This window comes from Gossypium hirsutum, chromosome A06 (genome assembly GCF_007990345.1).
Source record: "Gossypium hirsutum isolate 1008001.06 chromosome A06, Gossypium_hirsutum_v2.1, whole genome shotgun sequence".
Taxonomy (NCBI): Eukaryota; Viridiplantae; Streptophyta; class Magnoliopsida; order Malvales; family Malvaceae; genus Gossypium; species Gossypium hirsutum.
In genome coordinates this window covers 75,863,937-75,936,025 of record NC_053429.1, presented here as the reverse complement: position 1 = coordinate 75,936,025, position 72,089 = coordinate 75,863,937, and the positions used below count along the sequence as shown (strand labels likewise).

The window sequence follows — 72,089 nt, the reverse complement described above, 5'->3', positions numbered from 1 at the left end:
TAGGGGATACTTTAATTAATAAACTGTACTAATTGACCCAATAAAAAATTCTAGAAAAAATTAGTAAATAGATATATGAGTCTAGATTCAGGGAAAATTTACGGATCTTGATTTCAAGTTTCGTAACTCGAGATATGATTTTTCTTGTAACTGTAATGCGAGTAGCTAGAAAGCTGTGAATGTAGAAACAAATGATTTGAAGTTCTTAAATTGATAAATTATGTTCGGTAACCCCTCAAGCTCGACTCCGGTGATGGTCTCGGGCGTGGGGGCATTACAAGCAAGTCCCAAAAAGCTCCGAACTTCAGTAACACTTCTCGGAGGCTTCCAATCAAGTATGGCTAAAATTTTGCTCGGATCAACTTGAATACCGGATGCAGATACCACATGCCCCAAAAAACTAACTTCTCTCAACCAGAATTCACATTTACTGAATTTCGCATATAACTGCTTGTCTTGTAAAATCTGTAATACCAATCTTAGGTGCTTGGCATGTTCAGTTTCATCGCGTGAATAAATCAAGATGTCATCTATAAACACAACTACAAACACTGTCTGAAAATTCGTTTCATCAAATCCATAAATACCCACAGGGGCATTAGTGAGCCCAAACGGCATCACTAAGAACTCGTAGTGACCGTATCTCATTCTGAAAGTAGTTTTAGGTATATCTGAGTCTCAAACTCCCAACTGATAATAACCCGACCTCAAATCTATCTTTAAAAACACTGAGGCTCCCTTCAGCTGATCAAACAAATCATCAATACGCAGTAATAGATATTTTTTCTTTATTGTCACTTTATTTAATTGACGATAGTCGATGCACATTCTCATGGTTCCGTCTTTCTGTTTCACAAACAATACTGGTGCACCCCAAGGGGAGAAACTCGGTCGACCGAAACCTCTATTCGTCAACTCTTGCAACTGAGTTTTCAATTCCTTCAATTCCGTTGGTGCCATACAGTACGGAGCTATTGAAATTGGTGTAGTCCTAGGTACAAGTTCAATGCCAAACTCTACCTCTCGAACAGGTGGTAACCCCGGTAATTCCTCGGGAAAAAAATCTAGATACTCACAAACCACTGGTACTGATTCAAGCTTCTTTTCTGATTCAAGCTTCTTTTCTAATTCTTTACTATCAAGTACGTACGCAAGATATGCTTCACACCCCCTTTTTACATATTTCTGAGCCAACATCGAGGATATCATTGTGGGTAACCCATTCACGCCAGCAGACTCAAATCGTATTATTTCATCATTTGCACATCTCAAATCAATAGTCTTTCTTTTGAATTCACAACTGCATCGTGCACAGTCAACCGATCCATACCGAGAATAACATCAAATTCATCAAACAGTAAAAGCATCAAATCTGTCGGAAAATAGGAACCTCGGATTATTAGGGAACATTTCCTGCACACTTTGTCAACTAACACATATCGACCCAAGGGATTCGATACTCGAATCACAAACTCAGCAGACTTAATAGGTAGAGTCTTACTGGATGCTAAAGTCTCACATACATATGAATGAGTAGAACCAGGATCAATCAATGCAATCACAATAGTATCAAAGAGAGTGAAAGTACCGGTAATAACATCAGGCGAAGAAGCATCCTCGCGTGCGCGTATAGCATAAGCTCTAGCAGGAGCACGAGCCTCAGATCTAGTCGTAGCATCTCTAGACCCTCTCTGACCGCCACTAGCATTCCCAGTATTCCTAGAGGGTCTACCACGAGCTGTAGTAGTACCCGGTTTACCACTCTGATTCACATTCTGTTCAGACAATCTCAGGCAGTCCTTGATAAAGTGGTCGGCTGATCCACACTTATAACAGGAGCGGTCATGAAATCTACAACTCCTCGAATGCCATTTCCCACAATACTTGCACTCGGTCCTGTCCCGACGATCGTTTCCAGCACTAGCAATCGAAGTGGCTCGCGTACTCATAGGGGGTCGATCACAGTCTTGTCTGGAAAAGCCCGAAGTGTTCTTAGATCGGTCCGAATCATCTCAAAATTTCTTCGGTGACTGCCGAAAGGGCTTTCCCAAAGATCTTTTATGGAACTCTCTATCTCCATCTTCAGCTTTTCTTTTCTCTTTACTGAGCTCTTCGGCTTTGCAAGCTCACTCGACAAGTACTACAAACTTTCTGATATCAAGAATGCCAACAAAAAGTTTTATATCTTCGTTCAATCCATCTTCGAAATGTTTACACATTATAGCTTCTGAAGAAACACATTCTCGAGCATACCGGCTAAGTCTCACAAATTTTCGTTCATAATCAGTAACTGACATGGAACCCTGTTTAAGTTCAAGAAATTCCTTCTGTTTCTGATCGATGAATCTCTGGCTGATATACGTTTTCCGGAACTCGGTTTGGAAGAACTCCAAAATCACTCTCTCTCTGGGACAACAGAAATCAGCGTATTCCACCAATAGTAGGCAGAATCACGTAGCAAAGATATAGCATATTTTAGGCATTCATCGGGTGTGCAAGACAGTTCGTCGAACACTCGGATAGTATTGTCCAACCAAAATTCGGCTTGCTCAGCATCATCACTATCTGTAGCCTTAAATTCAGTAGCCTCGTGGTTTCGGATTCTGTTAACCGGAGGCTGATTCAACCTCATCTAATCAATTATCGGAGGTATTGTAGGTGCAGGGGGTTTATTATTCGGGAGTGGGGGTTGCGGAACAGCCGTATTAGTTTGAATGTATTGGTTGAACCAATCATTCATCACACTATAAAAAGCCTGTCTGGCCTCGTCGTTCTGATTGCTTATGATAGGTTGAGAGTCCATCGGCGCTGTCCCATGCGCGGGAGCAGATGCTACACTCTCTACATCATTAGCTACCACTCGATTGGGATCAGGATCCATTACTAAACGGAAACACATTTTTTTAACTGTCAGAATTCATCATACTATCGTATTAATACTATATGGCATGTATAGCTAGACTCAAACACTCTACGTTAGTCTTAGAATCGACTAAACCGTAGCTCCGATACCAATAAAATGTAACACCTCTAACCCGAATCCGATCACCGGATTTAGGCTAAAAAGGTATTACCGAGCTAAACATTAAATTTCTCATCCACATTAACTAACATAAAAAGAGATCGAGCTAAATACATATTAATCTTTGTGTTATATATATATGCCATTTTCATATGGCCAAAATATTTACAATTACAAAACATAGTTATCTTCAGCCAAACCTATACATGCCATATCAGGACCAAAATAAAACTGTACCAAAAAGATCGATAGTACGATGAATTGCTGACGATTCCCGAGTTGGTGGCCAAAATCAACAGTCTATAAAACAGAGAAATAAGGAACAGAGTAAGCTTTCGAGGATTAGTAAGTTTTAAGCATTTCAAACAATTAAAACTTGTCATTTAAATTGAACATTAAGTATCACAGAACTCGTATTCTAATTATATATTACTTGGCCAAATATACACAAGTACACTAATTATAAAGCCTATTGGTCGAATATATATATATGACTACACTAGAAATTTTCAGCACATATTTAACTATAGTATATGGCTGATACAATTACTTTAAGTCACATACTTTCGTATAATGACATACATTGACCGAATAGGTCATTCTCTTATTCTTAAATACCATATTCATCCACACGTATATATATATCGTTTTTAATACTAATAATTCACTTTAAAATCATTTCACATATGAGTACATAATACGTACCTTAACATGTTAAATATATAGTACTTACTCGACAGTGGTTTTCCGCGGATATTCAATGTTGTAATCTTACTTAATTTACTGGCATCAAACTTGTCAAGTCTTAGAACTTGAAACAAATTTCTAGCACCAGCCTGCGGGAATTTAAACCCGGTATAATACCAGCTCGTAGCCTGCGGGTCTCTAGCCCGGATAGCATTCTAGCACGAAGCCTGCGGGCCTTTAAGCCTAGATAACATTCCAACATATAGCCTGTGGGTCTTTAAGCCCGGATAACATTCCAGCATATAGCCTACGGGTCTTTAATTCCGGATACAATTCCTCAAGTATCATGCATATTTAATCATATATTAACACATCTCATTGAACATGTCACATTAGTAGTCATTTGCTACATGCGAATATAAGCTCCATATACATTTCATTAATTAAGCTTAACCCGTATTGACCATTCGACTATAGTTCATATACTTAGATTATTTATCACACAACTTAATTCAAGTATAATCAAAAGGTCACAATTCATCTAATATACACATATCAAGACATCATAAATTTTTATACTAAAGGCGACTACTCAAAACTTACCTCGGATATCGTCGAACGATTACAACAGCTATTCGATTACTTTCTCTTTTCCCTTATCTGAGTTTGCCCCTCTATGCTCTTGAGCTAATTCAAACAAATTTAGCTTATTAAAATCCCATCATGCTAGATTATGGTCGAATATGACAAGAGATTTCTAGGTCATATAGCTACCTTTAGCTCAAATACGAAATGGTCATACCCATTTTAATCACTTTAAACATTCTAATACAATCTAGTTAAACATTTCTCCAAGTATACCTTTATGACCGAATATACATATCAAATAAATAACTTACTTATACATAACTCACATAGCCAAAGTACATATAACCCTAAGGACCAAATATGTATATCACCAAAATTCCTGTGACTTAACCTTTAACCCCTTTTAGCTGAATATCCATTAAATATCTAGTTCACATACACTAACACAAAATTCATATGGCTTATCATATTTTCATGTACATATCTTAACTATATAGCCGAATATATATATATAGTTCATCAAACCGATATTTATTCCTATTCCCTTAACACATATGGATCAATTTGACATGCATTTACCTTTGGCACATTCGATCATTTAAGCAATAACTTATCTAGAATTTAAGCATTTTATACTAAAAATTCTCCCAAGGCCAAATTCATATACATCTTTTAATACTCATACAAAGTTTATATTTCAAATAGTTTGTGCATACACCATTAACCTACTAATTAACTAAACACTTTAAAAATTTTCTTTAACTAAACATATATTCGGCAATGACCACAACAATTTAACAAATCTTAAAAACAATCTATAACATTTTAAGTTCATCTTATCCCCCTCATGACCGAATGTGCATATATATATATAAAAACTCAAATAACAACAAAATTTTCTTTCCAAAATGCATATATATACATACGACAACTTCAATTCATACCTCTCAACAATGAATTCAACTTATTCAACTATCATTTAAGCTACTTTAACATATAAATAACATCTTCCCAAAAACTTATCAAAATAACACAAATTTAGCAACTTGCCGAATGGATATATGTTCAATGATTCATGAATTTAAACCATGGGTTAACTATACTATGTACTTATCAATTTAATTTCATAACCAATTCAAAAAAAAATCACATTACATACCTTTAAATTGAGATAACCATGGCCGAATGCCTTGGCTTCTTCTTCAATATTTTTCTTTCTCAATTTCGACAATGACGAAAGAAAGATGAACACCCATTATTTTATCATCTTTTTCTTATTTTACTAATTATTTTTTTATTTCAAAATAATGCCATTACTTATTATAATACTTAAATAAAACATATATTATCCATCAACCATCATTATGGCCGGCCACTATATTAAAAGTGGTCTATTTGACATGCAAGTCCCCCATGTCAATAGTTCATGCATTATTTGGCACTTTAAAATTTACCTATCACATTTTCAAGTCTTAACACATGAGTCCTATCTTATAAATTTCACATACAAATGACAAAATCAAAGCAAGAAACTTTCACACATGCATTTACATATATAATAAACATAGAATATAATGGTTAATTATTTTTATGACTCGGTTTTGTGGTCCCGAAACCACTATCTGACTAGGGTCAAATTAGGGCTGTCACAAGTGTAACCTTCTTAACCTGGCCTAGATGTTATGGCTAGATTGAGAATGCTATATTAGCCACTGAAATGGATAAGCTAACTTACATTACTTTTGAAGACCTTAAATAAACTCGTTTTAGAGAAAAAAATTGTAGTTGTACTTTGAGTTAGTTTAAAAAATCATTTATTAGGTCATCAGTACTTATATTCATTTTATTATTAATAGTGTTGTTTTAGAAAAATCATTTGTTCATCACTTTACTTTGTAAAAACTTAATGTTAACTAATGCAACGGAAAAAAATCATTATTCATGTCATTTTGGAAACCTAGTTGCCTTATCGATATTGCACATGTTCCATTTTCCGAGCCTAGGGATTAAATCGGAATTTATGAAAAAGCTAAGGGCAAAATGATAATTTTTTCTAGGATGCAAATTGAGTCCATTTAAATATGAAATGTGTGAAATTGATGATTAAATTCATTTATATAGATCCGAACAACACTAATTCGAGGCTAGATCGAGGAAAAGAGAAGGTTTCGGATTAGTAGATTTCTAACGCGAACAAGGGTCGAGGTAAGTTCGTGTCATGTAATTGAGCTTGTAAATATGTCTAATTGAATGTTTTGTTATATAGTTTGTGACTTATATTGATGTACATTATTGGAATACTATAATGAAAACTATAATACATGCTTGAAATGGTGAAAAAGGGTTAAGTCCCAATTGAATATTGAATTCCGATGAATATATGTGCTTTCCCGAAATGAATAAGGTCCTATATTTGTTGCAGACAGGATCTATCCCGGACGTAGTCTTATTGGCCTTATTATAGAAAGGATTTAGCCCGGACGGGTAATCCTGATATAATACCACTCTAGTATACGTTATGATTAGGGTTTAGCCTAGATTGGTAACCCTAATTGAACTCTTTGAGCATACGTTATATAAAGGCTTTAGCCTGGACTGGTAATCCTGTTATGCGATATGTGGCTTGAGAGTGTGTTCGTCAATTAAGTACCCTAATGGGTACCATTGAATAAGAATTGAAGGATTATGGAATCGTACACCTCGAGTGTACTACTTGAGCATCCATCGAAATTTCAATGATTCAACGGACTTATAACTCTAGACATGGCATGAGAATTATGAGATGAAATGTTAATGTCTTGAAAGAGTATTGTATGATGAGCTCATCTGTTCTTCTTGATGTATATGTAAACTTTGTGACTAACACGTTTGATTGGATGCATGTGTTTAGAAAATTTAGCCAAATGGATGGAAAACTTGTTATTGTATGATAGATTTAATAAATGAGATTGGTAAGTTTGGTTTCTGTTATACGAACTTACTAGCATGTAATGCTTACTCTATTTTATTTTTCCCCTGTTTTATAGTGCTCGGAAGCTCATGAAGGTTGGAGATCACTGGAGCATCGTCACACTATCAATTCGTCATTTTGGGTATACTTAGTAAAATCATTTTGGTATAATGGCATATATAGGACAACTTGGCCATTAGTGGCATGAAAATGATATTTTGTAACCTAGCCATTGGAATGACTAGTAATGACTTATTTTGGGTATGATTAAGTAGGTTATGATGATATATTCATATGTGATATGTTATGTATATGTGATCAAATGATGCCAATGCCTAAGTTAATCCAAGCTAAGTGTATAAACATGTATGCATATAATGATATGTTCTGTTGAATGATGAAGTTTGTTAAATTTGAATGCTTGGAATGGTTGGTATTGGTTGTATGTTTCAAATGTAGGACTTGGGTGAAATTTTGGGTAAGAAATAAAGCTAGAAATGGCTTCATTTTATCCATTCGAGTAGAGACACGGTTGTGTGTCTAGACTGTGTGTAACACACGGCCTAGTAGCATAGGCATGTGGTTAGGCTGTGTGTCCTCTATACTTTAATTTTGAGAAACAGAATGCTCAGAATTGAGCACATAGGCAGAGACACGGGCGTGTGTCTCAACCGTGTGTGCCACACAGCCTAGAACACGGGCGTGTGTCATAGACGTGTGAAACCTGCACCTAATTTCGAATTGAATTAATTAACCACACGGCCTAGCACACGGGCGTGTGGCATGGCCGCGTGCACAAGTGAGAGAGTTACACGGGGTCGAACACGGCCTCTAGCACATGCGTGTCTGAGGGTCACACGGGTGTACCGCTTGGACCACATGGGCATATGAGCCCTAGACCTTAAAAAAGTTTTGAAATGTTGCGAAAAATTCCTAAAGTTCTTGATTAAGTCCTGACTCGATTCTAATGCTTGTATTGGGCCATGAGGGTCCAATCGAGGGATGTTTTGAATGTTTTTGGCTAATGAATAGTTTTTTACATAATTTTTTTGAAAAATGTTCTGAAAGTTCTGGTAATGCTCTGAAACCCTGTTTCAATAATGAATACGAGTTAAGGGTGTTACATTTAGTGGTATCAGAGCTATTGTTTAGCCAATTCTCGGATTTGACGTAGCAAACACGAGTTTAGCTATACATGCCATTATATAAATTGTGATAGTGTGATGACTCGTAATCATTTTAAATGTATTTTTCATATAGTAATGTCATCCAACTGAGCTAGAGCTAAATCCGAGGAAGATGAGAGTAATGCTTCAACTTCAGTTCAAAGAGTTGCGTCTATGTCTGATAGGGAAAGGCCCGTGTTTGAGGGCCGAAGTGAGGACGCGAAACAGACCTTCTTTCAAATGATGAATGAATGGTTTACAAAGTACCTGAGAACAAACCCTGCTGTACAACAACCTCCCCCACTTGCTCCTCAACCAGTTCCAGAGGTACCACAGAGTGCTGAATGTAATAGCCCAATTTTGGGCCTAGTCGATAAATGGTTTCGGGACCAAAAATCTGACGAAAAAAAATTTTATTATATTTTTATGGTCTACGATTTTTATGGAATGTTTCATGAAAATTTCATTCGAAAATTTCTACGTTTAGGCACTCAATTTAGTCAAAAGGACTAAATCGTAAAAAGTGCAAAACTTGAGTTCTAGAAGCTAGAGGTGTTTAATTGCTATGTAATTTTAAATTGGAGGTCCTTAAATGGTAATTATACCATTGGTTAATTTTTGGACAAAAATGAACATGAAATAGGTGAAATAGAATATTTTTAAGTTAGGGGCATTTTGGTCATTTAGTAATTAAAATGAATTAAAAACAAAATTAAAAGCCAATTTTTGTCCATCTTCAACCCCATGGCCGAATTTCACAAGGGGAAACCATGTCTAGGGTTTTTCAAGCTTTCAAGCTCGATTGTAAGTCCATTCTAGCCCCGTTTTTAATGATTTTCATGTTTTTGAAATCCTCGTAACAAGATTTATCTATTTCTACCACTAATTTGAGATATAGCTAAAGTCTAGGGTTTTGACCCATGATGAATATGTATGTATTTGTATCTAATGGTAGAAAATGCATGTTTATGGTTAGAGAAATGACTTTTACTAAGTGATTTTTGGTGAAAATGCCTAAAAAAGGACTAATTTGTAAAAGTTATAAAATATGTCATAAAAGTGTGATTTAATGAAAAATGTGGACTGCTATAAGTATAAAGGAGGTTCGATTAGGCTTTTGAATCGAAGAAATTGAATAAATTTCATTTTTCGTGCTTAGGGGCAAAAATGTAAATATGTCAAACTTTAGGGGCAAAAACATAATTTTCTATAATATGATTTTTGGGTCACATTGAATAATGTGACTAATAAGTGAGGTAAATTTGATATTATAGATCAAGAAAAATGAGATTCAAGCCTAGAACGAGGGAGAAACAAGTATTTGATGGTTAGGTCCTTTTCACCATTTTTGGTATCAAGGTAAGTTTTTATGTGCATAATGCAATGCTATATTTATGTTTTAAATTGATTTAATATTATATGATTTATATGATTGATATTATGATCAAGTTCAATAATGCCAAGATAACGAAGAAGTCCCGGTTGAACCTTAGGAATAGATAAGATACAAATGTCATGACATTAGGGTTATGTGTGATTTCGTGTAAGACCATATCTGGGATATGGAATCAATATGTGATTTCGTGTAAGACCATGTCTGGGACATGGCATCGACATGAGACATCGTGTAAGACCATAGCTAGGATATCGGCATCGATATGTGGTCCCATGTAAGACCATATCTGGGATATGGCATTGGCATCTTACTATGTGTATGAGGTTTCCAGGGTATCCTTTAGTATTCCAAGTGGTTCAACAGGTAATTAAAAGATTATGTCAAAGATGTGAAAAGATATGACTGTGTTACGAGTTCGTACAGGTATGTACATAAAGTTTATAAGCATTGGCTTCATGATATTATGAGTTATGATCACTATGAAAGTGACCTTAAGTTAATCTTGTAAATAAGTATTTATGTTGTTGATGTGTAAATTCATGGTACATTCAGTTGAGAATCATGTGTTAGGCTTTTGAACCAGTGTGGGTAGTATTGGTAATCCCAAATTGAAATGTAAATATTGTAACAAATTTCATCATGGGGAATGTCGTTCTAGAAGTGTAGCTTATTTCGGATGTGGTTCACTTGACCATTTTTTTAGAGATTGTCCCGAAAGAGTTGAAAAAGAAATACAACCAGCTCCAAAGCCTAGTAATCCTGTTTTGAGAGGCAGGCCACCTCGTCATCCTGGTAATGTTAGTGGTAGTCGAGGTACCACCAGGGATACAACAGTTAGATCTGAGGTACAACCACCTGCAAGAACATATGCTATTCGTGCTAGAGAAGATGCCTCTACACCAGACGTCATTACTGGTACATTTTCTCTACTTGATACTAATATTACCGTTTTGATTGATCCTTGTTCCACACATTCTTGCATATGCACGAACCTAGTGTCCGTTAAAAATTTACTTGTTGAATTTACTGAATTTGTAGTTAAAGTTTCAGAACCCCTGGGCTAGTGTGTTATGGTGGATAAAGTTTGTAAAAACTGTCCATTGATGGTAAAAGGCTACTGCTTTTCAGTAGACTTGATGTTATTGACATTTGATGAATTTGATGTGATTTTAGGAATGGATTGGTTAACCTGATATGAGGCAGTGGTGAATTGTAAGCAGAAATATACTATATTGAAATGTGAGAGTGGTGAATTACTTCATGTTGAATTTGATAAACTGGGTGGACTACCTAATGTGATTTCAGCAATATCAACACAAAAATATGTCAGAAAGGGTTATGATGCTTATCTTGCATATGTGTTGGATACAAAAGTATCTGAGTCAAAGATTCAGTCAGTGCCAGTAGTATGTGAATTTCCTAATGTATTCCCAGAAGAATTACCTGGTTTACCACTAGATAGAGAAGTGGAATTCTCTATAGATCTTGTTCTGGGAACGACATCGATATCCATAGCACCTTACAGAATGGCTCCTACTGAATTGAAAGAGCTGAAAGTATAGTTGTAAGAATTGATTGACAGAGGTTTTGCTCGACCTAGTTTTTCACTTTGGGGTGCATCGGTTTTGTTCGTAAAGAAGATGAATGGATCATTGAAGCTGTGCATTAATTATAGACAACTCAACAAAGTTACGATAAAGAACAAGTATCCATTGCCTCAAATCAATAACTTGTTTGACCAGTTAAAATGTGCCACAGTATTTTCAAAAATTGATATTCGTTCTGGTTACTATCAACTACGGGTAAAAGAATCGGATGTGCCAAAGACAACTTTTAGAACTAGGTATGGAAACTATGAATTTCTTGTAATGCCATTCGGTTTGAAAAATGCACCTGCAGTGTTTATGGATTTAATGAACATAATTTTTCGTCCGTATTTGGACATGTTTATGGTGGTATTTATAGATGATATTTTAGTTTACTCTCGAGATGAAAATGAGCATGCTGAGCATTTGAGAATAATGTTGCAAACTTTGCGAGAGAAACAACTGTACGCCAAATTTAGTAAATGTGAATTTTGGCTACGGGAAGTTAGTTTTCTTGGGCATATAGTATCGGCTGAAGGTATCAAAGTATACCCAAATAAAATTTCAGCCATTGTTAATTGGAAGCCACTGAAGAATGTGTCAGAAGTCTAAATGGGACTAGCTGGTTACTATCGGAGATTTGTAAAAGGTTTCTCAATGATAGCTTCTCTGATAACTCATTTACTACATAAATATGTAAAGTTTGAGTGGACTGATAAATGCCAACAAAGTTTTGATAGATTAAAAGCTTTATTGACAGAAGCACTAGTGTTAGTTTAGCCAGAATCGGGTAAGGATTTTATAGCTTACAGTGATGCATTGTTGAATGGCTTAGGCTGCATTTTGATGCAAGATGGTAAAGTAGTAGCCTATGCTTCACGAAAACTAAAGCCACATGAAAAGAACTACCCGACACATGATCTTGAATTGGCAGACATAGTATCTACATTGAAAATCTGGCGACATTACTTGGTTGGAGAAAAATGTCACATAGTTACTGATCATAAAAGTCTGAAATATTTGATGTCATAGAAAGATTTGAATTTGAGACAATGTAGATGGTTTGAATTGCTGAAGGATTATGATCTTGTTATTGACTACCATCTGGGAAAAGCCAATGTAGTGGCAGATGCTTTAAGCAGAAAATCCCTTTATACTTTGCAAGCAATGAATACTCGATTGTCGTTGTCTGATGATGGTTCAATCATAGCTGAGTTAAAAGCTAGACCGATGTTTTTGCAATAGATCTCTAAAGCTCAAAAAAATGATAGCAAGTTGCAAGCAAACGGGTACAAAGTGAATCCACTTTTGGCTCAGAATTTCATATCGGGACTGACAGTTGTTTATTATTCAGAGGCAGAGTATGTGTACCGAAAAGTTCAAAACTAGTACAAAAGATTTTGAATGAAGCTCACAATGGTAACATGTCTATTCATCTTGGTAGTAATAAAATGTATAATGATCTGAAAAAGATGTATTGGTGGCAAGGAATGAAAGAGATATTTCTAAGTTCGTATCTAAGTGTTTATATGTTAGCAAGTAAAATCTGAACATCAGTTGCCTTCTGGACTATTACAGCCGGTTACAATACCAGAACGGGAAAGAGAAAGAATTACTATGGATTTTGTATCGTGGTTACCCTTGCCTCCAAAGAAAAAAGATGTCATTTGGGTAATTGTTGATCGGTTGACAAAGTCTGCACACTTTATTTTGTTACGTATGGATTATTCCTCGGATAGATTGGCTGAATTATATGTTTATGAGATTGTCAGATTGCATGGAGTGCTTGTCTCTATTATTTCAAATAGAGATCCTCAGTTTACCTATTGATTCTGGAGTAATTTGCAAGAAGCTCTAGGTACCCAGTTACATTTTAGCATTGCATTTCATCCCTAGACAGATTGTCAATCTAAAAGGGTAATACAGATCTTGGAACATATGCTTCGATGTTGTTGATTGGAGTTTGAAGGTAACTGGGAAAAGTACTTGCCTTTAGTTGAATTTGCTTATAATAACAGTTATCAGCCTAGCATCAAAATGGCACCGTATGAAGCTTTATATGGTCACAAATGTAGAACTCCATTGTATTAGACAGAACTCAGTGAGAAAAAGTTACACGGAGTTGACTTGGTCCGGGAGACCGAGGAAAAGGTGAAAGTAATCTGAGATAGCTTGAAAGCAGCCTTTGATCGTCAAAAGTCTTATGCTGATCTGAAACGAAAAGAAATAGAATTTCAAGTCGGTGACAAAGTATTCTTAAAAATGTCGCCTTCGAAGAAAGTTCTCCGATTTGGTTGTAAAGGAAAATTGAGTCCACGGTTCATTAGACCATATAAGATTTTAGAAAGAATTGGACCGGTTACTTATCAGTTAGCTTTATCACCAGAAATTGATTGGATTCATATTTTCTTTCATGTGTCTATGCTACGACGGTACCGATCCGATCCTTCACATGTTATTTCTCCGACAGAGGTAGAAATTCGGCCTGATATGACATATAGTGAAGAACCAATCAAAATCTTAGATCGAGAAACCAAAGAGTTAAGAAATAAACATGCCCATGTGCCTGCCCGTTTGAACAAAAATAAGCCATTTCCCAGCCTCATTTGTCACCCAAATTTACCATGTTCCTACATTAAGACATACCTAATACAAACCAACCACTTCAAGCATCCATCTCAATAAAATTTCATCATTTACAAGGCATACCACTACATGCGTACATGTTCAAAATTGTACCTTGATTAAATCCATATGTTAGACTTACTAAAAACAAGCACTTAATTAACATATATAAAGCTAGCGTACATGACATTACAAGTATATCAAACAACCATTACTAGCCATTCCAATGGCTAGATTACAAACATCATCATCAAGCCATAATTGGCCAACTAAGCTTATCATGCCATTATACCAAACTGAGATTTCTATTTATATCAAAATGAGATAGTGGATAGTGTGATGACTGCTTCGACCGACTTCCAACCTTCACGAGCTTTGAGCACTATAAGACAGGGAAAAATAAACGGAGTAAGCATTTTATGCTTAGTAAGTTCGTATAACGGAAAATAAACTTACCGGTCTTATTTATTAACAGAAGCACACATAAATATATATTCCATCAATTTTGGGCAAGTTACCTAAACACATACCCTTATTCAAACAAGTTAGTCACGTAATCTCATATGAATATCAAGTAAACATAGATGAGGTCATCACATTACAAGCACCATAAATTTTTCACCATTCCTTGATTCAAGATTCCTTTTTCCGTTGAACTATTGAAATGCCGACGGACCTCCGGTTAGTATACTCAATAATACCCTTTTGGGCACAAACTTAACAAGCACACTCTCAAGCCACATGTTATGTTATAGGATTAGCAGTCTAGTCTAAATCCTTTTTAGGGCATATGCTCTAAAGAGCTTAATTTGGATTGCTCATTCGGGCTAAATCCAATATATAGCATAGGCACGAGTGGCTTATATCATGATTACCCGTCCGGGCTGAATCCTTTTTACAACATGTGGAATATTATTCTCGTTCAAGCATATCACCTTAATCCATCGAATTTCAACGCTTAACTGAAACATGGCAATTCGTTCACATTTCACAACTTATGATTATTATGTTATGTATGTTATCTCAATCACATCAACACAATCATACAATTAAATTCAAGCATTTAATATACATAGTTAAGTTACACGAACTTACCTAGAATGGTTTATTTTTGACTTTTAACTAATCTGAAACCTTTTGCTTTCCTTGATTTAGTTCCGTAGTTGGTCTTTTCTTATCTATATGGATAAATTTGACTATTAATCTATCACATTTCATAAACATTTGCATTCTATTGCACCCTAGGCCAAATTACCATTTTGCCCCTATCCTTTTCAAAAATTCTGATTTCGTCCCTAGGCTCGAAAAATGAAATTCGTGAAATTTAACCCTCTTTCCAAGCCTAGATGAAATTTATAAACAACATTTATTTTTCAAAAATTTCTGAATTTCCATGGGTTTTTACTATTTTTCATTTTAGTCCCTAAATCAAGTTTTCATCAAAAATTGCTGTGTAAAAGTTGTTTATCTATGAACAAACTTTCATTTTCTACCATATATTTCTAATTTTCAGCATGTTCATCCATGAACCAAATTTCATACCTTGATAAAAATTTCAAATTAATCCCCTAAATAGAGAGATTAGACTATTCCGATTTCAAAAATATAAAAATAATTAAAAACGGGACTTGATTTCATACCTTTTCAAGCTTGGTAAGTTGTCTTCCTCTCTCCTAAGGTTTCCATGGAAATTTTGGGGAAGATGATATGAAATTAGATGAATATTTCTTTTTATTTAATCATCATCTTTTAATTTTAGTGATTTCAAATTTAGTCCATTGCCTTTTCTAATTTTTCCATGGATGAGTTGTGACAGCCCTAAATTGACCCTAGTCAGGAAGTGGTTTCGGGACCGCTAAACCGAGTCACCGAAGTATTTGAATGTGATAATTATTGTCTAGAATATGTGAATATGAATGTGTGAAAGTTTTAAGCTTCGATTTAGTCGATTGCATGTGAATTTAGTTAATAGGACTTATGTGTGACACTTTTGAAATGTGATAGGTTAATCTATAAGGACCTATTAAAGCATGTAGTGAAAATAATGGTTTTGCATGTCAAATACTCCTTTTTTTATACATAGTGGCCGGCCATGATGGAGCATATATTAGAATATGTGGTAAATTTCCATGAAGTGGTCATTATTTTATGTAAAAGAAAGGAAATAATAAAAGAAAAAGAGAAGAATGAAAATGGGATGAAAACAAAAGAAGAAATCGGTTCTTCTTGGCCGAATGAAGAGATGAAGAAATAAGGGGAACTTGCCAAAAGAAATTCGGCATTCTTCTTTAGCTAGTAAGAGGTAAGTTTTGAATTGTTGATTTAGTTTTATGATAGGTTAAGTTAGTAATTGGATGCACTCTTAGTAATGTTAAGAAAGTTGGAGCTTTTATGGTGGTTTGGGCATCATGCCGTGAATCTAAGTGTTAACGTTGGAGGTCATTTTCATGTTGTATGGGATAAAAGGGGGATGATAGTATGGAATGAAGATTTTTGAATAAGTAGGTTAGTAGCACTTGGTACATTCGGTTACATTGAGTCTAATTAGAATGTTAATTTCTTTCTCTATGATTATTTTCCTTGTATGTTAAAGGGGTCCTTTGATGGGGCCGAATGAATTATGAAAGTCATAAAAAAATGTATGAAGTTAAGGTGCGAATTTTAGTTCGGGTGATAGGGATAATTCGGTTGAAATGTTGAGTATGGGAGTTGTCATTTTAGGTTAAGATCAAAAGAATGGTTAATAGGCATTAAAAGGTTAAATGTATGAAATTTGATGTATAATAACTTATAGGTAATTGCATAAGTAAGGTTAAATTTAATTTGGTATATTCGGCCATATAGGTGTATATGTTTGTGATAATATTTTTTGTTAACTCTCGATAATCGATTGAAGGAGTAATATTGACTTATAAGGTTGAGTTGATTCATGATGTTGTATATTAGAATTAAAAATACTTGAGACTAGGTTACCTTAATAGTGATAATACATTCGGCCTTGAAGCATTAATCGAATATTGGTTAAGGTTTTGATATTTTGAACAAGGATAGTTGTGAAATGGAGTGAAAACCATTAAATTATACACATAAGTATCCAGCAAGAAAATTAAACTACTAAATGTGTTTATTCTAGATCAAGACATCAAAGGGGGAGAATCAAACAAAGGCAAAGCAAAGATAATCGAGTAGTCGATTGGGAATCATTTCATCCAATATAAGGTAAGTCCTTAAGCACTCCTGTGAGGTTGATTAGCTTGTATATAAATAATATTAGTGAATCATAAAAGGGATTCCTTTCGTTAGGAGTTCTCTTGGAATAATTTTCCTATTTATTAATATGACCATATGTGCTATTTAAATTAAGTAAATTTCCTTATCAAAATGAGTTAACATGTGGCACTATGTGTGCGGAATCAAGTAGCACTATGTGTGCCGATTTGGGTGTTGAAATATAAGAGAAAATCCAATGCACTGAGTGTGCGGTGTGCTATGGCACTATGTGTGCAAGTGTGACGAGCACTATGTGTGCAAATTCGATTAATAATACAAAATGAGCGTGAAAGAACGAAGTGGTAGAACTAGTAACTAAAGTATCGAACTTGAGCCATGTACTGAGTAGGTACAAATTTATCTAGTGCATCAAAATTCAAAGCACTAGTGCATCAAAATTCCATGCTTTGAGGGATTGGGTCTAAATCAATTGGGTTGTTTTGGTGTTTGATTTGATTGTAGGACTTGGCATGAGATTGAATCGAAATTCTAAGAAATGATAGCGTAGCTCGGTATAGTTGGAGTAACTAATTTTTTTTGCATTATTTGCTTCTCTTATGATCTCTTATAATTATACGGTATGTAATGCTTATGACTTACTGAGTTATATACTCATTTGTGTGTTTATTTGTCACTTATTTAGGTTCCTTTGATCCATTTTTGTGTGCTCGGGATCACCGTCGAAGTCATCGCACCAGCTTGCAACTTTTTGGTATCTTTTTCTTAGTTGGTCTAAGAGAACATTTCGGCATGTATAGGCTATTATGTTTTGTTTGAACTTTGGTATGTATACTTTTAGCCATGCGAAAATGGCGTAAATGTTAAGTTGAATTGGGTCTTATGATACTTGTTATAAGTAACAGTTAAAGTCTATTTAATTATTATGCCGTTTGTCATGGCTAATCATTTCCGGTGTTACACTCATGATATGGTTATTGAGTAGTAAGGAAATGCTTGGTAATGATTAGCCTTGGGTATGGCTAGTCATGATCATACTTGGTGATATGCATGCTAAATTACTCTAATAGAAAAAAAAATTACTCTAATAATAGAGGCAGACAGTAGTAGTGTTGTGAAATTGAAAAATCACTAAAAATAGTAGAAATGAATTAAATAATGGATAAATTATGGAATCGAAGCTCAATGAGTCTATTTTTACATGGAAGAAGTAAAACAAGTATATGAGCTATACTGTATGAGATATTTAAAATCTTGTGAAACAGGACCATAACGATTTCTGGATCCCCTATCCCGAATTTAGAAATTCACCATAAATTCTACAAAGATAATTAGAAGGCATACTTTATATTTACAGATTCCATATTGAGTCTAATTTTATTAGGGACAAACGGCATAGTCATTGAATCTCTGTACAGAGAGATATCTGGTTCGTAATACACAGAGGTCAGAATAGTCGAACCCTGAAATAGGGGAGAATTTAACTAATAAAATTTACTAATTGGCTAGACCAAAAATTCTAGAAAAAAATTTGTAGATGGACACATGAGTCTAGTTTCAGGAAAAAATTATGGAACTAGTTTTCGAGTTTTGTAACTCGAGATATGATTTTTAAGGTGCCAGTGACGCAGTTAGCCAGCTTGTCTATAAATGGTAAAATGAACTGTATAAATAAATGAGTTAAGTTCGTTCACACTTCGTGTCCGACTCCGGAAACGGTCTCGGGTACGGGGTGTTACATGAGTCATTAAAATATCTACTAACTACCCTTCAATGGTCTAATTACCATATAAGGACCTTAAGTTTTGAATTCTATAGCTATTTGATACCTATAGCTACTAGAATCCAACTTTTGCATTTTATGCAATTTAGTCCTTTACCTAATTAACCACACAATCGATAAAATTTTCGTATCCAAATTTTCATGTGACCTTTCTATCATGATACCAACCATAAAATAAAATAAAATTATTTTATTATTAACATGGATTTGTGGTCCCGAAACCACTATTCCTACCTCATTGAAATTGGGCTGTCACAACTCTATCCCCTTAGAAATTTTCGCCCTAAAATTTCTTACAAGAAAAAAGGTTATGTAACACCCCATAACCGAGTTCGACGCCGTTACTGGGTATGAGGCATTACCGTTCACAAATATTATACACATGTACTAAGTCATATCATTGAGCTCGTTAAAATTTATAACTTTTTTTTTCAAACTTGGTCTAAACTTCTTTAATATGGCCTACGAGGCCCCAAACATCCATTGGAAAATCATTCGGGACCAACTCGGGTCCTTAAACCAACTTTAGAAAATGACCTTTGAAAACAGGGCACACGCCCGTCTGGAACTTGAACATGGTTGTGTTGTTGGCCCGTGTGGCACACATGGCCTAAGCACCTAGGGACATGCCCGTGTCCCTTACCCGTGTAGATTTATTTTTCTATTTGAACCTACAGGGGTTTTCACATGGCCTGGAACATGCCCGTGTCCATGGCTCATGTCCTTCACACAGCCTTGACACGCCCATGTCTCAGCCTGTGTTCGAAACCCTTGACATTCTGTTTCTGACGTCAGCAATTCTTAAGGGTCACACGGCCAAGGCACACGCCCATGTGCTAGGCCGTGCCCTTCACACGGCTGAGACACACGACCGTGTCTCTGCCTGTGTATTTATTACCATGCATACTGACTTGTCAATTCAATGTGTAGGGGACACACGGTCAGATAACACACTCATGGGGCTGATCGTGTGTCACACACGGCCTAGACACACACCCGTGTGTCTACCCGTGTGGACAAAATAAGGCTATTTACCAAGCCTTTTTACCACCCTTACTTGCACTAACCTACATATAATCTAACATGACAAATCCACACAACAATACAAGGTCTAATTAGCCTCACAAGGCACTATCTCATTCACACAATTTACTCATCCATGAAAATATCATCATTTGTATATATCAATAATGAACGTTAGCCATTATCAAAGGCTTTATACAAAATGAAGGGATTCATCCCAAGCCAACACATTTGGCCAAATTAACATTGACACAAAACTCAAAAGTCTAAGCCCTATACATGCCATATTCAAAATAATAAATCCAACTATACCAAGTGCTTCGGTTGATAGTGTGATTGATGCCTCCGACGTCCGATGATCATCGAGCTAATTAGGTAGCACTAAAAGAAAATGGAAAGGAGAGGGAGTAAGCATAAAGCTTAGTAGTATGCATGCAAATAAATATAATAGCAACTTTACCATTCATCACCATGCTCATAATACAAAAGTAGGCATAAGCACAACTTACTCATCACTGTCCAATATAATTCACATAGCATATATTGAGCTCACATTTTATACAATTCAAATAGATACCTGTACCACTCACAAAATGGTTATGCTTTTCTCGTTCAATCTAAATTGTAACTTTCACCGTTGAACCATTTGGAATACTATTGGATATTCACTAAGCCTCAAACATAGGGTAAAATGCCGATACCATGTCCCAGACATGGTCTTACACTGGCTCATCCATCAAGTCAATGCCATGTCCCAGACATGATCTTACACTGACTTTCAAAATCATGGCCGATGCCATGTCTGAGACATGGTCTTACACTAGCTCTCACATATTCGTGCTGATGCCATGTCCCAGACATGGTCTTACACTGACACCTATATACGTGTCGATGCCGTGTCCCAAACATGGTCTTACACTAACACATCTCATAGCTGATGCATGTCCCAGACATGTCTTACTCTAGCTCTCGTCTCAATGCCGATGCCATGTCCCAGACATGGTCTTACACTGGCTCTCATAATGTGGCCGGTGCATGTCCCAGACATGTCTTACACTAGCAGACAAATAACTCGAATGTCATGGCATGTATATCCCCTTCATTTCCTAAGGTTGAAACGAGAGTTCTACTATCTCAATATTCATCATACATAATCATTTTCAAAAACAAGCAATTTATGCTATATCAATTCAAACACATATAATAACAATGTAGTTGTATTATTTACATACAACTTACCTCGGTACTAAAAATGTGGCGACTAATTGATTTAATCTACTTGCATGGTCATCCCCGGGTCTAGGTTTGGATTTTTTATTTCTTGATCTAAAATGGAAACATCTAATTATTTAATCATCAGTTAAATCTAAACGCTCAATAATTTATGATTTGGGCAAAATTACTATTTTGCCCTTAGACTTTCACAAAATGACCATTTTATCCCTAGGCCTGGAAATTGATTTCGATCGAGTTGCCGTAGTAGTCAAGCCTAACCGACCTTTTATTTCTCTTATGACAACCCAAAATTTCAAATATTTCACAACATTACTGTATATTTTACATACTTTACAAAATGGTCCTATTAGGGTTTTCATGAGAAGTCCCTTCACAAAAGTTGTTTATTTCATAACAATGATTCATTTTATTCCATAAAATTTCAGAAAATAACATGAACACTCTCATGGTAAAACCCTAGACTTTCAACCATTTATCAAAATAGTCCCTTTGTTAGAAAGCTCATGCTACAAGGGTTCAAAAAGTGTAAAAATTTTCAAGAAAAGGCATCAAAGTCACTTACTTGTAGAGATATTACGTGGAAGAAATTTTGGAAGCTTCAAAACCCTCTTACGACTGATATTTTCGGTGGGAAGAAGATGAGAGAAAATATGATATAATTCTCTCTTTGTTTTATTTTATTAAAGCCAATTTAGTCACCAAATATACCTAATCTATGACTTTTTGACCATTGTTGTCTCTATGGCTGGCTAGCCTATGTATTAGGGGTCTAATTGCTTTTTTAAGACACCCAATTTTAGTTCTCTAGCTATTTGGCACCCTTAGCTATCAAAATAGGACTTTTGCACTTTATGTTATTTAGTCATTTTTCACAATTAAGAATGAAATCGCTAAAATTAATTCACCAAAATTTTCATACTCTCATATAATCATGCCACAACACACAAAATAATATTAAAAATAATTTCTTCATCCTCGGATTAGTGGTCTCGAAACCACAGTTCTGACTGGACCTGTGACAGCCCAAAATTGACCCTAGTCGGGAAGTGGTTTCGGGACCACAAAACCGAGTCATAAAAATAATTGATTTCCATATTCTATGCTTATTATGTGTGTACATGAGTATGTGGAAGTTTCATACTCCAATTTTGCCAATTGCATGAGAAATTATTAAATAGGGATTGATATGAGACATGGTGAAAATATGATAGGCTAATTTAAAATGGTCTATTAATGCATGTTGTGAAAATGATGGGTTTGCATGTCAAATTACCCAAAATTTGAGCTAGTGGTTGGCCATGCTATGGGTGGAAACATGTTGGGAACATGTTGGCCTAGTGAGGTATGTAGGAAAAAAATAAAATAAGGGGCATGGGCATAAAATAATGAAAAGGAGTATGATGAATACAAAAAAAAAATGTGTGTAGTTGTTTTCCCCCCCCATTGCCGTGAGCTAAAGAAAAGAAAGGAGAAAATTTTTGTTCATCCTTTCTCATCTTCATTTAGCCGAAACTAGAAAGAAAAAAACAAAGAAAAAAAAATGCTCATCCTTTGGTTCATCCTTGGCCAAAAATTTTAAGGAGGAAGGAAGAAGAAAGGTTGAAGAGGTTCGGCCATGTATGTAGCTAGGCTAAGGTATGTTTGATGATGTTCCATGAGATGCATGCATGTTTTAGTTGTTAGCTTGAGTTCTACCTAGCCCATGGTCTAAATCTTGCTATGTGATGGAAATGACACTCGGCCATGGATGCATCATTCTTGGTTGATGTTTGATGTTGTGGTGATGAGGCATGAGGATGAGTTAAGATTCGGCCTAGGTGGAGTTTGTGTTAATGCCATTGCATGCTAAATATGAAGCTTGTTAATGATGCATGTGATGGTGGCTTGATGATTCTTGAACCTCCTTTTTAGCATTTTTGAGTGAGCACATATGTGCATTGGTTGCTAAATGGAGAAGAATCGGCCAGCAAGTTGTGTGCTAAGGCCGAATATAACTTTTGCATGTTAATGAGCAATGCATGTGTTAAATTGATGGAAAGGGAGAGGATGCTTTACTAGTGTGTATATGTGTGTATTAGCCAAGTTTTGAACTCGAAACAAAAGGGTGTTTAGTCAATACAAGTGACCATACTTGTAGAATGTATTAAGTGTTGAAATCGGCCCCAAAATAGACATGCATATTCGGCCAAGGGGGAAAAATTAGCTAAAATGTTGAGTTTGATTCATGATTCCGTACATATGTGACTTTAATGTCTAATGTATAAATATGGGCTAAGTGCCTTGTGTTCCTCTTTTCGATGCTCAAATGATTAAATCAATTTATTTGTTTAATTAAGCTCAAGAGCAAAGGGGAACTAAATCCGATAAAGGGAAGGAAAAAGTGGTCGAATAGCTATCGGAAACGTTCGACAACACCCGAGGTAAGTTCTTGAGTAAAAGAGCTTAAATTATGATGTGATTAGATCATGTTTTGAGCAAATTAAAATCATGCTCTTTGTGTGGCTATTGAGCCGAATTTGCAAGAATGATAAATGTCTTGTGTTTGAGTTTTGCTAACGAAAATGAAATACGAATGGGCCATGATTTATTGTTAAATGTGCATGGTTATTTGAATGCTGTCCGGGCTAAGTCCCGAAGGCTTGTGCTAAGTGACAATATCCGGACTAAGATCCGAAGGCATTTGTGCGAGATACTAATTCCGGGCTAAGCCCGAAGGCATTTGTGCGAGTTACTAAATCCGGGTTAAGTCCCGAAGGCATTTGTGCGAGTTACTAAATCCGGGTTAAGTCCCGAAGGCATTTGTGCGATTTACTAAATCCGGGTTAAGTCCCGAAGGCATTTGTGCGAATTACTATAACCGGGCTCTGTCCCGAAGGCATTCGAACGAGGAGCTATATCCGGTTAAATTCCGAAGGTACGTGATTTGGGAATGAATGAACTTGCTGTAAAATTCCAGTTAATACTCTCGAAACATCCCAACATTGAGGTATGTTTCGTATGTGCTTGAATTTAGTTGAGCCCTTACAAATAAGTATTCGCTCAGTTGATAAACGAGCTACCGGCCTTTGGCTGAGTTGATCTTTTGTGTATGTACATAAGGGTTGATAATGTGAAGAAAGTACGATGTCGTAAATTTGTGCATATGAAATTATCCGTTTAGCCATATGAATGCTATACTTTTGTTGTGCTGGAATTCCTTGCTCAAAACTTACTAAGCATAAATTGCTTACTCCGTTTCATTGCTCCTCTGTTTTATAGATTTGGTTCTCCAGCTATCGGACTCGGGATCTTGAGGTCAAAGTCGCCCACACTATCAAAGCCCCCTTTTGGTACAATTTTGGTTGAACTTCGAAATGGCATGTATAGGACTACCCGTTTGTTGTGGGTCGTGGACCCTTTGGACTTGTATAAATTTTGGATAGCCATGCGAAAATGGCTTATATGTGTTTGAGTATATTGTTATAATCATTTGGTGTGGATATGCTTGACAAGGATTGGCCATGGGGATGGTTAATCACTTTCATAAATTGTGCTATTTATGCAAAAAGGGCTAGTTGAATCATGGAAACCATGAAATAGGTAAAGTCTACCTTAAAGGCAGATGCTGACAGCAGCAGTGATGTAGATTTGGAAAATCACTAAAAATAGTAGGAAGGGAATTAAATAGTGAATAAATTATGTAAACAAACCTTGATTAATCTACTTTCATAGGAATGTAACGAAACAATCATACGGATAGTATGTTAAGAGATATTCAGGTTCTCGTGAGACAGGGCCAGAACGGTTTCTAGATTTCCTGTTCCGACTTTGGAAATTCATTACAAATTAACCAGGAATAATTAGGAGTCATACCATATATGGATAGATTCCTCTCTGAGTCTAGTTTCTATAGAAACAAACGACATCAGTATTGGAGCCCTGTACAAGGAGATATCCAAGTCGTAATGTGCAAAGGTCAGGGTAGTCGATCCCTGTAACATGGGAGACTTTGACTAATAAACTGTACTAATTGGCCTGACCAAAAATTCTAGAAAAAAATATGTAGATGGGCATATGAGTCTAGTTTCAGGGAAAAATCACTAAACTGATTTTCAAGTTGTGAAACTCAAGATATGATTTTTAAAGCGACTAGTACGCAGATTGGCAGTGTCTGAGAAATATTTTTATAAGGGGTTTAAAGTCTGTTAACACCTCGTGTTCGACTCCGGTGTCGGTCTCGGGTTCGGGGTGTTACATTTGATTGGTATCAGAGCTACGGTTTAGTCGATTCTAGGACTACCGTAATGCGTTGGGTCTAGCTATCATGCCATTTTATGTGATTACTTGATAGTGTGGTGATTTCTGACAATTGTAAATGTATTTATTTATAGTAATGGATCCTGATCCCGACCGAGAGGTAGCTGATGATCTTGAGAGTGTAGCGCTTGCTCCCGCACAAGGGACAGTGCTGGCGGACTCTCAACCTAATGCTAGTAACCCGAATAAGGAAGCTAGACAAGCTTTCTATAGCGTGATGAATGATTGGTTCAACCAATACATTCGAACTAATACGGCTGTTCCACAACCCCCATTCCCGACTAATACCACCCCGCACCTACAATACCTCCTGTAACTGACCAAATAAGGTTAAATAAGCCCCCAGTTGACAGAATCCGAAAACATGGGCTACTGAATTTAAGGCTACGGATAGCGACGATGCCGAGAAAGCTGAATTTTGGTTGGACAACACTATCCGGGTACTCGATGAGCTATCTTGTACACCCGATGAATGCCTAAAGTGTACTATCTCCTTGCTACGCGATTCTGCCTACTATTGGTGGAGTACTCTGACTTCTGTTGTGCCCCGAGAGCAAGTAACTTGGGAGTTTTTCCAAACTGAGTTTCGGAAAAAGTATATCAGTCAGAGATTTGTTGATCAAAAATGGAAGGAATTTCTTGAGCTTAAGCAAGGTTCTATGTCAGTTACTGATTACGAGCGAAAATTTGTTAGACTTAGTAGATACGCTCGGGAATGTGTTTCGTCCGAGGCTATTATGTGTAAACGCTTCGAGGATGAGCTGAATGAAGATATAAAAATGTTCGTTGGCGTTCTTGAAATACGAGAGTTCGTAGTACTTGTCGAGCGAGCTTGTAAAGCCGAAGAGCTTAGAAAAGAAAAACAAAAAGTTGATGAGGGAACTGGAGAGTTTCGTAAAAGATCCTCGGGAAAGTCTCTTCAACAGGTATCGAAGAAATTTCGAGATGATGTGGGCTGGTCGAGAGGCACTTCGGGCCTTTTTAGACGAGATCGTGATCGACCCCCTGTGGGTACACGAGGCATTTCGGTCGCCAGTGTTGGGGATGAACGTCGAGACAGAACGAAATGTCGATATTGCGGTAAATGGCATTCGGGGAGTTGTAGATTCCCTGACCGTTCCTGTTACAAGTGCGGATCAGTTGACCACTTCATTAAAGATTGCCCGAGGTTGTCTGAACAGTATGTAAATCAGAGTGGGAAACCGGGTGCTACCACTGCTCGAGGTAGACCATCTGAAAATACGGGCAATGCTGGTGGTGGTCAGAGAGGATCTAGAGATGTTACGACCAGATCCGAGGCTCGTGCGCCTGCTAGAGCTTATGCTATACGTGCCCGCGAGGATGCTTCTTCGGCTGATGTTATTACCGGTACTTTTACTCTCTTGGATACTAATGTAATTGCTTTGATTGACCCCGGTTCTACTCATTCTTACATATGTGAAACCTTAGCATCCAGTAAGACTTTACCTATTGAGTCTACTGAGTTCGTAATTCGGGTGTCAAATCCCTTGGGTCGTTACGTGCTGGTCGACAAAGTGTGTAAGAAATGTCCCCTAGAAATTCGAGGTTCCTGTTTTTCGGCGGACTTGATGCTTTTGCCGTTTGATGAATTTGATGTTATTCTTGGTTTGGATTGGTTGACCGCGCATGGTGCGGTTGTGAATTGCAAAAGCAAGACTATTGATTTGAGGTGCGCAAATAACGAAGTAATCCGAGTTGAGTCTACGGACTTGGAGGGGATGCCAGCTGTAATATCAGCAATGTTGGCCCAGAAATATGTAAGAAAAGGGTGCGAAGCATACCTTGCGTATGTACTGGATGACAAAGAATTTGACAAGAAACCCGAATCTGTGCCGGTGGTTTGTGAATACCCGGATGTTTTTCCTGAAGAATTATCGGGTTTACCACCTGTTCGGGAGGTAGAGTTTGGTATTGAGCTTGTACCTGGGACTACGCCGATTTTGATAGCTCCGTATCGTATGGCACCAACCGAGTTAAAAGATTTGAAAGCTCAGTTGCAAGAATTGACGGATAGAGGTTTTGCTCGACTAAGTTTCTCACCTTGGGGTGCACCAGTATTGTTCGTGAAAAAAGAAGGACGGAACCATGAGGTTGTGCATTGACTATCGTCAACTGAATAAAGTGACGATAAAGAACAAATATCCGTTACCGCGTATCGATGATTTGTTCGACCAACTGAAGGGAGCCTCAGTGTTCTCAAAAATAGATTTGAGATCGGGCTATTATCAGTTGCGAATTCGAGATTCGGACATACCCAAAACTGCTTTCAGGACGAGATATGGTCACTACGAGTTCTTAGTGATGCCATTTGGGCTCACTAATGCCCCTGCGGTATTTATGGATTTGATGAATCGGATCTTCAGACCATATTTGGATCGGTTCATAGTTGTGTTCATTGATGACATCTTGGTCTATTCAAGAGATGAGACCGAACATGCTGAACACCTGAGACTGGTGTTGAAAATTTTGCGGGATAAGTAGTTATATGCTAAGTTCAGTAAGTGTGAGTTCTGGTTAAGAGAGGTTAGCTTCTTGGGTCATGTGGTATCCGCATCGGGTATTCGAGTTGACCCGAGCAAAATTTCAGCCATACTTAACTGGAAGCCTCCAAGAAATATTACCGAAGTTCGGAGCTTTTTGGGGCTCGCCGGTTATTACCGACGATTTGTCAAAGGTTTCTCGATGATAGCCACACCAATGACGAAGCTACTTCAAAAGGATGTTAAGTTCGAATGGACGGACAAATGTCAGAAAAGCTTTGATCAACTAAAAACTTATTTGACTAAAGCTCCAATTTTAGTGCAACCCGAATCAGGCAAAGAGTTTGTCATTTATAGTTACGCATCCCTTCTTGGGTTGGGTTGCGTATTGATGCAAGAAGGTCGAGTTGTGGCCTATCGTCGAGACAATTAAAGCCACATGAGAAAAATTATCCGACCCATGATCTTGAACTAGCTGCCATCGTATTTGCTTTAAAAATATGGCGACATTACTTATTTGGTGAAAAGTGCCATGTATTTTCGGATCACAAAAGTCTCAAAAATTTGATGACTCAAAGAGACTTAAATCTGCGACAAAGACGTTGGCTTGAGTTGTTGAAAGATTACGAGCTTGTCATTGATTACCACCCCGGAAAGGCTAATGTGGTTGCGGACGCCTTAAGCCAGAAATCATTGTTTGCTTTACGAGCGATGAATGTGCACTTGTCTGTTCTACCCGACAATGTGTTAATAGCTGAATTAAAAGCCAAACCATTATTGACTCATCAAATTCGTGAAGCTCAGAAAGTCGATGATGAATTGGTTGCAAAACGGGCTGAGTGTGTTCCGAACAAGGAATCGGAGTTTCAAATTGATGATGATGATTGTTTGAGGTTCAGAAGTCGTTTGTGTGTTCCAAGGAATTCGGAACTCATTTCGATGATTCTGAACGAAGCCCATTGTAGCCGAATGTCAATTCACCCGGGGGTACGAAAATGTACAACGATTTGAAACATCGATTTTGGTGGCATGGTATGAAACGAGACATCTCTGACTTTGTTTCGAGATGTTTAATATGTCAACAAGTGAAAGCGGAACATCAAGTGCCTTCAAGATTACTTCAGCCGATCATGATACCCGAGTGGAAATGGGATCGAGTCACAATGGACTTTGTGTCCGGACTGCCATTGTCAACAAGTAAGAAGGATGCGATTTGGGTTGTTGTCGATAGACTGACTAAGTCGGCTCACTTTATCCCCGTGTGTATGGATTTTTCATTGGATAGACTAGCTAAATTGTACGTTTCTCAGATTGTGAGATTACACGGGGTACCTATTTCTATCGTGTCGGATAGAGATCCGAGATTCACCTCACGATTTTGGAAGAAATTGCATCTGAGATTACACGTGTCGTTTTAGTGAATAAATTATGTAAACAAAACTTGATGAATCTACTTTCATAGGAATGTAACGAAACAATCATACGGATAGTATGTTAAGAGATATTCAGGTTCTCGTGAGACAGGGCCAGAACGGTTTCTGGATTTCCTGTTCCGAATTTGGAAATTCATTACAAATTAACCAGAGATAATTAGGAGTCATACCATATATGGATAGATTCCTCTCTGAGTCTAGTTTCTATAGAAACAAACGGAATCAGTATTGGAGCCTTGTACAAGGAGATATCCAAGTCGTAATGCGCAAAGGTTAGGGTAGTCGATCCCTGTAACATGGGAGACTTTGACTAATAAACTGTACTAATTGGCCTGACCAAAAATTCTAGAAAAAAATATGTAGATGGGCATATGAGTCTAGCTTCAGGGAAAAATCACGAAACTGATTTTCAAGTTGTGAAACTCAAGATATGATTTTTAAAGCGACTAGTACGCAGATTGGCAGTGTCTGAGAAATATTTTTATAAGGGGTTTAAAGTCTGTTAACACCTCGTGTTCGACTCCGGTGTCGGTCTCGGGTTCGGGGTGTTACAGGACCTAAAATTGGGTCGTTACAATTCTCCCCCTTAGGGATTTTCATCCCCGAAAGTCTTACCGATGAATAGATTCAGGTATTGGTCTCTCATGGTCTCTTCGGGTTCCCATGTTACTTCTTCGACTCCATGTCTATGCCATAATACTTTAACAAGTGCAATACTTTTATTCCTCAATTGTTTTACTTCTCGAGCCAAAATCTTAACCCGCTCTTTGCCATAAGTCATGTCTGAGCTAATTTCAACCTCTATCGGCGAGATCACATGTGAGGGGTCCAAACGGTAGTGACGTAACATAGACACATGGAATACATTGTGTATCTTTTCTAACTCTGATGGCAGCGCTAATTGGTATGCTATCGGTCTAATTCTCTCAGTCACCTCATAAGGTCCAATAAACCGTGTACTTAATTTGCCTTTCCTTCCGAATTAGATAACCTTATTTCACAGGGATACTTTCAAAAACACTTTATCCTTGACTTGAAACTTGATCTCTTTCCATTTCAAATGTAGGATTTCTGTCTATCTGAAGCAGCCTTCAAACAATCGCGAATCACCTTAACTTTCTCTTTAGTCTCTTTAACTAAGTCATCCCTATGTATCTGATTCTCTCTCAGCTTGGTCCAATACAAAGGTGTTCGAAACTTACGTCCATACAAAGCCTTATAAGGCGCCATTTTCAGATTTGACTGATAACTATTGTTGTAGGAAAATTCGACTAGCGGTAAATACTCTCAAGAACATAACATCACAACATGTCTTCTAAGATCTCAATCACTCTTTCTGACTGACCGTCAGTTTGCGGGTGAAAAGCCATGCTAAAATTCAGTTTCGTTCCCAATGCCTCTTGCAACTTTCTCTAAAATTGCAAGGTAATCCTCGGATCTCTATCCGAAATAATTGGCAAGGGCACTCTATGAAGACTCACAATCTCAGAAACATATAGATCGGCCAATTTCTCAAGGGAATAGTCAGTACACACTGGTATAAAATGTGCCGACCAGTAAGTCTATCAGCAACTACCCAAACTGAATCCTTTTTCCTTAGTGTCAAAGGCAACCCTGACACAAAATCTATGGTTACTCAGTCCCACTTCCACTCGGGAACCATCACAGGCTGAAGTAAACCTGAGGGTACTTGGTGTTCGGTCTTCACTTGTTGACAAACTAGACATTTAGAAACAAACTCAAAAATGTCTCATTTCATCCCTGACCACCAGTACATTTCCTTCAAGTCATTATACATTTTTACACTACCCGGATGGATAGACAAGCAACTACTATGTGCCTCTCGTAAAATCCTCTAAATAAGCTCATTATCCTTGCGTACACAAACTCTATCTTGGAACATCAAGCATCCGTTGGTACTAATCCAAAAATCTAATTTAACACCCGACTTACACTAACTCCTCTTGGCTTGCAATTCACCGTCATTATTCTGAGCTTCACAAATTTCTTGGAGAAGCATCGGTCTAGGGTTTAACTCTGCTAGAATCGAACCATCCTCTAACAAGATCGATTGGGCATTCATTCCTCTCAAAGAAAATAAGGATTTTCTATTTAATGCATCGATGACAATGTTCGCCTTTCTCGGATGGTAGTCGATAGTCAAGTCATAATCCTTTATCAACTCTAACCACTGCTGCTGCCATAAATTCAGCTCTTTTTAAGTCATCAAATATTTTAGACTTTTATGGTCAGTAAATACTCGGTATCTCTCACCATACAAATGGTGTCTCCAAATTTTTAATGCGAATACAATAGCTGCTGGCAACAAATCGTGGGTCGGGTAATTTTTCTCGTGTGGCTTTAGTTGTCTTGAGGCATAGGCTATTACCTTGCCTTCTTGCATAAGCACGAACCCTAACCTATTCAAGGATGCATCACTATACACCACAAACTCTTTTCTCGGTTCTGGCTGCACTAAAACTGGGGCTTCGGTCAACAAGGTCTTTAGTTTCTCAAAACTCTATTGGCACTTCTCCGTCCATTCGAACTTGACATCCTTTCTAACAACCTTATCATCAAAGTAACTATCATTGAGAATCCATTCACAAATCTGCTGTAGTACCCAGTTAAACCCAAAAAGCTTCGAACTTCTGACACATTCCTCGGCGGTTTCCACTCAACAATAGTTGAGATCTTGCTTGGGTCAACTCTAATCCCATCACCTGACACAATGTGTCCTAGGAATCTGACCTCTTTAAGCCAAAATTCACTCTTACTGAACTTGGCATATAACTACTTATCTCTCAAGGTTTGTAAAATCGTTCTCAAATACTCGCATGCTTACTCTCATCATGCAAATAAATCAATATATCATCGATAAAGACGACTATGAACTTATCAAAGTACGGCCAAAAAATACGGTTCATTAAGTCCATAAAAATCACCGGGGTATTTGTTAAATCGAACGGCATATTAAGAAACTCATAGTGCCCATACCTCGTCCTAAACGCAGTTTTTGGTACATCTTGCTCCTTAACCCTTAGCTGATAGTAGTCAGACCTTAAGTTGATCTTGAAAAACATGGTGGCTCCTTTCAACTGATCGAATAAATCATCGATCCTTGGCAAGGGATACTTCTTCACGACCACCTTGTTGAGCTGTTAATAGTCTATACACAATCTCATCAACTCTTCTTTCTTCTTCACAAAAAGTATTAGAGCACCCCGCGTGGAAAAACTCAGTCTTGCAAAACCCTTATTGGTTAGTTCTTGTAATTGAGTCTTCAACTCCTTTAACTCCATTGGAGCCATTCTATACGGAGCAATTGAAATAGGCACCGTACCAGGGACTAACTCGATACCAAACTCAACTTCTCTGATTGGAGGAAATCCAGGAAACTCTTTCAGAAACACATCTAGATACTCACATACCACTGGTATTTTCTCAATTTTCACTTTAGACGATTGGGTGTTCAACACAAATGCAAGGTAGGACTCATACCCTTTTCTCAAATATCTTTTCGTAGTCATGGATGATATTATTACAGGTGAGTCATCTGATTCATCTAGTTGTAACAGCTCAATAGATTTCCTTCCACAGTTGTAACAGCTCAATTTTGGGCCTAGTAGGAATAATGGTTTCGGAACCTCTATTATAAGGTCAAAGAAATTATTTTTAATATTATTTTATGTGTTATAGCATGATTATATGAGTGCGTGAAAATTTTGGTGAAATAATTTTAGCGATTTCATGCTTAATTGCGAATAAGTACTAAATCGCGTAAAGGGCAAAAGTTTTGTTTTGCTAGCTAAAGGTGTCAAATAGGTATATACCATTAAATTAGGGTCTTTTTTGAGTAAATAGACCATATATATGTTAGTGGCTGATCAAGGAGGCAAAAAAAGGTTCAAAAGTCAAAGTTGATGTGCATTAGGTGACTTTTTTTTGGTAATAAAATAAAACAAAAAGAAAAAGTTGTCATCTTTTTATCTCTCTTCTTCCCCATCGAAAATACCAACAAAGAAGGGGATTTGAAAGCTCAAAAATATCAGCCACTCTTCACCCTTGCAAGTAACTGATTTAGATAGCCTTTCTTGATGATTTTTGCATTTTTAGAAACCTTGTAACATGAGCTTTCTTGTAAGGGGTCTATTTGGCAAAATGGATGAAAGTCTAGGGTTTTACCATGAGAGAATCTATGATATTTGCCAAAATTTTATGGAAGAAAATGAATCTTAGTTGTTTAATAAACAACTTTTGTGAAGTGGTGTTCATGAAAACACTTAAAAAGGACTAGTTTGTAGTAATTGTAAAATAGACAGTAACGTGGAGAAATAATGGAAATTTTGGGTTTCTATATGAGTAAAAATGGTTTGCCTAGGCTTAAGACATGAAAGAATTCGATAAAAATCGATTTTCAAGCCTAGGGGTAAAATGGTCATTTTGTGAAAGTTTAGGGGCAAAGTGGTCATTTTTCCAAAAATGTGAATTTTTGATTCTCTAAATTTATTTAGTGATTAAATGAGTGAATTTCATCATTTTAGATCAAGGAATCGAGATTTGGGCTTAAATTGAGAAAGTGCGTGGTTAAAGACAAAAATAGAATAATTAGCTGAAATTGCATTTGAGGTAAGTCCGTGTGATTAAATGAGCATGATATTTATGCCATTGTTATTATACTTAAAAATGTATCTGACCATGATTATGTTAAAGTTTCTGTTGATGATATTGTATATCAGAAAGTGATGTCAAATGTACATAACATTTATGTGTTGATTGAATGCTTGGAGATTTGATGGAATATGATATTCCATTGAAACGAGTAAGTTGTATGTAAATAATACAACTATATTGTTATTCTATGTGCTTAAATTGATATAGCATGAATTGCTTGATTGTGGAAATGATTATGTATGATGAATATTGAGATAGTAGAATTCCCATTTAAACCTTAAGAAACAATTCGGATATTCATGCCATGACATTCAGGTTATTTGTGTGCCAGTGTAAGACATGTCTGGGAATGCATCGGCCACATTATGAGAGCCTGTGTAAGATCATGTCTGGGACATGGCATCAACATTGAGACGAGAGCTAGTGTAATACAAGTTTGGGACATGCATCGACCTCGAGATGTAAGCCAGTGTAAGACATGTGTAAGACATGCATCAGCTACGAGATGTGTTAGTGTAAGACCATGTCTGGGACATGGCATCGACATAGATATGTGAGAGCTAGTGTAAACCATGTCTGGGACATGGCATCGACTTGATGGATGAGCCAGTGTAAGACCATGTCTGGGACATGGCATCGACATTATACCCTATGTTTGAGGTTTAGTGAATATTTGATAGCTTTCTAAATGGTTCAACAGTGAGAGTTACAGTTTAAGCTAAATGAGAAAGGTTATGACCATATTGTGAGTAGTACAGGTACTTACATGAAATTGATGAGATGTGAATTCAATTCATGTTATATTATTAGTAAGGAATGAATATGAGCATGTTGATTAACACAGGTATGTATGCCAAGCTCATGAGAAATGATTTCAGTTTATGATGCACATTTAGTGAAGATGTAAATAGGTAATTCATGCTTAGGAGAATGATTTTGTGATGACCTTGTATTCATAGGTCTATACTTATGATGTATGAATATGTAACCTTACCAATGGGGTGAAGATGACTTAATATGGTGTGATAAACGTAGTATCGTTAATTTACACTAAAACAGTTTTGGACAGCAGCCATAGTCCGACTTTAAAAATCCACCAAAAATCATGGAAATTAAGTTAGAGGCTGAATAAAATATGAAATTAAAGCCTAATGAGTCTAGTTATGGTGTAAGCAAAAGAGTTTCATATTATGAAATATTTTTATTGTTGTGAGACAAAGTCAGAATGACTTTGAAATCCCCTATTCTGTTTTGAGAAAATAATTGAAAATTTTAAAAAAATAGTTATGAGTTATAATTTATATGGTTAGAATTCTTAATGAGTTTAGTTTCAAGAGAAATAGACGGGAACATCATCTGAGTCCCGTATTATGAGATAATTAATTTTTAGTGAAGAGGGGTCAGAACTGTCAGACAACAAAAAAGGTTAACTTTAAGAAATAAACTGTAGAACTTAACTTCCATAAAATTTCAGAAAACAACATGAACACTCTCATGGTAAAACCCTAGACTTTTAACCATTTAACAAGATAGTCCCATTGTTAGAAAGCTCATGCTATAAGGGTTCTAAAAATGTAAAAATTTTCAAGAAAAGGCATTAAAGTCACTTACTTGTAGAGATGTTAAGTGGCTGAAAATTTTCAAGCTTCAAAACCCTCTTATGGCTGATATTTTAGGTGGGAAGAAGATGAGAGAAAATATGATATAATTCTCTCTTTGTTTTATTGAATTCAAAGCCAATTTAGTCACCAAATTTACCTAATCTTTGACTTTTTGACCAATCTTGTCTCTATGGCCAGCCAGCCAATGTATTAGGGGTCTAATTGCTCTTGAAAGACTCCCAATTTTAGTTCTCTAGCTATTTGACACCCTTAGCTATCAAAATAGGGCTTTTGCACTTTATGCGATTTAGTTATTTTTCACAATTAGGCATGAAATCGCTAAAATTAATTCACCAAAATTTTCATACTCTCATATAATCATGCCAAAACACACAAAATAATATTAAAAATGATTTCTCCATCCTCGAATTAGTGGTCCCAAAACCACTATTTCAACTAGACCTAAAATCGAGCTGTTACAGGTTAGGGTATTGCTTCTTCATGGTGTGCTCAGGCTCCCAGGTAGCTTCCTCTAATCCATGCTGTTTCTAGAGGACTTTTACCAAGACCACCTTTTTATATCTTAGCTCTTTCGTCTCATAAGCCAGTATCTTAATCGATTCCTCATTGTAAGTCATATCAGGCTGAATCTCAACTTCTATTGGCATAATAATGTGTGAAGGATCCGATCGATATCATTATAGCATAGATACATGAAACACATTATGAATTTTATCAAGCTCCGGTGGCAATGGTAACCAATATGCAACAGGCCCGATTCTTTCAATTATCTCATATGGCCTAATAAACCATGGACACAGTTTTCCTTTACGGCCGAATCAGAGAACTTTCTTCCAAGGTGACACTTTCAAGAATACTTTATTACCAACTTGAAATTCTATCTCTTTTCACTTTAAATCGGCATAAGATTTTTAACGGTCCGAGGCTGCTTTCAAACTATCCCTAATTATCTTTATTTCTTCGATTTCCTGGATCAAGTTGACTCCGTATATCTTTTTCTCACTTAACTCTATCCAATACAATGGGGTTTTACATTTACGACTATATAGAGCCTCATACGGTGCCATTCTAATACTGGACTGATAACTGTTATTGTAAGAAAATTCAATCAAAGGTAAGTATTTTTCCCAGTTACCTCCAAATTCAAGTATACAACATCGAAGCATGTCTTCTAAAATCTATATCACACGTTCAGATTGTCCATCTGTTTGAGGATGGAATACAGTATTAAAGTGTAAATGAGTGCCCAAAACTTCATGCAACTTCAAAATCGAGATGTAAATCGAGGATCTCTATCCGAAATAATGGAGATAGGCACTCTATGCAATCTGACAATCTCAGACACATAAAATTCAGCCAATCTATCCAATGAAAAATCCATACGTATAGGGATAAAGTGTGCTGACTTTGTTAAACAATTGACAATTACCTAGACAGTATCTTTCTTTTTTAGTGATAAAGGTAATCCCGTTACAAAATCCATGACAACTCTTTCTCATTTCCATTCTAGCATTGTAATTGGCTGCAATAATCCCAAATGTACTTTGTGTTCAGCCTTCACTATTGACATATCAAACACTTTGATATAAATTTAGAAATATCCCGTTTCATTCCCAGCCACCAGTACATCTTTTTTAAATTATTATACATTTTATTGCTACCAGGATGGATAGACATGTTACCATTATAAGCTTTATTCAAAATCTTCTGTATCAGTTCTGAACTTTTTGATACACATATTCTGTCTCTGAATAATAAACAACCATCGGTCCTGATCTAAAATTCTGAGTCAGGAATCGACTCACTTTGTATCCGTTTCACTTGCAACTTACCATAATTTTTCTAAGCTTCAGAGATCTGTTGCATAAACTTCAGTCTAACTTTTAACTCAGCTATGAGTGAACCATCATTAGATAAAGACAACTAGGTGTTCAATGCCCGTAAGGCAAACAAGGATTTCCAGCTCAAGGCATCTGCCACTACATTAGCTTTCCCCGGATGGTAATCAATAACGAGATCATAATCTTTCAATAATTCCAACCATCTACGTTGTCTCAAATTCAGTTCTTTCTATGTCATTAAATACTTTAGACTTTTGTGATCCATAAAGATGTGACAATTTGGACCAAAAAGATAATGCTGCCATATTTTTAATGCAGAAACAATAGCTATTAATTCAAGATCGTGTATCGAGTAATTTCTTTCATGCTATTTTAGCTGCCTAGATGCATATGCCACTACTTTTCCATCTTGCATCAATACACATCCTAAACCATTCAACAAGGCATCGCTGTAAACAATTCCTTACCTGATTCAGGTTGTAAGATACAGACGCTTCCGTCAATAAAGCTTTCAATCTATCAAAACTCTACTGGCATTTATCTGTCCACTCGAATTTCACCTCTTTTTGCAACAATCGAGTCATCGAAGAAGCTATCATTGAGAACCCTTTAACAGATCTCCTATAGTATCCTGCTAGTCCTAGAAAGCTTCTACTTTCTGAAATATTCTTCGGTGGCTTCCAGCTTACAATAGCTGAAATTTTGTTATGGTCTACCTGAATATCCTCTGCCGATGCAACATGTCCAAGGAAACTAACTTCTCGTAGCTAGAATTAACATTTACTAAACTTAGCATACAGTTGTTTCTCACGTAGATTTGGCAAAACAATTCTCAGATGTTCAGCATGCTTATTCACATCTCGAGAGTAAACAAAAATATCATCAATAAAAACCACGAACCTATCCAGGTATGGTCTAAAAATTCTATTCATTAAATCCATAAATACCGCTGGGGCATTTGTTAATCCGAATGGCATCACCAAAAACTCAAAATGCCCATATCTAGTTCTGAAAGCTGTCTTCGGTACATCTGAATCTTTTACTCATAGATGATAATAACCAAATCGTAAATAAATTTTCAAAAATAAAATGGCACCTCTTAATTGATCAAACAAGTCATCTATACGAGGCAACGGGTATTTATTCTTGACTGTGACTTTATTAAGTTGCCTGTAATCGATGCATAATCTCAATAATCCATCTTTCTTATTTACAGTTAATACTGTTGCACCCCATGGTGAAAAGCTGGGTCGGGGAAATCCTCTATCAATCAAATCTTGCAACTATATCTTTAACTATTTCAATTCAACAGGAGCCATTCTACAAGGTGCCATAGATATGGAAGTCATCCCTGGCACAGGGTCTATGGAAAATTCCACCTCTCTAGCTGGAGGTAAACCAGGTAGTTCTTCTGGAAATACCTCAGGAAACCCACAAACAACCGGTGCTGACTGGATTTTCAACTCTAGCATTTTGGTGTCCAGTACAATAGCAAGATAAGCCTCATACCCCTTTTTAATATATCTCTCTACTGATATTGCTGAAATCATGTTAGATAGTCCATCTAGTTTCTCAGATTCAACTCGGAGTAACTCACCATTCTGACACTTCAATACAATGTATTTACGCTTACAATTTACCACTACATCATGTTGGGTTAACCAATCTATTCCCAATATTACATCAAATTCATCAAAGGGTAACAACATCAAATTAGCCAGAAAACAAGCCCTCTATCATCAATGGGTAATTTTTACAAACTTTATCTACCATAATATACTGGCCCAAAGGGTTTGAAACTTTAACCACAAATTAAATGAATTCAACAATCATATTTTTATCAGATACAAATTTTGTGCATATATATAAGTGCGTGGAACCAGGATCAATCAAAGCAATAATATCAGTATCAAGTAGAAAGAATGTACCAGTGATAACATCTAGTGCCAAAGGCCCTTGCACGTATTGCATAGGTTCTTGCCAGAGCTCGAGCCTCAGATTTAGCTGTTAAATCCTTTGCAGTACTACGACTACCACTGACATTTCTAGAGTACCATGGTGGTCTACCCCTCAAGGACGGATTACTCAATTTCGGGTTCTGTTCAACGTCTTTATCAACCCTTTCCGGGCAATCTTTAAGATAATGGTCGAGAGAACCACACTGGAAGCAAGCCCCACTTCTCATCCGACACTCTCTGAAATGCATTTTATTATAGACATTACATTGTGGTTTGAGGTGTCCAACACTCCCAACACTGGTGGTTAAGGGAGACGAAGACCTCGGTTTGGTGCGTTTAAAGCTTCGTTCCTTTCCCGAATACTCCTTTGAGGTAGCAAAATGCTCATGATAATTCTTTGATTTCTTTGAAGCAGATGATTGTGCCTTGCTTGCAAATCTTTTACTTGAAACCCAAGCTTCCATTTTCGCTTGCTTCTTTTCTTTGCTTAATTCCTCAGCCTTGTATGCCTGTTCAGCCAACACTGTGAATTCTCTTAATTTAAGATTCCAATTAACAGCTTGATATCTTTGTTTAACCTTTCTTCAAATCATTTGCACATTTCGGCTTCATTCTGAACCCATTTACTAGCGTACTTGCTCAATTTAACAAATTCTCATTCATACTCGAACACTGTCATATTCCCCTATTTGAGCTCTAGAAATTCCTTCTTTTTCTGGTCTAAGAACCTCTGACTAATATACTTTTTTTTAAACTCTTTTTGGAAAAATTCTCATGTAATATTTTCCTTAGGTACCACAAAAGATATGGTTTTCAACCAATGATATGTTGTGTCTTTCAACAATGATATCGCAAATTTTAGACATTCAGCTAGTGTACATGATAACTCATGTAGAACCCGGATAGTATTTTCCAGCAAAAATTCGGCCTTCTCTAGATCATCATCGACAATAGCCCAAAATTCTTCAACCTCATGTTTTCTGATTTTGTCTACTGGAGCCTTACCAATTCTAACAAATCTAGGATCCTGTGGCATTTCATTATTTTTGAAACAGGTAGGGGAGGTCGTTGAATAGCGGGATTTGTTCTCATATATTCACTAAACCATTTATCCATCAATAAAAGGAAGACTGCTTTTGGTACCTCACTTCGGCCTTTAGATATGAGACTTCACTACCACTAGGTGCAGCTTGCTGCAGGGAAGCTTGAGCAGTGCTCTTAACTTCTTTAGTCTCAGCTCTAGCTTGGCTGGAAGACATTACTATGTGAAAACACATTTAAAAGTGGTCAGGAGATATCACATTATCATAATTTATAAAATGGCATGTATAGCTAGACTCGTACTTGCTATTGTAGTCCGAGAATCGGCTAAATTGTAGCTTTCATACCACTAAATGTAACACCCCTAACCCATATCTGTCATCAGAATAGGGTTTCAGAGTATTACAGAAACATTCAAAATATTTTTCAATTAATTTACATAAATTACTATTCATTATCCGAGATCATACATATCATCCCATATATGAACCCTCAAGGCCCAAAACGAGTGTTGGAATCAAATTGGGACTAAATTGAGAACTCAGGGAAATTTTCATGAAATTCCAAATTTTTTCCTAGGTGTAAGGCTCACACGCCCGTGTGGTCTAGGGACACGCCATGTGGTCAGGCCATGTACTACACACAACCGTGTCCCTAACCCTTGTAACTCTCTGACTTTTACAGCATGAAGAAATTGAAGTCACACGGCCAAGTCACATGCTTATGTGCTAGGCCGTGTGGCAAATTTTTATTTTCAAAATTTAGGTGCAGTTTTCACACGGCCGTGTAACACGCTCGTGTTCAAGACCGTGTCAACCACACGGCTAAGACACATGCCTGTGTCTTTGCTCGTGTGCCCAATTCTAAGCATTCTATTTTTTATTTTTAAAATGCAGGGGACATACGACCAGACACATGCCCATGGGACAGGCCGTGTGTGAGACACACGCCCGTGTGCCTGCCTGTGTGGACAAAAATAAGCCATTCCCTAGCCTCATTTGTCACCCAAATTTACCATGTTCTGCACTAAGACATACCCAATACAATCCAACCACTTCAAGCATCCATCTCAAGCAAATTTCATCATTTACAAGGCATACCACTACATGCGTACATGTTCAAAATTTTACCCTAGTTTAACCCATATGTTAAACTTACTAAAAACAACCATTTAATTAATATATATATATAAAGCTAGCATAGTAAGACATTATGTAAACTAAAAAATATATAAGATTTTTCTAATGTAATTTATCACTTTTTACTTAAATTCATTGTTAAAACTAAGTAATTGTTAAATAAATTAATGAAATATGTGAGAATATGAAATTAGGACATAGAAATTATTAAAATGTGATTTTATGCTTTATTATATAGTTTTCATGCATAAAATGGCTTATTTTATATTGATTTGAGAATATTATATTTTTAAGATATAAAATGGGCCATGCATGATTAAATTAAATAACAAAATATAAAATTATATTTAATAATTCATTTTAAAATATTTCATTATTAATTTGGGTTTTAATTAATTATTTAAATAGGTTAAGTTTTATTCTTTGGTCCTTTAACTTATTAATTTATTTTGGACAAGTCTAATTGTTTTGTTGGATTACAAAACAGTCCGAATTGAAGACCAAGTCGACCGAAATTTGGCTACACTTGGCTCTTCTTTTAAGCCACTTTTTGGTTTGATTACACAAGGTCCTTGCAGTGTTGAAGAAATTGGAGATTTGCCCGAAGATTTACAATTGACTGAGTCCTAGTCCTGAGAATCAAGTCAAAAGCTACTAAGCATAGCCGACCACCATTTGAGGAGATTTGAAGATGTTAACATCCACTATTTTTAGCAAACTACTCTCTTCTCTTCACCTATAAATAAGACCCCTTCATTTCCTAATCCATCATCCCTCATCATTCATCATTCTTTCTTCTCTCCAAATTCTCTTAGCCTTTTCCATTTCCCACACCTAGCATCATCTCTTCATAGAGATATTAGCAATTAAGCCTCTTAAGGAGCCCTTGGTCGGCCACCTTGGAGAGCCATCAGCAAAGGAGAAAAGTAAAGAAGCGAATGAGCTTAGTCAGTCAGAGTCTTGGGTGACAGCTACTTTGATTTGGGTTTAATCTTTCCTTTCTTTAATTTAATCTAAAAATGTTTGCAATGTGTTCTTTGTTCTTGTTTACAACAATGTTAGCTTAATTTTATTTAAGCTAGGATGATTGCTTTGATTAAATAATATTTATTTGATTCATGCTTATAATGTTTGTGCCTCAATCGATCATGTTTTCAATTAAAATCAAATCTGTATTTTGTTCATACATGATTGAAATGCACCTGAATTAGCTGAGCGATCCTAGCCAGACGACGACTAATGGATGCATAATTGAAATGTGCATGCTCAATTTAGCTCCTAACCTAATTAAAATGCAGGTTGCATAACAACTCTAACCAAGCTCTGTTATCTACATAGTTTTAAGATTTGTGTGATTAAACTGTTTCAAACCTAACACGTCACTGTTACCTCACACGAATACTAGGAAATCCTTAGTAAATAAGGATTAGTAAAATGTTTATTTACTAAGTAAAGGATTTCAAAAGGACCTAATATGGTTTCCAAACTCATGAAAGACCGAGTTTCCATAGAATGTTTTTCTGAATGTTATTAAGCATGTTGATAATAAGTTGAGTTTAGTTAAAGTAATTGTCCTAGTTTATTTATGTTATAATTGTTGTAAAAAGTGTTTAATTTTTTTAAAATCTATTTCATTCATATAGTTTTCATACTTAGGATAATTTACATTAGGGATCACTGTATTTTGTTTAATATATTCAATTTTAATCATCACTTCTCAACCATATTGCTTTTTATTTACCAAGTTGTTAGTATAATTTTACAATTAAGTGATTTAACACAAATACAATCCCTGTGGAGATGATAACTCGATACTTATTACTTGATAACAACTTTGTACACTTGCACAAACCTACGCGTTACAAGTTTTTAGCGTGGTTACTAGGAATTGTTAACTGTTGCCGTAATCATTTCTTTTTGTGAAATTATTTACTTCCAATTTGATTTATTTCTAAAATTACTAACTTATTCTTTTTAATTTTGTGATATCATTTCATGTGTTTATGAGCATAGATTAGATTATCGATTTACTCTTTGTAGACCCTTAAATTGAGCAAGCTTTCAGAAAAAGAAGACGTGAACGAACAGCTCAAAGACAAGTCGAGATGGACCTTAGAAATCAGAATCAAGACCAAGGTAATGAAGCCGATTATGTACGAAATCCCATCCTTATTACCGATGATAGGATCGATGCATCAGATAATATGCTGTGCCACTTTTCAATGAGTTAAATCCAGGAATTAAAAGGCCAGATATTGAGGCAACCCAATTTGAACTGAAACCAGTGATGTTTCAAATACTCCAAACGGTGGGCCAATTCAGTGGTATGCCCACAGAAGATCCACATCTCCACCAACAATTGTTTATAAAGGTGAGTGATTCATTCAAGATAGATAGTGTGACTGAAGACGCACTGAGGTTGAAGTTGTTTCTGTACTTGTTGTGATATCAAGCACAAGCATGGCTCAATTCATTGCCACTAAGGTCCATATCTACAGGGCAAGAATTAGTAGAGAGATTTTTGATTAAGTATTTTCCGCCTAGCAAAAATGCTAAGTTGAGGAATGAGATCACAACTTTCCAACAATTGGATGACGAGTCTTTGTATGAGGCTTGGGAGTGATTCAAGGAGTTACTTTGTAGGTGTCCTCATCATGGGATTCCTCATTGTATCCAGTTGGAGACATTCTCTAATGGTCTCAATACACATACAAGATTGATAGTAGATGCTTCTGCGAATGGTGCAATTTTATCTAAGTCTAATATTGAGGCTTATGAGATCATTGAGAGGATCACGAGTAATAACTATCAATGGCCAACAAATTGAATAGCTTCAGGAAGAAGTGTAGCTGGATTTCATGAAGTTGACGCCCTCACTTCGTTATCAGTTTAGGTATTGTCTATTTTCTCTATGTTAAAATAGTTTATTGTTAATAGTGTTAATAATTTTACAGTTCAGCCACCAAGTTCATTTGAAGTAGTTTCCTGTGTGTACTGTGGGGAAGGTCATTCTTTTGAGAATTGTCCCTCAAATCCTGAGTCAGTATACTATGTGGGGAACCAACATCAAAATAGGAGTGGACAAGGACCCTAGTCCAACTTCTACAATCCTTCATGGCGTAATCATCCTAGCTTTTCTTAGAGCAACCAAGGAAATGGACTGAAAATAACTTCTTGCAGCATAGACCCAACCAATCTCAAGGGTTTAATCAACAAGATCCCAAACCACCTCAAGCTAAGGCATCAAATAGCTTGGCAAGCTTGTTGAAAGCATACATGGCGATCCAAAGCCAAACAGCAACATTGAAAAATTTGGAAAACCAAATGAGTCAATTAGTTATGGAGCTTTGTAATAGACTGCAAAGAACCTTGTTGAGCGATACTGAGAATCCAAGAAATTTTGGTAAAGAACATATCAAGGCAGTGGCATTACAAAGTGGTAAAATTTTGGAACCCTGATTGATTGATGTCGGAGATAAGCCTGTTGAGAAGAATCAACCAGCTGTTGGAATTCCTACACCAAAGGAATTAGAATCTGCAAAGGCTGACAAGGTAAATCCTAACTTAGTTAATTCAGATACTTTAACATCTTTTTTGGATGCAGATTTACCTACTCAGAAGAGTTATCCGGTTTAACAGAAAGTTCTATCACTTCCATAACCGCAAAGATTGCAGCAACATAAGCAGAAACATGAGGTGCAATTCAAGAAGTTTTTAGATGTTCTGAAGCAGTTACACATCAATATTCTGTTGGTGGAGGCTTTAGAACAAATGCCAAATTATGTGAAGTTTATGAAGGATATACTATCCAAGAAGAAACGACTGAGTGACTTTGAGACTGTTGCCTTGACAAAGGAGTGCAGTGCATTCTTGAAGAACAAACTGCCACTGAAATTGAATGACCCATGTAACGCCCCAAATTTCATGTTTTGATTCTGATAAATTGTTACACAAGTGTGTATCTGCTTCAGTGGTTAAGTGTTCTGGATGTGTGTGAGAGGTCCCAAGTTTAAACTTTGACTTGGGCAAATTTTTGATATTTTTATTGATGAAGCTTTAACATTGGTTAAAAGGTTTAAGTGGAGATGTTTGTAAAATAATGTTGGAGGTCTGGAGTTCGAATCCCCGCACGAGCAAGGGACTTATTTTGTTGCTAGTGCCATGTAGGAATTTGAGTTTTAGTAAAATTCTGAGTAATGGGGTAGTGGAGTGAATCTAGGGTGGCTACTGTCAGACTTTCAGTTGTTGGGAAAAATCCTCTCTTCTCTCTCTCGTTTTTCTCTACTCTCCACTCTTAAATTTTTTAGTTTCCTCTTTCCCAAAAGAAAGTTCTTACTGCTGACTTTTTCTTTGGGTTTCCCTGTCTATTTTCATTTGTTTCGTTAACCATTCTGTTATTCTCGTTTGGGGATTTTGACGTTGTTAACTTTGGAGCGGTAGGTAAGGGGTTTCGTATGATTTTTGTTGTTGATTAAGTGAATGAATGAGCCTGTGACTCGGTTTGGTTGTAATTTTCATGTATAGGAACTCTTAAAGGACTATAGGATTTTGACTAGTGCTGTAGGACAGCAAATTTGATGATATTCATTTAAGGTAAGGGCTTTAACGGTTTTTAACAGATTTAGGTTCTGGAGTGCTTGAGGTTGTGGGATCATTGAAAACAAATCAGGTGTGTACCCGGTAACACAAAAAATGAGAATTGGCAAAAGTCGAAAAATAAAACTGTCAACGGCACACGGGTGTGTGCTCTCCCGTGTGTAGGCCGAGGCTCGGTTAAAGGTAGGGATTTTAAGAGATGTGACATTTCAATTTTAAAAATCTTAACATTTAACTTCGTCTTGGTTTTCTTGTAATACAACCTTTTTATTTAAGTGAACCTTTGGAACACCCCCAAACTTATTTTGAACTCATGCTCATACATTTTTCCTATTTGGAGACTGAGCAAACTTTTCTTCGCTCTTCCTTTGTTTTTTTTAAGCATGAGCACATACATGTTTTTGAAAATTTCCTTAAATGTTGATTACCAAGACAACTTTAGTTAAGATGGGTGCACAAAATTAGGATAACTTAAAAAGATGGTAATGTGGCTTATAATGTAGGTTCATTGCAATAAACAGGCCTTTAAACTCAAAATTACAGTTTCAAGGGTCTAATATCATAGGGTTGGCTTGAAAAGTCTCAAACGATCCAAAGAAATAGTGCTTATATCATTTTAGATTTTTATGTCCCCTAGGATTTCGCCTCAAGAAAGTTACTAAGTCAATTCTAAAGATATAAACCTTCATGCATTTCTAATCTCAAGAGAAACTAAGTTTTCATGGTGATCATTACTAAGGCTAAGATCATACAAGCATTCTATTCTTCATGATAACATACTTTCACTTAGATAAAATCATCATTCATATTTGCATACAAACTATCTCATTAACAAAAATATATCTCTAAACATTTATTTATTAGAACATACTTATGAATGAAATGATTGAAACATACTTGAAAATTTTAAAAATTTAAGCAATTTATTTGCCTTACCCCCTTTAAAAAGAAGCAATGTCCTCATTGCAAGAACAAAGAATGAATGAAAACTGAACACTAGGTAGGGTTGTAAAGAAAGGGAGGTGAGTCATTAAGACTGCTTAAATACCAAGTCTTTCCTAATAACCCAATCCTAGACATGTTCATTCCCATTACCACATCACTTAGTCTTTTTGTTTTTAAAGAAGTGTTAAGTTTATTAATGCTTGCTATGTTTTATTCTGCAGAAATTAAATCCTAATTACAAAAGAAATAAATTCCTAAAGACCTAAAAATAATTAAATAAATAACAAGATAAGTATCTCCCATTTTTATTTTTTGGACTCATTCCCCTTGTTTTTTTCTCCATATCCGCTCGCATAGTCAGTGTCTTTCGTCCATGTCTCAAAGATAGCATCTGGGAACTCAGGAAGAAAAGTATTAGAGATATTCTTAAAAGTATTTCGAATTGAGTCATATCTAATTTTTTCATATTTCCAGTAAGTTTGTTGTTGATTGTGCATGAACTTGCACATATCTATCAAAATTGACAACTTCGATTTCTTTGAAGGACTTATAGAAGTTGGCATAGGAGTTGTAGATTTCGGTTCAACACTTAGCCTGACTGGTTCTTCTTCTGGCTCAACCCTTGGTTCAGGGTTTTCAGATCCTTCAACTGGTTTAGGGTTGTTTGGTTGTTCAACTAAATTAGCTTTAGTCTCAGTTCCATCTGTTGCCTCCTCGATATCTGGCTCAGTTGGCTCTTTTTATTCACCTTGATTCAGCTTATGCACCCTCTCTACTAGTCTTTCAAGATCATAATTTGTAATGCATCCTTGAATATATCACCCCTTTAGATTTGCTTGTGTTTTAACAGAGGCCCTTAAGCAATGTGAAGTGATTAATGATGGGAAATAAGCACTTCCTGCCTTCTTTTTAGCACAATCATGAATCTTCTTGAGAATAATTTTCCCAACATTAATGGACTTTTCTATTAAGATTGCATATAACAAAAGCATCTGTTTCATCGAGATGGTGGAACTATGTGAGATAGGCATAAAACTGCAGCGAACGAAATAAAACCATGCCTTTGCTACTAGTTTTAGGTATTCCCTTTGCCAAGAATGGCTCCTATACTTTCTTATAATCCATTGGGATCTCAGATTTGTCACAACATCAAGCACTTATTGAAGAAAATACCAATTGATATTGTTCATCATAGGGTAGTACTTATTTTCTTCAACATCAGGTAAGTTAAACAAATCATTGATGGATTTAGAAGTAAGAGGTACCTTTTTTTTTCGAATGATAACTTCAGTAATATCTTGCGTAGTCAAACTAGCATAGAATTCTTGAACTAGTTTATCATCGGGGAGTAAACAAGCATCACAAAATCATTCCCACTTGAGAGCATTGATTTTCTTTCTAATCGGCATAGGAACAACCATCAAATCATTACTCTTCAAGTTAAAACCTTCTTCTAGCATCATAGATTGATGCTTGAAGATTGAATCAAATCTCTCTTTCACTTCTTCATCAATCAAAATTGGGTTTTCAGGAGTAGTATTTGAAGATCTAGTTCTTTTGTGAGACATGATATCTTTTCCCAAAAATTTTGACAAAATTTCTGCTCAAAGGGGGAAGGAGAAATCAGCAAGGTGGGTAGAACTTGCTAGGGCAGAAATCTTACGACGGCAATAATGGTGTGGTGGCAACGACGAAGTACGACAGTAACAGCGGTGTGTGGCAGAAACAATAGTGATGTACGGTAGTGATAGTGGTGTTTCAGCAATTTTTTTGCAGCAACAATAAGTAATTTCGATAAAAAGGGAAAAGAAACTAGGGTTTCTTTCGGGATTTGAGCCTGACGGCATAGAAGGGAGATTTAAGGATTTTTAGGGTGTAAGAAAATTCCTTTAACGGGTATGAAAATTAGTAGAATGGAGAGGGGTTTATATAAGGAAAAATTAGGGCAACATGTCATAAAAATTTAGGTACATTAGGGTTACTTGGGCGGCAAGCAATGAGAGTGGCGGCAAGGTATGGATTTTTCCCTCCTTTTTGCTGTCTTGGGCCTCAAACTCAAACTGTATCTACGAACTTACTAAAAAAAACTGATTAGTACTTGGGCCAAATTTAACCCCCTTTATTAACATAAAAATTTAAAATTTAAACAAAACAAATGTAACTTAAAAATTTTAAATCTTAATTAGAAAATTTCTTCTTAACAAATTACATTAAATTAATTCCCAAGAAAGGTTGGAGGGGTCACAGTGGTCCCACTTAAGTTCTAATCTCCTTAGATAAAATTAATTAAATGTACTAAGTTAAGAAAATAAGTTCTAATTATTTATTTATTTACAAAACGAGTTCATGAAAAATCAAGGGTCTGTTAACTTGAATAAGGATTTAACTCACTCAACTTCACCATCCCAATAGTGTTTGAGACATTGACCATTAACTTTAAACATACCTCTGTAATTATTGTATAATTCAATAGCTCTATAAGGATAAACTTGGTAAATGGTATAGGGTCCTTCCCATCGGGATTTAAGCTTCTTAAGAAATAACTTCAACCTTGAATTAAACAACAAAACCTTCTGACCTTCTTTAAAGTCGTGAAGTTGTATATGACTATCATGCCATCTCTTTGATCTTTCTTTACACATTTTGGTATTCTCATAGGAAAACAACCTCAGCTCTTCCAACTCATCAAGTTGTAACATCCTTCTCTCACCAGCTTGCTTAAGATTAAAGTTCAACTGCTTCAACGCCCAGTGAGCTTTATTCTCCAACTCTAATGGCAAATGACATGCCTTTCCAAAGACTAACCGATAAGGAGTCATTCCTAACAGTGTCTTAAATTTTGTTCAATAGGCCCATAATGCATCATCGAGCCTTTGAGACCAATCTTTCCTGCTAAGGCATACTACCCTTTCAAGAATACCTTTGATTTCACGATTCACTCTTTCAACTTGCCCATTAGACTAGGGGTGATAGGCAGTAGCAATCTTGTGCTTCACATCATATTTGTCAAGTGGCCACTTAAGCCACTTGTTCACAAAGTGAGAACCTTCATCACTAATAATAGTTCTTAGTGTCCCAAATTATGTAAACACATGCTTATGTAGGAATCGCATGACTACCTTAGCATCATTTGTAGGGTATGATTCAGCTTTAACCTACTTGGATACATAGTTCACAGCAACTAAGATGTATTTGTTCCCATACGAAGAAGGAAACGGGCCTAAGAAGACAATGCCGCATACGTCGAACAATTCAATCTACCAAATGTTTGTCAAGGGCAACTCATTCCTCCTTGATATATTTTCGGTCCTTTGGCATTTATCACAGTTCTTCACATAAGCATAAGCATCTTTAAATAGTGTAGGCCAAAAGAAACCTACTTGCAAAATTTTAGCTGCAGTACGTGAACCTCCAAAGTGCCCCACTTGGAGATGAATGGCAATGATAAAAGATCTCAACAATCTCACTTTCAGCTACACACTTTCGGATTACATTATTTGCACACTGTTTAAACAAAAATAGATCCTTCCAAAAATAATACCGACTATTATGAAGGAATTTTTTTCCTTTTTTGGTATTTCATTTCTTGAGGAATTATTCCACATGCAAGATAATTGGAAAAATCAGCAAACCAAGGTTTTTCATGAATTTGATTTACCTCAAATAAGTGATCATTTGAGAAATTCTTGTTGATAAGCACACATGATCGAGTTACCTCATCTTGCTCCAACCTCGACAGATGATCAGCAATTTGATTTTTGACACCTTTTCTGTCTTGGATCTCAAGGTCAAATTCTTGGAGTAAAAGTCTCCAAAGAATTAGCCTCGGTTTCGTATCTTTCTTCGCAAGTAAGTATTTAATGGCTGCATGGTCAGTAAATACTATAACTTTGGTACCTATAAGATATGAGCGAAATTTTTCGAAAGAAAAAACTATGGAAAGAGTTCCTTTTTAGTTACTGTATAATTGAGTTGGGCTCCCATCAAAGTTCTACTTGCATAGTAAATAGGGTGAAACACTTTGTTTCTTCTTTGACCCATCACAGCTCCAACAATAAAATCGCTTGCATCGCACATCAACTCAAAAGGTGAGCTTCAATGAGGTGTAATGATTATTGGGGCTAAGATTAACCATTTTTTCAGATCTTCAAAAGCTTCCAAACATGCTTTGTTGAAATCAAACATTGTATCTTTTTCTAACAATAAACACAACGGTTTAGAAATTTTCGAGAAATGTTTGATAAACCTTCAGTAAAAACCAGCATGGCCTAAGAAACTTCTGACTCCTTTCACATTAATTGGGGCTGGTAGTCTTTCAATTATGTCCACCTTTGCTTTATCGACTTCAATTCCTCTCTTTGAGATTTTTTCCCTAAGACAATCCCTTCCTCAACCATAAAATGGCATTTTTCCCAGTTAAGGACAAGATTAGTCCCATTCGCATCTTTTTAGTACCATAGTCAAATTAATCAAACAAATATCATTAGTGTTACCAAAAATAGAAAAATCATCCATGAAAACTTCAACAAAATTTTCAACCATATTAGTGAATATTGCCATCATGCATCATTGAAATGTTACAGATGCATTGCATAAACCAAAAGGCATTCGCCTAAAAGCAAACGTACCGTATGGAGAAGTAAATATTGTTTTATGTTGGTCCTCTAGAGCTACAACTATTTGGTTATATCCCGAATAGCCATCTAAAAAGTAATAGAATTCATTACCTGCCACTTGATCTAACATGTGATCCATAAAAGGCAACAGAAAATGGTCTACAGAGTGGCTTTATTCAATTTTCTGTAATCAATACAGATTCTCCATCCAGTAACAGTTCTCGTTGTAATAAACTCATTACGATTATTTTCAACAATCGTGATTCCACCTTTTTTCGGCACACACTGCACCGGACTTACCCACGAACTAACTGAAATAGGATAGATGATTCCTGCATCTAACCACTTGATCACTTCGTTTCTCACAACTTCTTTCATAATAGGATTGAGCTTCCTTTGCCCATCAATTCGAGCTCTTTCACCTTCTTCCAAAATAATTTTATGCATGCAAAAATAATGGCTTATATCTTGAATATCTGCTATGGTCCAACCAATTACTTTCTTAAATTTCTTTAGAACAACAATTAGTTGCTCCTCTTGATTTTTCGTTAGTTCTGCTGAAATAATCACAGGAAAAGTGGAACAGTCACCTAAATAAACATATTTCAAATGGAAAAGGAATACCTTTAGTTCGAGTTTAGGTGGTTTTTCAATTAATAGCTTGGGTTGCACAAATTCTCAAGAAAATTTCTCGGATTGGCTTCCATCAAAGCTATGTTTTCTTCACCTTCTTTATCCTCTAAAGGCTCAAGATTCAAGGCTTTCTCCAATGGATCTTCTTCAAAATTACTTTCCCATAGAAACCAAGGTTTCTATCTCTTTTATAACTGAACACTCTTCTGCCGGGTTGGGAAATTTCATTATTTTAAGAATGTTAAAGGTTACCTGATCGTCTTGAACTTGCATGGTGAGTTCACCTTTCTGTACATCAATTAACGTTCTTCTCGTGGCTAAGAAAGGTCTCCCAAGGATGATCAGCACTTCTTTTTCTGCTTCAAAATCTAAAACAATGAAATCAGTAGGAAAAATAAATTTATCGACTCTTACCAAAACATCCTCGATCTTTCCCTAGGGTATGCTAAAGATCGATATGCTAGCTGAAGCGTTACAGTTGTAAGTCTTACTTCACCTATCCTTAGCATCTTGAAAATAGACTTAGGCATCAAGTTGATACTCGCTCCTAAGTCACATAAAGCTTTACCACAATAAGATTCACCAATGTGTATAGTAAAGCTTCCTAGGTCTTTCAATTTTCGTGGTAGTTTGTTTTGCAAGAATGGACTACACTCCTTTTGTAATGCCCTAAAATTCCCGAAATCCCAAACTTTCTTTTTTTTTGATTTCGATAAAAATTATGTTTAACATTCCTAGTCATGTGTTAATTATGTGATAGTAGGTCTTGGTTAAGGTTTGAGTTCGAACTTAGGGGTGAAGGAAATTATGGTTTAATTATTAAAAGAACCATGTTGGCAAGTAGGTTGGCTTTTAAATAAATGAAGGAAGAATTGGGCACAAGAAATCCTTGTGGTGGAGTAGAAAGTGGCGTTATACAAGGCAAGGAGGTAAGGGGTTCGAATCCCTCCTTGCTCAAAGGAAGGATTTATTTTTGCTTAAGGGATGGATAGTGGTGGCGTTGAATGTGAACTCTGTAGGGAGTGATAAGAGGAGAAATTTGAGGAGGGGATTAAGGGGTTATTAGGGAGAAAAATTAGGAGATGAGGAGTGTAAAGAGGTGGAGCTGAATTGAGGATTAGGGGATAGAAAATTTGGCCAGAGGCTATATATAGATACCGAATGTGAGGTTGCCAGGCTAATACCGAATTCTCCCTCACCTTGTTGCCAGAAAACACCTTTTTTCTCCAATGATCTAAAAACCGAAAATCTCTTGTTCTTCCTTCTTTTTGTTTGTACCGATTCTCCATTCTTCCCTACTCAAAGTTTTCTTTTTCATTCACCTCTAGTTTTAAACGATTTTGACTTCTCTTTATGCCGAATAACCTCTTTTACCATACGAGTCTCAAGAGCCAAATATCCTCTATGCCGCCACTACCCTTTCCACTCGGTCAATTCTAGTGTAAGTGTTTTGCTCTCTCAATCGGTTTTGCTAGTATAGATCACATTTTCCCTCACTTCTTCTAATTGATTTTGGTAGGATTAGTATCGAATCCCAGTCTTTTGGATCTCTACCAAATTGCTCCCTAGGTGTTGAAACTATGGTAAGTGTTCTTCACTTCGGTAAAGGTTGGCCAAATAGGCTTTAGTAGAAAAGGGGTGACAAATACTAGATACAAGTCACCCAATATGTTTTTAACGAAAAAGGTTAATGCAAATCTGAGTAGCACTCGTGATTAGTGATCAAGGAAAAGATATTAAGACTTGGCGTTTCAGGTAAGGTTAAGGTGAGACTTCAGCTTTTGGTAAAGTATTCGATAATAACATGTCAGTAATCATTGAGTGATATCGATTTTAGGTTCGTGGTAAGGAGGATCACAGCATGCTTTATTACAAGGTGTGTACATACACTGCACACACACAGTAGATCGGCAAAAGCTGAAATGCCAAAAAGTCAAAAGTTTGGCTATGGTAGTCTTGCGAATGCGCGAACACTCATAAGGGGGAAACCGATTGGTTATCTGAGGCCCCATGGGCAATTCCATGAACTTGGGCCGTGTTTTGAGCCTAGATGGGCTAATTGGGCCCGATGGGCTGTTTGGCCATAATAGGCAAAATTGGCAACTTGATGTTAAGTAATGGAAATTATATGAAAGCATGTATATGAATGTGATTTGGGCCTAATGGGCCGTATGAATGTGATTTGGGCCTAATGGGCAGCCATATGAATATGATTTGGGCTAATGGGCCATATGAATGAGATTGGGCCTAGTAGGCCATATGCATGTATGTAGACTTGTTTGGGCTATGTAAGGGGTTTTGGGCCTTTTATCTGATAACTGATTAATTGACATAAAACATAATTAATTAATTGTGACCGTGGACGAGTCATAAGGTTAAGGTGTGGTAATGGGTATATGCATATCTAGGATTGGATCTAGGGAGAGTTTGGTACTTAAGCGGTCTTAGTGACTCACCTCATCTTCTCTGGAATCCTACTTGGTGCATAGTATCTGTTCACTTTAGCCAACAGGAACTTGTTAACGGGGCAAGGTAAGGGCAAAAATGACTAAAATACCCCTATGTATGGAATGTAAGACTTATGGATGTTCATGTATATCTACTGCATATATACGATATTTTTTTAGGTTGCATATGGGCTGGGAATCATGGAACGAAGGAAGTATATGAGGATCGCATGGTTGCTTGATGACCGTGGATCCACCGATGGCTATTAAGCCCAATATTTGGTTAGCAGCTTGCTGCAATGAAGGTAGTACTGCAACTGGGCTACCATTAATGTGTATCAGATCGGTGGGTCGATATTTATATCCCGACATGATGTGTATCGAGGGACAGAGTTGATGTGTAACGGTTGGATTACTGGGGTGGGTTGCACTGCATTGAATTGCATGTATGATTTTATGGTGATTGATGAATGCTTATGACTCATCGAGGGTTGTATACACTGAGTTTTCAAAAACTCACTCCCTCTTTTATTTTTCTCAGGTGATGCTTAGTAGAAGGTTCGATGTTTGGAAGGACTCGGAGGTGGCCAGCTAGCAAGACGACTTGACTTGTTTTTTTTTAAAGAAAGCATATAGTTTCTAGCTTATTAAGTAATTTCAGACTGGAATGTAATAAGGCCTTCCCTTATATTATTATTTGGATTTTTATCTTTATAAGTTGTAATTATGAGAAGGTGAACATGTGTTTCCTAAATCATAGATTGTTTTTCTACGTTTCCGTAACTAAAATTTAAAATGACAAGCTTTCATAAATCATATGTTTTAAACAAGCTTTTTCTATTGAAAGAGAGTTTTTATAAGTTAATTAAGGTTTCACATTTTAAGAAGGGTTTTTAATGAAAACAAGGTTTTCATTAAAACACTTCAATGTGACGTGCCAGATTCGACCATAACGTCCAGGTCAGGTTTGGGGTGTTACACCTTTGTCAAAGCGACAGTCTCATACTCACTCAGCTATTTCTTTTTGGACAGTATATCCTTCATAAACTTCACATAGTTTGACATTTTTTCTAAAGCCTCCACCAACGGGATATTGATGTGTAACTGCTTCAGAACATCCAAGAATTTCTTGAATTGCACCTCATGTTTTTGCTTGTGTTGCTGCAATCTTTGCGGATATGAAGGTGATGGAACTGTCGATTGAACCGGATAACTCTTCTAAGTAGGTAAATCTACATCCAAAGAAGATGTTAAAGCATCTGAATTCAGTAAGTTAGGATTTACCTTATCAGTCTTTGCAGATTCTGATTCCTTTGGTGTAGGAATTCCAATAGCTGGTTGATTCTTCTCAACGGGATTATCTTCAACATCAACCAATCGGGGTTCCAAAATTTTACAACTTCGCAAAGCCACTGCCTTGATAGGTTCTTTACCCAAATTTCTTGGATTCTCAATATCGCTCGGCAAGGTTCCCTGAGATCTATTACGAAGCTCCATATCTAACTAATCCATTTGGTTTTCCAAATTTTTTGAATGTTGCTACTTGGCTTTGGACCAAAGCATCATTATTTTCCATGTACGCTTTCAACAAGCTCTCCAAACTATTTGATGCCTTAACTTGAGGTGGTTTTGGAGCTTGCTGATTAAACCTTTGAAATTGGTTGCGTCTATGCTGCAAGATGTTGTTGTTCGGTCCATTTCCTTGGTTTCTCCAAGAAAAGTTAGGATGATTACGCCATGAAGGATTGTAGAAGTTGGACTGGGGTCCTTGTCCACTCCTATTTTGATGTTGGTTCCCCACATAGTATATTGACTTGGGATTTAAGGGACAATTGTAACAGCCCAGTTTAGACCCTAGTCGGAACAGTGGTTTTGGAACCATGAATCTGAGTCAAAAAATTTTAATATTATATTCTATGCTTAAAGTATGTGAATTGATATGTGTTAAATTTTCGTATGAAAATTTTATCGTTTGAGTGCCGATTTGCGAAAAAGGACTTAATCGCGTAAAATGCAAAAGTGACTTGCTAGTTGTTAAAGTGCTATATTGCCATGGCTTTTATTATGTGGGGCCTTATGTTGTAATTTACCCATTGAACATAAGCATGGACGGTTATGGACATTGATTATAAAGTTTTCATATTAATTTATAAAGGTTAAAAAGGTAAATTATAAATAAATGTATTATACTAAAACATGATTAAAGTGGCCACGCATTTATTCATTATTTTGACCAAAATTAGCAAAGAATAAGAAAGTAAAGAAGCAAGCTAGGTTCGACCATTACTATCTTTGATTAAGTATGTTAGTTGGTCGGTTTTTGATAATTTTTACGTTTTTGAGATCGTTGCTTCGTGTTTTATCAAACCATGCCTCAATTTCAGAATTTGATGATGATTTTGAGTTCTTCCATTTTTGATTTTGTGAGTTTTGAAATGTTAAATGATGAAATATGGAAGCTAGATGGTAGATAAATATGTTTAGTATTTGAATTTTTCATGAATTTGAGTAATTTGGGCTAAATTGTGAATTTTGGTAATCGTGGGGTCAAAATATGAAATAAATAAAAGAAATGGACAGCTAGGGATCTTAGTGAAATTCGGCCAAGAATGGTTGTGCTCAAATTTTGAATATTTTTGTGTTTTATGAAATAGGGACTAAATTGTGAAAAATGTGAAATGTCAAGGGAAAAAGTGTAATTAGCCCATTTATGTTTTTTAGATGAATTTGATTGAATATATGATTAAATAAGTTTAATTTGTATTGAATTAGATCAAGAAATAAGGAAATCGAATTTAGATTGAGGAAATTAAAATTTATCAAATAGTCGTTTCGGTCCGTTCATGTTAGTACGAGGTAAGTTCATAAGAAATAAATGTTGTTAAATTGAAATGTATGTGCCTTATATGTGCTGAATTGAGTTATAAAGAAATATATATATATGTTATGCCGAATTAAATCTAGCTTTGGAGAATTTATTCCGATCATGGATTGTACGAATAGGTGAAATTGATAAAGTTTTGATAATGTGATAACGCCTGAAAAGCCCATACGATCCATAGGAATAGTTAGGATATATATGTCATGACATAGGATTTCGATGTGTGTTATCGTGTAAGATCACATTTAGGACGTTGGCATCGTATTTGATTTCGTGTAAGACCTTGTCTGGGACAGTGGCATCGATATTTGATTACATGTAAGACCATGTTTGGGACATTAGCATTGTACGAGCTTATGTGCTATCCGAGTATCCTTATTGATTTCGAACGGTTCAACGGGCATTCTGAGAAATGAATAACCATGCGTAATTGTATCTGATTTAGGTACGTGTGATTTGTTATGAAATTCAGAATCAAAAGGTGAGTATGTATCATATGACTATATGTGAAATACATGACAACGAATGATATGAATGTATATAAATGAATGATGTGTTATATATGCTCGTTATATGAAATTTTGATTCTATGTTTCGGTTATAAGATTTATGAAATATGAAACATGGTTTTGATATATGATTTTTGGTTTGAAAACTTGAATAGATGATGAAATTAAAATGGTCGAGTTGGCTATATGGTTCATATATTTAAATTTGGTTTATGTGAATAATGGAATTATGGATGTTCGAGTTTAGAAGTGTTTGTGAAGAAGTTGATATAAATTTATGTATAATTTGTAATAAATGACTATGATTTGGTTGATGATGTATAATGAATATGTGCAAGCTTGATTTATATGATTGAGATTTGTTAAATCTGGTTTAATGATATTGGTTTATAAATATCATTGAAATGATTTATTTGCTTATGGCTTACTAAACTTTCAAAGCTTACTCTGTGTGTTTTTCCTATGTTTATAGAGTTTCAAAGACTTGCTCAGGTTGAAAGTCGTAGGAGATGTCATCACGCTATCCGGTTATCTGTAACACCCCTTACCTGAGACCGTCGCCGGAGTCGAGCACGAGGTATTACCAGACATATCATACTTGTTTGGGGCAATTTTTTTTTTACTTTTGAAAATTAATTCGCTCGAATTCATCCAATAAATCCCTAAAAAGGGCCTTTGAGACCCTAAAACGTGCAATTGAAATGGTTTGGGACCAAACAAATTTTCCAATTACTTACACAAATCAAAACAATTTATTTCACTATTCATAATAAAACTGTCTATCTGCATCACAGTCACTAAATTAATTATAATTTGAGTTACGAAACTCAAAATTTAAATCCATATATTTTTTTTGAAACTAGACTCATATATCTTCTTACCATAATTTTTCTAGAATTTTTGGTTCGGTCAATTAGTACAGTTTATTCATTAAAGGTTCCCCTATTTTGCAGTTCAGCGGACCTGGCCTCTCTTCTCTAAAAATTGATTATCTCATTATAAAGAAATTGGATAACATTTATGCCTGTTTCTAATGATAATTCACTCACTACTGAATCTATAAATATAAACTCTGACTTATAATAATTTTTTTTACAATTTCTAGTGATTTTCCAAATTTGGAACAGGGGATCACGAAGTCACTTTGAGCCAGTCTTATAGAAATTTAAATATCTCAGAATATAGACTTTTTTTACTTTATTTGTTTCTTTCCAATGAAAATAGACTCAATAAGCTTTAATTATATATCTCATTCACCATTTAATTCCATTTATACAAGTTTTAGTGATTTTTCAAAACTACATCACTGCTGCTGCTTCCTAACTGATCCATGGCCAACTCTTACACCATAATTTCTTTGCATCAAACCTCATTTAGGCATACATAGTACAAAAACATGTTCTTATTTAGCTATATCATAAGCTAATCATTACCAAGTATTCACATGTCATTCTTTAATCATATCATAAGGACATACACACAAAATAGCCAAGTCCCTATACATGCCATAACTTTAAGTATTTCTAGTCACGAAATACCGAGATAACTTGTTGATAGTGTGAGGCGATCTCCGACGTCCTTACGATTTTCTGAGTTGGCTTTGCGATACTATAAAAAAGAGAGAAAATAAAGGGAGTAAGGATAAAGCTTAGTAAGTTTGCATGTAAATAAATAACAACATTCTAAATGAATTATCAAGATAACCTGAACCTTTAAGACATGGACTTATCTTACCTTCCCTTTGGCACACTCTTAGAATTTTCTGTTGATTTCGAATACTAAGAATACACAGGTACCTTTCCTTTTTAAACTGACCATTGCCATGTCTTGACATGGTCTTACGTGGTATCCTTGCCTTATGAACTCACCATTGCCATGCCTTGGCATGGTCTTACATGGGATCTTTGCCTTATAATAGTTTATCAATGCCATATCTTGACATGGTCTTGCATGATTTCCTTGCCTTGGCATGACTTACCAATGCCATGCCTTGGCATGGTCATACTTGGTATCCTTAAACCCTAATGTCATGACATTTGTATCCTACACATTCCTAAGGTTCAACCGGGCTTTTAAGTATTATTTCTTCGTTAATTCTTGCTTGAATCATCAATGAATAAATTTACAAAATAAATATATAGATGCTGAAATGTAACATCATTAATTATAAATAATAAAACATTGCATTTATTTACCCCAAACTTACCTCAATACAAAATACGATCAAATATTTTGATTTAGCCCTCAACCTTTTTCTTTCCTCGGTCTAACCCTGAATTTCGTTCTTCTTGTTTATTAAGCTTGGAAGCTTAAAAAAACCCTAGCTATGAAGAACCCTAGAAATTTCGGTCTTATGAAGAAGATGAGCACATTTTGCCATCTTTTTCCCTTTTTAATCTTTTAATTATCAAATGACTAAAATACCCTTCATTAAAACTCTAGATATTTTTATCTATATATGTCTATTTTTGTCCATGAAAACCTTATGGTCTAATTCCATTTAAGGACCTCAACTTACATTATACTCTTCAATTTAATCCTTTAGCATCTAAAACTCATATTTTTCAACTTTTACAATTAAGCCCTAGTAGGCAAATTAAGCATGCTATCTATAAAATTTTCCATCAATACTTTAACACATGCATCTAATCACTCGGTAAATTATAAAAATTAATTGGAATAAACTTTTCTATCTCAAATTCGTGGTTTCACAACCATTATTCTGTTTAGGCCCTATTTTGGGATGTTACATTTCTCTCCCCTTTAGGGATTTTTCGTCCTCGAAAATCTTACCTGTGAAAATATTTGGATACTATTTTTGCATAGCCTCTTCAGGCTCCCATGTAGCCTCGTCTACCCCATGCCTATCCCATAATACTTTCACAAGTGCAATACTTTTGTTCCTTAGTTGTTTGACCTCTCAAGCTAAAATCTTTACCGGTTTTTCACCATAGGTCATATCTTGCTGAATCTCAACCTCTGCCTATGAAATCACATGTGAAGGATCAGAATGTAACGACATAACATTGATACATGGAACACATCATGAATCTTCTCAAACTATGGCGGCAAAGCTAACCGATATGCTAATGGTCCAACTCTTTTAGTCACCTCAAACGGTCCAATAAAATGTGGACTTTGTTTGCCTTTCTTGCCAAATGTAAAGACTTTCTTCCACGGGGATACTTTCAAGAACACTTTGTTACCAACTTGATACTCAATCTCTTTTCTTTTCAAGTCTGCATAAGACTTCTATCCATTTGAAGCTGCTTTCAATCAATCTCTGATAACTTTGACTTTCTCTTTAGTTTCTTTAACTAAATCAACCCCGTAAATCTGATTTTCTTTAAGCTCTGTCCAATACAAAGGTGTGCGACATTTACGTCCATACAAAGCTTCATAAGGTGCCATTTTTAAACTCGACTGGTAACTATTATTATAAGAAAACTCTACCAACGACAAATCTTTCTCCCAACTACCTTGAAATTCTAAGACACAACATCTAAGCATATTTTCAAGTATCTAAATAACTCTTTTTGACTGACCATCGGTCTGAGGATGGAAAGTTGTACTAAAACTCAACTTTGTGCCCAAAGCTTCCTGTAACTTCTTCCAAAACCACGAAGTGAATCTTAGGTCTCTATCTGAAATAATCGATAACGGTACTCCATGTAGTCTGACTATCTCTGAAATATACAACTCGGCCAACTTGTCAAGTGAATAATCCATACAAACTGGAATAAAGTAAGCCGACTTCGTTAGCTTATCAATCACAACCCATATTGCATTTTTCTTTCTCGGTGTCAACGGCAATCTTGTCACAAAATCCATGGCAACTTGGTCCCATTTCCACTCAGGAACTAACACAGGCTGAATAAACCTGAAAGTACCTGATGTTCGGATTTTACCTACTGACAGATCAAGCATCTAGAAACAAACTCTGAGATATCTCTCTTCATTCCTACCCACCTATCGTTTTCTTCAAATTATTATACATCTTTGTACTACCTGGATGAATAGACAAAGAATTGCTATGTGCTTCCTCTAAAATCTTTCGAATAAGCTCATCATTCTTTGGTACACATATCCGATTTCTGAACATTAAACAACCGTCAGTACTGATCTGAAAATCTGACTCTATACCTGACTCACACTGAGCTCTTTTGGCTTACAACTCACTGCCATCTTTCTAAACTTCACAAATTTCTTCAAAAAACATTGGCTTAGGTCTTAATTCGGCTATGATAGAACTATCATTAGAAAAGGTTAAACTAGTGTTCAAAGCTCTTAATCCAAATAAAGATTTTCTACTGAAAGCATCAGCAACTACGTTTACCTTACCCGGGTAATAATCGATCACTAGTTCATAATCTTTAATCAACTCTAGCCATCTTCTTTGCCTCAGGTTCAAATCTTTTTGAGTCATCAAGTAATTTAAACTTTTATGATCAGTAAATATTCGTCACTTCTCACCATACAAGTGATGTCTCTAGATTTTCAACACAAATACAATGGCAACTAGTTCTAAATCATGTATCAGATAATTTTTCTTGTGTGGCTTTAGCTGTCTAGAGGCATAAGCAATTACCTTTCTTTCCTGCATAAGTACACAACCTAGTCCATTCAAGGATGCATCACTGTAAATCAAAAACTCTTTACCCGGTTCTGGTTATACTAAGACAGGAGCTTCAGTCAACAATGCCTTTAACTTATCAAAACTCTACGACACTTTTTAGTCCATTCAAACTTGACATCTTTCTATAGCAATCTTGTCAATGGAGTAGCTATCATGGAAAATCCCTCTACAAATCGTCTATAATAACCGACAAGACCAAGAAAACTTCTGACCTCTAATACATTCTTGGGAGGCTTCTAATCAACAATGGCTGAAATCTTGCTTGGATCAACTCTAATACCTTCACATGAGACTATATGTCCAAGAAAACCAACTTTCCGTAACCAGAACTCACTTTTACTAAACTTGGCATAAAGTTGATTATCTCTCAAAGTCTGTAAAACTGTTCTCAAATGCTCTGAATGCTCAGTATTATCATGAGAATAAATCAATATATCATCAATGAACACAACTACAAATTTATCCAAGTAAGGTCTAAAAATTTGATTCATTAAGTCCATGAAAATGGCAGGAGCATTAGTCAAGCCAAATGGCATCACAAGGAACTTATAATGGCCATACCTAGTCCAGAAAGCAGTCTTTGGAACATCTGACTCTTTAACTCGCAACTGATAATATTCGGATCTCAAATCTATCTTGGAGAACACAGTAGGTCCTTTCAATTGATCAAACAAATCGTCAATTCCAGGCAGTGGATACTTGTTCTTAATAGTCACCTTGTTAAGCTACCGATAATCTATGCACAATCTCATCGAACCATCTTTCTTTTTCACAAAGAGCACTGGTGCACCCCATGGTGAACAACTAGGTCTTGCAAAGCCTTTTTCTGTTTGTTCTTGCAAATGAACTTTCAATTCTCTCAATTCCATTGGAGGCATTCTATAAGGAGTAATAGAAATGGGTGTTGTACTCAGAACCAATTCAATACCAAACTCAACTTCTCTGATAGGAGGCAAACCTGGTAGTTCTTCCGGAAACACATCAGGAAAATTACATACCACAGGCACTGGTTCAATTTTCAACTCTGGATCTTTAGTATTCAACACAAAAGCAAGATAAGCTTCATATCCTTTTCTCAAGCATTTCTAAGCAGACATAACAGAAATCATGGCAATTGAACGATCTGACTCATCTGAATTAACCCGAATAATTTCACCATTTTCACATTTCAACTCAATAAATTTCTTTCCATAATTCACTATCATGTCATGCGCAGTCAACCAATCCATACCAAGAATCACATCAAACTCATCAAATGGAAATAACATGAGATCGGCCGAAAAACAGTAACCTCTAATCATCAAAGGGCAATTTTTACATACTTTGTCTACTAATACATACTGACCCAATGGATTCGATACTTTAATCACAAATCCTATAGACTCTATGGACATGTTCATACTAGGAATCAATTTCATGCAAACATAGGAATGGGTTGAATCCGGATCAATCAAAGCAATAACATTAACATCATAAAGAGAAAATGTACCCGTGATTACATCAGGGAAGGATGCCTCTTCACGAGCACGGATAGCATAGGTCCTTGCAGGTGCTCTAACATCTAGTCTCACTGCTGAATCTCTAGATGCACCTCTACCTGCCCCTATTCCCGAACTTCTCTGAGGTTTGCCTCTAACGGGGGCATTGCCTGATTTTACACTCGATATTACTTCTCTTTTAACCATCTCAAGACACTCCCAAATGAAATGATTTGATGCAGCACATCGAAAACAACCAGTCTCAGTTGCTCGATATTGACCTGGATGACGTCGACCACATTGAGGACACTTGGATTTATCAGGCTGAATACTGGCAACACTCGCAATTGAAGTAGTTTGAGCTTTTTGACCCATAAATCTTCTGCCTCTGTTTCTGCTAGAATACCCTACTAAAAAATTAGATCTCGTAGAGAACTCTCTAGGCCTCTTGGATGTAGACTGAAATGACTTGCTCATCTATCTTTTCCTCATATCTTGTATCTTAATTTCAGCTTTACCCTTTCCTTTCAGTAATCCTCTGCCTTACAAGCTCTTTCAACTAAAATGATGAACTCTTTTATTTCTAAAACACCGACTGATGGTCGAATATCATCATTCAGCCCATCTTCAAATCGCTTGCACATAATAGCTTCAGTAAACACACACTCTCGAGCATAATTACTAAGTCTGACAAATTCACGTTCATATTCAGTCACTCTAACAAATTCACGTTCATATTCAGTCACTCTGACAAATTCACGTTCATATTCAGTCACTGTCATCTTACCCTGCATTAGTTCAAGAAATTCTTTTCTTTTCTAGTCAATGAACCTCTGACTAATGTATTTCTTACGAAACTCCTCTTGAAAGAAATCCCAAGTAACCCTCTTTTTCGATAATACTGACACAAGTGTCTTCCACCAATGGTAGGTCGAGTCTCGTAAAAATGATACAACACACTTCATGCACTCTTCAGGTGTGGAGGATAACTCATCAAAGACCCTGATAGTATTCTTGAGCCAAAATTCAGCTTCTCTGCATCGTCATCTTTAGTAGCCCAAAACTCTTCAGCCCCTTGTTTTCTAATTTTATCAACTAGTGGCTTCTCTCTTCTAACTGTATCTATGACTGGGGAAGCTACATGGGTAGTCTAAGGATCATGAGTGGGTGGAGGTCTAACGACCTGATTCGTACGAACGAACTCGGCAAACCATTCATTCATAGCTTGGAAGAAGGCTTCTCGAGCCCTCCTCCTTGACTAACTATAACGGGCCTTTCACTACTATCTGGTGGCATCATCCATTCTACGGTAGTGGACGTGTTACTTTCTACATCATCTGCACCAACTCGTTCGGGATCCATAACTATAAAAGAAAAACATTTTAAAATAGTCAGAAGTCGTCACACTATCAAAATATAAGTATGACTTGTATAGCTAGACTCTTACTCATACTGAATATTTTGAGAACTGACTAAACTATTGCTTTGATACCAATAAATGTAACACCCCTTACCCGAGACCGTCACCAGAGTCGAGTGCGAGGCATTACTGGACTTATTTTACTTGTTCGGGGCATAATTTTTTTTACTTTTAAAAATTAATTCGCTCGCATTCATTCAATAAATCCCTAAAAAGGGCATTCGAGGCCCAAAAACATGCAATTGGAACGGTTTGGTACCAAACCGGGAACATTAAAAATTTTCCAATTACTTACACAAATCAAAACAATTTATTTCACTATTCATAATAAAACTGTCCATTTGCGTAACAGTCACTAAATTAATTATAATTCGAGTTACGAAACTCAAATTTTAAATCTGTAAATTTTTCCTAAAACTAGTCTCATATATCTTCTTATCATAATTTTTCTAGAATTTTTGGTTTTACCAATTAGTACAATTTATTCATTAAATGTTCCCCTATTTTGTAGTTTAGTGGACCTGGCCTCTCTTCACTAAAAATCATTTATCTTATTATACAGAAATGAGATAATATTTCTGTTTATTTCTAATGAAAATAGACTCAATATGGAATCTAGAAATATAAACTTTAAATTATAATTAATTTTGTAAAATTTCTAGTGATTTCCCAAATTTGTAGGGGATCACGAAGTCACTCTGAGCCAGTCTAATAGAAATTTAAATATCTCAGAATATAGATTTCCTTTGCTTGCTTTGTTTTTTTCCTATGAAAATAGATGCAATAATATTTAATTATATATCTTAGTCACCATTTAATTCCATTTCTATAATTTTTAGTGATTTTTCAAAACCACATCACAGCTGCTGCTTCCTAACTGTTCCAAGGCCAACTCTTACTCCTTCATAATTTCTTTGCATCAAACCTCATTTAGGCATACATAATACCAAAACATGTTCTTATTTAGCTACATCATAAGCTAACCATTACCAAGTATTCACATGCCATTCTTTAATCATATCATAAGGACATACACACAAAATAGCCAAGTCCCTATACATGCCATAACTTAAAGTATTTCTAGTCACAAAATACCGAGATAACTCGTTGATAGTGTGAGGCGATCTCCGATGCCCTTACAATTTTTTGAGTTGGCTTTGTGATACTATAAAAAAGAGAGAAAAGAAAAGGAGTAAGCATAAAGCTTAGTAAGTTTTCATGTAAATAAATAACAATATTCTAAATGAATTATCAAGATAATCTGAACCTTTTGGACATGGACTTATCTTACCTTCCCTTTGGCACACTCTTTGAATTTTCTGTTGAACCATTTGGAATACTAAGGATACACGGGTATCTTTCCTTTTTAAACTTACCATTTCCATGTTTTGACATGGTCTTACGTGGTATCCTTGCCTTGTGAACTCACCATTGCCATGCCTTGGCATGGTCTTACATGGGATCTTTGCCTTATAGTAGTTTATCAATGCCATGTTTTGACATGGTCTTACATGATTTCCTTTCCTTGTAAAACTTACCAATGCCATGCCTTGGCGTGGTATTACTTGGTATCCTTAAACCCTAATGTCATGACATTTGTATCCTACACATTCCTAAGGTTCAACCGGGCTTTTAAGTATTATTTCTTCGTTAATTCTTGCTTGAATCATCAAGGAATAAATTAAGCCCTAGTAGGCAAATTAAGCATGCTATTTATAAAATTTTCCATCGATACCCTTAACACATGTATTTAATCACTCGATAAATTATAAAAATTAATCGGAATAAACTTTTCTATCTTGGATTCGTGGTTTCGCAACCGTTGTTCCATTTAAGCCCTATTTTGGGATGTTACATTATCACTTTAGTAAATAAAAACTTCGAGTTTTGGTTATGTGGCATGTATAGGCTAGTTTTGAGATGGTTCATTTTGATTTGAATATATATAGCCATGCGAAAATGGCTTAATTATGATGCTAATATTGTGTATATCTAGCAATGTGATATGGCTTGGTTGTGCATGTTATTATGAATGAATGTTGGTCTATGCTTCGTGTTTAAAAATGGTATGTTTTGATGCACTCTTGAATGATAAAATGAAATGATCAATTTTGGTAAGTTTTGGTATGTGCTTATTTGAGGAATTGGTAAGTTTATAGCATGAGATTGAGTGTAGTAAATTGAGGTTATGAAACATATATTTTGGTATTGTTTTGGCTTATGATTTAACATGATATTGACATGATTATAAGCATGAATTTGGTTGTTATTGATATGGCATAAATGGTGTATGTTTTGGTGTATGAATTGGCTGGAATTGGTGTAAAATGTGCTTGGTTTAATGCTTGTAGGGATGACCCAAATTGGGTGGCAATTTGGCTTTATAAATGGCCTATTTTGTCCACACGGGTAGAGACACGGGCGTGTGTCTCATCTTACACGGCCATGTGTCCCCTATGGTAGTCCTACAATTTTAAGTCAGTTTTGAGCACGGCCTAGACACACGGGCGTGTCTGGTGGCCGTGTGAGGCACACAGTCTTGGTACATGGGTGTGTGTGGCCATTTCGAAGGGTATACGAGCTAGACACATGGGCGTGTAGTCAGCCATGTGACCCAAGTTAGTTTCAACCATGGCCAAGGCACACGGACGTGTCTTTGGCCATGTGGATAAGTCAGTATGTATACTCTATTTCGCCACGGCTTAGACACATGGAGGTGTCTAATGCTGTGTGAGGCATACAGCCTGTTTACACGGGTGTGTCACCTTTATAACTTTGAAAAATGTTTAAGTTTCAAAAAAATTAGTATAAGCTCTGTTTAGTCCCGACCCTATTCTAAAGCATGTTTGAGGTCTCATTGACCTACGTAAGGGACTCTATAATGATGTGTGACTTTTATGCTTTAATGATTGTGAAATGAATGTGAATTGTTCTGATATGTTCAGTAATACCTCTTAACCCTAGTCCAGCGGTGGATACAGGTAAGGGGTGTTCCATTTGGTTGGTATCAGAGCTATGGTTTAGCCGGTTCTAGGACTAACACAGCTAATGTGAGTTTAGCTATACATGCCACATTTAACCTGCGATAGTGTGATATCTCTCGACTCTAATGAAAATTATTTTGATGAGATAGATAAGTGTTCCAACCGAGCTAATTCTGATAGTACGGAATGAGTACTCAAATGTTTGAATGGAAATGTTTTGATAATGAGTTGAAACTTATAAAGGTATGGATCAAAGAATATGACATTTTTGTTATCGATAAATGTTATAACCATATGAGAATAAGAGTTATGACATTAGAGTTATGATTACTATATGAAATGCTTTGATCGTGAATTAGTGATTTGAGTTGGCTTATGAATTATGTGTTAAGAACAAAAGTGAATAAGAGTAAATGTTTATTAAATGTTTTGAGAATGTGAAATTAGAAATGAACTGACTTCTTGTGATAGTATGTGTTAAGTGTATGTATGAGAGAGTTAAATTTGAGGCTTTACTACCCTCACCCCTTTATCAGTAAAATGTTACTATGAAATCTACAAGATTTTGGGTTGAATAAGCTTATGAGTGTGGAGTTATAGGGATTTTTGTATGAAAGATTACTAATGTATTCAGAAAAGGGAATGAAACAACAAATGAAGGCAGTACTAAATGAGATATGGGATAGTTCTGAAGATTATTCAGATTATGCAAAGTCATTGATATAAAAGAAATTAACTCTGATTAAATGACCTCTTCAGGTATGTTATCTGAAGAAAATATTAGTTAGAAGCTTTTCTGAATTGATTTTTGTTAGTGAAGGGATAAAGTGAAAAATTTTTATGACAGAATTAAACAGTTGAAATAATGATTGAATTGTACTGATGGCTAAGTACAGTGGTTATAGTCAGGCAGTTACTATGACTTCTTCTGGAATTTCTATGTGCACATTTATCCTCAAAAGTATATGTGACTATTTAATTTCAGAAGGAATTCTTATTTTATAAGAACATTAGCTAAATATGCTAATAGACAAAAGTATCATTCGTCTGTTTGTGTTATGTTCGACATTGCTATCTCTTTCTCTGGTATTTATTCCATTGTGTGGATATGAAAGTCGACGGTAAAATCTGTATGATGCTAATACTCTATTTCTACTGGCTATTGTTTTGTTGAAAATATGTGAAAATTATATTACTTCTATTACTATGGATTTCAGTATTTATGAGTGACATTACTCTTTCTGGATATTTCTTGGGATATCCTCGGGGTTGATGTCATTTTATATGGGCTGTAATTTTTCGATATTCTGTGTAACTTCAGATGTTGGAAAATTCTGCTATTCTGGTTTTCTTATGATATTATGTGATTATCTGTAAGAGATATCTATCTAACTAAAATGGCTATATCTATTATAATCATAATTTCTGTTCTGAAATCTGGGAGTAATGCAGTACCGTTATTACAATTATAAAAGTTGTGCTTCTACATTGGTTGTTGTTCAAATCATATTTGATTTTCTTCTGGGTTCAAATGCTTTATTAACAGCCGAGATATTATTTATTGTTACAGGTAATACATTGGTCTTATTATGACACTATGATTTCTATCTGATAATGGTGATTCAGTGTAATTTAAAACTTCGATGATTAATATATGAGATAGCTGTATCATAAACTCTTTTCTGGTTCTCATGAAAGGTTCGACGTCGGCTAAAGTGAAAATGATAGAAGATCAAGATCAAATCTATAAAATGATGCTTGGCACTATCCTTTTAATGAGAAGAAATGACTCTTCGAAAAAGACAGATTCAATGGTTTAGTCTGATTTGAATTATATGAATGAAAATATAATTGGGTTATATGTGTTTGAATCTATCCACCGGAATGGAAATAAACTTTAAACGTACATATGTGAATTGAGGGATAGTCTGGAAGAAGAATTTGCATTCTTGAATACTTGATACAGAATTATATCTGTTGGAACAATTCTACTTGAGAAATATTGTGGTAAATTAAAGTTAGTTCGATTTTTGAAGTTTTCCTTTTTGCACAGAGATATTTTCAGCCAAAACATTAGTACCAGTTCAGTCTAATTTGAAGAAAAAGTTTATGATCTTCAATCATGTGTCAATGAATGATTTGAAGTGTGTTCTAATAATAGAGTGTACAGAGATATCATGTGATTCCATATGGTTAAAGCTGCATGAAACGAGTTTATGACATATTTGATGATTACAATATTTTAAAATGTTTGACGTTGCAAAACGAGATCCGAACTTGGCACAGCAAAGCTAGCTTGAATTGTCAAACCACTTTTGATTCTGTAAGTAAATATTATTATTCGAGGGAAATGATTATAGTTTCGAATGATCTGAATAAGAAAATTTTGTGTACATTACGAGCAATGAATATGTTATTGATCTTATCAGAGGATGATTAGATATTAGCTGGATTAGAAGTTAAAGTTTATGCTTACTAAGTGAATTCGTGAAACTTTAGAAATGTGTTATCAAATTAGAAGTTAAAAAGGGGTTCAGCATAAATTGATTTCTGATTCAGAATTTCAGATGAGGAATTGATGATCGCTTGTTGCTTTGAAATAGAGTGTCTATACCAAGAAGCTTTGAGGTTGTATAATCATTGTTACAAGTGGTTCACAGTGTCAGTTAAACTATTCATACAGAAGTAACAAGATGCATGATAATCTAAGAAACTGGTATTGATAAATGAGTATAAAACGTAATATTTCTGACCTCGCGTTTAAATGTCTGAGCTATCAACAGGTTAAAGTGAATTATTAAGCGTCTTTAGGACTATTTCAACATATTTTGATATCTGAGTAATGATGAAATAGAATTTTGATGACTTTTGTATTGAAATTATCTCTTATCATTGAAATAGATAGATGTTATCTGAATTATTGTTAACTGTCTGAATAAGTCTTTACGTACGCATAGATTTCTCTTTTAATAAATCAGCTGAGTTATTCATTCAGAGACTGTCAGTTTGCACATGGTGCCAGTCATCATTGTTTTAGATTAAAACAAAAAAAATTATATGGTAATTATGGGAGAAACTATAATAAGCTGTGAGTACGAGGTTGTTTTTGTAACAGCTCAATTTTGACCCTAATCGAAACGATGATTTTG

At 35.9% G+C, this 72,089-nt stretch overlaps 1 non-coding gene across 1 annotated transcript; it reads right to left on the bottom strand.

Moving 5' to 3' along the window:
* Positions 1–44,349: 44,349 nt before the first annotated feature.
* LOC121231349 (small nucleolar RNA R71) lies at positions 44,350–44,456 on the bottom strand. The gene has a single exon (XR_005929409.1). It is a non-coding gene; the product is annotated as a small nucleolar RNA R71 (small nucleolar RNA).
* Positions 44,457–72,089: the final 27,633 nt, after the last annotated feature.